Source organism: Carcharodon carcharias, chromosome 33 (genome assembly GCF_017639515.1).
Source record: "Carcharodon carcharias isolate sCarCar2 chromosome 33, sCarCar2.pri, whole genome shotgun sequence".
NCBI classification, from domain to species: domain Eukaryota; kingdom Metazoa; phylum Chordata; class Chondrichthyes; order Lamniformes; family Lamnidae; genus Carcharodon; species Carcharodon carcharias.
This window is the reverse complement of record NC_054499.1, coordinates 14,692,879-14,745,902: the sequence shown is the minus strand read 5'-3', so window position 1 is coordinate 14,745,902 and position 53,024 is coordinate 14,692,879. Positions and strand designations below refer to the sequence as shown.

At 50.4% G+C, this 53,024-nt stretch overlaps 2 protein-coding genes across 4 annotated transcripts; both read right to left on the bottom strand.

The window, feature by feature from the left end:
• Positions 1 to 6,688: 6,688 nt before the first annotated feature.
• Positions 6,689 to 32,704, bottom strand: LOC121272267 (extensin-3-like). Of its 2 annotated transcripts, XM_041178812.1 has the most exons (5): positions 30,801 to 32,704; positions 17,182 to 17,230; positions 14,055 to 14,111; positions 11,644 to 11,729; positions 6,689 to 8,908 (listed from the first exon to the last, which is right to left on the bottom strand). In XM_041178812.1, the coding sequence occupies exon 5, from the start codon at positions 8,791 to 8,793 to the stop codon at positions 7,060 to 7,062; it is 1,734 nt and encodes a 577-aa protein (XP_041034746.1). In that variant the 5' UTR covers positions 8,794 to 8,908; positions 11,644 to 11,729; positions 14,055 to 14,111; positions 17,182 to 17,230; positions 30,801 to 32,704; the 3' UTR covers positions 6,689 to 7,059. The 2 variants fall into 2 exon arrangements, with proteins under 2 accessions (XP_041034746.1, XP_041034747.1); XM_041178813.1 differs by lacking the exon at positions 11,644 to 11,729.
• Positions 32,705 to 35,139: 2,435 nt separating this feature from the next.
• On the bottom strand, positions 35,140 to 47,097 carry tmem256 (transmembrane protein 256). 2 transcript variants are annotated; one of them, XM_041178816.1, is made up of 4 exons: positions 46,968 to 47,097; positions 42,068 to 42,105; positions 36,275 to 36,355; positions 35,140 to 35,363 (listed from the first exon to the last, which is right to left on the bottom strand). In XM_041178816.1, the coding sequence occupies exons 1-4, from the start codon at positions 47,044 to 47,046 to the stop codon at positions 35,220 to 35,222; spliced, it is 342 nt and encodes a 113-aa protein (XP_041034750.1). In that variant the 5' UTR covers positions 47,047 to 47,097; the 3' UTR covers positions 35,140 to 35,219. The 2 variants fall into 2 exon arrangements, with proteins under 2 accessions (XP_041034750.1, XP_041034751.1); XM_041178817.1 differs by lacking the exon at positions 36,275 to 36,355.
• Between the last annotated feature and the right edge of the window lie 5,927 nt (positions 47,098 to 53,024).

Below are 53,024 nucleotides of genomic sequence, written 5' to 3'. Positions count from 1 at the left end.
GGGAGTTGTAGTCATGGCAAAGTGTCCTTCAAGTTAAGAGACTACAACAATAACAACTTGTACTTCTCTATGTGGTTGACTCTTAACTGCCCTCTGAAAGGGCTGAGCAAGCCATTCAGAAAAGCTGCTCTCAAGGGCAATTAGGAGTGGGCAATAAATGCTGGCGCAGGCCGTATGAGAAGCAGGGAGGTAAATTCGAAACTAATCCGTGGAAACATTGGTCCGATCTTGACCGGGGTGAGGTTTGTGAGCGGGAGGGAGGAATTTTGTTCAAGGTACCTGGAAGTCCTTTTTTTTTTATTTGCCGAGTGCCTCAAAGCCAGCTTGGTTGACAGGTTTGGACTCACGTTGGGTGAGGACCCTTCTGGAGGAGGACAGAGACCAGAGCAAGGAAGGATCCTTGGGAGCATCAGAAGGGGAAGGAAGGTGGACATTGATTCCTGCTTAATACTGAGGTAGGAGCTAAAAAAAAAGTATGGAGTAGTACCGTACAAGTATAATTAGTCAAGAAACAATGCCCCGAGCTAGCATATTTTTAAATGGATTTACTAGCTTAATCGAGAGGGACGTCATGGCAGGAGAAATCAGACCCGTGATATGCTCCTCCTGCAGGATGTGGGAAATGAGGGATGCTTCCAGCGTCCCTGGTGACCATGTGTGCGGAAGGTGTGTCCAAACGCAGCTTCTAGCTAACTGGATTTCAGAGCTGGAGCTGCGGGTGGACTCATTGTGGAGCATCGGCGATGCTGAGCAAGTCGTGGATAGCACGTTTAGCGAGGTGGTCACACCGCAGGTGAAGATTACACAGGCAGAAAGGGAATGGGTCACCATCAGGAACAGTAAAAGACTCAGAAAGGTAGTGCAGGAGTCCCCTATGGTCATCCAGCTCTCTAACAGATATACCGCTTTGGATACTGTTGGGGGGGGGATTGGCCTCTCAGGGGAAAGCAGCAACAGCCAAATTCACGGCACCGTGGGTGGCTCTGCTGCTCAGAGGGGCGGGAGGAAAACAAGTGGCAGGGCTATAGTGATAGGGGATTCGATAGTTAGGGGCACAGACAGACGCTGAATCAAGGATGGTATGTTGCCTCCCTGGTGCCAGGGTCCAGGATGTCACGGAGTGGCTGCAGGACATTCTGGGGAGGGAAGGTAAGCAGCCAGTGGTACTGTTAGTGGGGAATAAAGGGATACAGGAAGAATTTATTGTAAGGGAATGGTACTCCAAGCAGCCAGTACATGTAAGTACATAAACAGTGAAAAAGCATCAGATGAACCTGATGCACTCTCGAACTTTGTACACCCTCAGGGTTTGCAATCATAAGCAAGGTCCTGGGAGTCAGATTGGAGACTTAGGTTGTAAAAAACAACTAAGATTGAGCCTGTTTACAGCAGATAGGGAAAGAACAGATGGTCCCAGCTTAGATAGGAGGGAAGGTCTCTGCCTGGGTGAAAAATAGAGACATATGGTGCATGTACCTGTTACCAGAGATGTCTGTTCAATGTAAACCTATATGTTGACAAGATCGGAATCTGAAAACTGTTCTTGTACGTGACTAATAATGTATAAATATGTTGAATACTTGTAATTTGGCAGAGTGCTTTCTCAAGCTGCCTTGAGATGGTTCTCCCCTTGCAACTGCTCAAATAAACAATCGTGACCTGTACCTGAGACTCCTGTGGTCTGTTTGTCAAAGTGACCACAACAGTACCAACGACATAGGTAAACTAAGGGATGAGGATCTGCAAGCTCAGTACAGGGAGTTAGGAGACAAATTAAAATGCAGGACCTCAAATGTAATAATCTCAGGATTACTCCCAGTTCCACGTGCTAGCGAGAGCAGGAATAAGAGGATAGACCAAATGAACACGTGGCTGGAGAGATGGTGTAGCCGGGAGGGATTTGGATTCTTGAGGCACTGGGACCGTTTCTGGGGAAGGTGGGACCTGTACAAACCGGACGGGCTGCACCCAGGCAGAGCTGGGACCAGTGTCCTTGCGGGGGCTTTTGCTAGTTCTGTTGGGGAGTATTTAAACTAGTGTGGCAGGGGGATAGGATCCCAGGAGTAGGATCAGACAGGTCAGAAAAATAAAGGTAGAACATTAGCCAGGGACGTTGTGATAGACATGGAGTTACAGGAGAAGCAAAGTTTGAAAAGTGTCCAGCAAGGGAAATTGACGGGGTTAAACTGTCTATATTTCACTGCAAGGAGTATTACAAACAAGGTAGATGAGTTAAGGGCACAGGTAGACACATGGTAGCAGGATGTCATTGCTATAACGGAGACCTGGCTAAAGGAGGGACAAACTGGCAGCTTAATATCCCTGGTTATAGAGTCTTCAGACACGATAGAGGAGGAGATAAAAAAGGAGGGGGGTAGCACTAATGCTTAAAGAATCAATTCCAGTTGTGAGAAGGGATGATATACTAAATGGGTCAACAAACGAGGCTTTATGAATTGAGCTTAGAAATAAAAAAGGGGCAGTCACACCACTGGCAGTATACTTCAGACCCCCAAATAGTGAAAGGGAGATAGAAGAACAAATATGTAGGCAAATTTCTGCTTGCAAGAACAAGAGGACAATAATAGTAGGAGACTTCAACTATCCTAATATCAACTGGGATTCAAACAATATAAGGTGCACTGAGGGAGAAAACTTCATGCAGTGTGTCCAGGAAAATATTTTCAACCAATTAGTGACACACCCAATGAGAGGAGATGCAATTCTAGACCTATTCTTGGGGAATGAAGAAGGGCAAGTAGGTGAAGTGACAGTTGGTGACCATATCGGGGACAGTGATCACAATTCAGTTAGATTTAGCATTACCATGGAAAAGGACAGAGATAAGGCAGGAGTAAAAGTTTTGAACTGGGGGAAGGCAAATTTTGCAGAAATGAGAAGGGACTTGGCTGAGGTGGACTGGACAGCATTGCTGGAGGATAAACCAGTGGGAAGCACTAAAAAGTGAGATCCTAATTGTACAAAGTAGACATGTCCCCTACAAAAATAAGAGTGGTACTGCCAAGTCTAGATCTCCCTGGTTGTCTAGAGGAATACAGGGGAAGATCAAACAGAAAAGAAAGCATATGATAGGCATAAAGAGCTAAGCACTGCAGACAGCCTAGACGAATATAGGAAGTGCAGGGATGAAGTAAAAAAGGAAATAAGGAAATCAAAGAGAGGGCATGAAAAAAGATTAGCAAGTAAAGTTAAAGATAACCCAAAGATGTTTTACCAATACATTAATGCTAAAAGGTTAGTTAAGGAAAAAGTGGGACCTATCAGAGATGAAGATGGAAACTTGTGTGTAGATGCAGAGGCTGTGGGAAGGGTTTTGAATGAATATTTTGTCTCCGTGTTTACAAAGGGAAAGGGGGATGTAGATGTAGTAGTCCAGGAGGAACACTGCGAGATATTGGGTGGGATGGTCATAAAGAGAGAGGAAGTACTCGAAGGGTTGAAATCCTTGAAAGTTGATAAGTCACCGGGGCCAGATGGATTGTTTCCGAGGCTGCTGAAGGACGTCAGGGAGGAGATAGCAGATGCTCTGAGGATGATTTTCCAATCTTCACTAGATACAGGGGAGGTACCGGAGGACTGGAGAAATGCAAACGCACTTTCATTGTTTAAAAAGGGATCAAAGGGAATGCCAAACAATTTATAGGCCAGTTAGTCTTACATCAGTGGTCAGCAAATGAGTAGAATCAATCCTGAGAGATAGGATTAACTGTCATGTGGAAAGGCATGAACTAGTCAGGGATGGTCAGCATGGATTTGTTAAAGGAAGGTCTTGCCTCACAAATTTGATTGAATTCTTTGAGGAAGTGACAAGAAGGGTTGATGAAGGTAGTGCAGTGGATGTTGCGCATATGGATTTTAGCAAGGCATTTAACAAGGCCCCACATGGCAGATTGGTCAGGAAAGTAAAAGCCCATGGGATTCAGGATAATGTGGCAAACTGGATAAAATGTTGGCTTTGTAACAGGAATCAAAGGGTAATGGTCGATGGATGCCCTTGCGAATGGAAAGTTGTCTCAAGTGGTGTTCCACAGGGCTCGGTGTTGGGACCCTTGCTGTTTGTGTTATATATTAACGATTTGGATGTGAATGTGGGGGGCACGATTGGGAAATTTGCAGATGACACAAAGATTGGCCGAGTAGTGGATAGTGTAGAGAATAGCCATAATCTCCAAAACCACATAGATGAGTTGGTGGAGTGGGCGGTAAAGTGGCAGATGGATTTTAACATGGAGAAGTGTAAGGTCATACATTTAGGGAGGTCAAACAGTTACAGGGATTATAAAATAAATAGGAATATACTAAGAGGGGTAGATGAAGTGAGAGATCTTGGCGTACAAGTACACCGGTCCCTGAAGGCAGCAGTTCAAGTAGACAAGGTTGTAAAGAAGGCATATGGAATGCTCTCCTTCATTGGCAGAGGTATAGAATATAAAAGTAAGGATATAATGTTGGAATTATATAAAACAATGGCGAGGCCACAGCTGGAGTATTGCGTGTAGTTCTGGTCACATTACAGGAAGGACATAATAGCTCTGGAGAGTGTGCATGAGGAGGTTTACAAGAATGTTGCCAGTTATAGAAAAGTTAGCTATGAGGAGAGATTGGATAGGTTGGGGTTATTTTCCTAGAACAAAGAAGGCTGAGAGGTGACTTGATTGAGGTGTACAAAATTATGTGGGGAATAGATAGAGTGGACAGGATCAAATTGTTTCCCTTGATGGAGAATTCTAGAACCAGGGGACATAGATTCAAGATAAGTGGCAGAAGGTGTAAGGGGGACACGAGGAAGAACTTTTTTATGCAGAGGGTAGTGGGTGTCTGGAATTCGCTGCCCAAGTTGGTGGTAGAGGCAGAAACTTTAAACTCTTTTAAAAAGTATCTGGATCTGCACCTAAAGTGCTGTAATCTGCAGGGCTATGGGCCGGGTGCAGACTGGTGGGATTAGAAAGGGCACCTGGGTGTCCTCGGGCTAGCATGGACAAGATGGGCCGAATGGCCTCCTTCTGTGCTGTAACTTTGCTGTGGTTCTATGGGTGATGGTTGGGGGATGGGGTGGGGTTGAGGGGTCGGTGGGGGTGGGTCCAATCTCCTAATCCCAGGAGATCCGATTCTGAGAGGGGTCAGATGTCAAGAATGCTTGGTAGGGCTATTGAAGAACAGCTGATCCTCTTGGCCCACATGCTGTGCTAGGGAGGCCCTTATGTTTCCCCATGAGGTACTCCTTGCTCCCCTTTAGCTGCCGGGTTTCCCAGGGCTCAGGAAACCTGGCCAGCTGGGTTAGACTTGGAAGACAGCTAGGATACGAGGCACATAGTCTCGCTATAATATTCCTGGGAATCATCTGCATTAAACCTGGAAGTGGGGTGGGGTTAGGTTTTTTTCTATATTCTGTCATGGGATGTGGGTGTCACTGGCAAGGCCGGCATTTGTTGTCCATCCCTAATTACCCTTGAGCTGAGTGGCTTGTTGGGCTATTTCAGGGGGCAGTTAAGAGTCAACCACATTGCTGTGGGTCTGGAGTCACATGTAGGCCAGACCGGGTAAGGGCAGCAGATTTACTTCTCTAAAGGGAGCCAGATGGGTTTTTATGACAATTGGTGACAGTTGCAGACTAGCTTTCAATTCCAGATTTAATTGATTGAATTTGAATTCCACCAACTGCCATGATAGGGTCCAAACCCCTGTCCCCCTAAGCATTAGCCAGGGTCCCTAGATGGAATGGCAGATGGAATACAATGTGGGGAAGTGTGAGGTCATGCACTTTGGTAGGAAGAATAGAGGCATAGACTATTTTCTAAATGGGGAGAGAATTCAGAAATCTGGAGTGCAAGGGGACTTGGGAGTCCTAGTCCAGGATTCTCTTAAGGTTAACTTGCAGGTTGAGTCAGTAGTTAGGAAGGTAAATGCAATGTTGGCATTTATTTTGAGAGGACTAGAATATAAAAGCAAGGATGTGCTGCTGAGGCTTTATAAGGCTCTGGTCAGACCACATTTAGAATATTGTGAGCAATTTTGGGCCCCGTATCTCAGGAAGGATGTTCTGGCCCTGGAGAGGGTCCAGAGGAGGTTCACGAGAACGATCCCAGGAATGAAAGGCTTAACATATGAGGAACGTTTGAGGACTCTGGGTCTATACTCGATGGAGTTTAGAAGGATGAGGGAGGATCTGATTGAAACTTACAGAATTCTGAAAGGCCTGGATAGAGACATGGGGAAGGTGTTTCCATTAGTAGGAGAGACTAGCACCCGAGGGCACAGCCTCAGAGTAAAGGGAAGACCTTTTAGAACAGAGATGAGGAGAAAATCCTTTAGCCAGAGAGTGGTGAATCTATGGAATTCATTGCCACAGAAGGCTGTGGAGCCCAGGTCATTGAGTGTGTTTAAGACTGAGATAGATAGGTTCTTGATTGGTAAGGGGATCAAAGGTTACGGGGAGAAGGTGGGAGAATGGGGTTGAGAAACTTATCAGCCATGATTGAATGGCGGAGCAGACTCGATGGGCTGAATGGCCTAATTTCTGCTCCTATGTCTTATGGTCTTATACCAACATCTCCCCACTAAATGGCACAATACAAACTGTTGATATGTTCGATTTGACATAAAGACAAGAAAAGTAATGTTTTCCACTCTGCCTTTATTAGTCTGACTACATATTGTGATACTGTAAAATAACTGGCCAAGTTCCCCATGGGGTATGAACGAGAGGTAGAGCAGCTCCAATTTCTCTTTACAGGCAATAGACAGTGACGTTGGGGGGAAAAAAAGTTCGTGAAAGGTTAAGAGACTCCAGCCAGTGAAGCAATTGAAGATGGACCTGGTCACCTCTCTGCTGTTCTACTCTTACTGACTTCTGATTCCTAGGTTGGCTAAACAGGACTTGGAAATTCATTGATTGGAACTGTCCAAGTCGATCCAGATCGGCATCAATGGCATGAGATGTTGGGAGTTGGCTTTATGTTGAGGGGCAGACCAGTTTGGCAACTCTTAGCGGTTTGAAGTAAAGTTTTCTAGACATGCGGCGTTGGGCAACTGATTCTGTTAATGCACTTGACTGTCCCCTGATTTGGCAGCCCCTATTGGGACCAGGCTAAGAGACGTCTGGGGTTTCTGTGCGTGCTTCAGCCCACCCCGATGTGCTGGGGGCTTCCTCATCAGACTCGGGCTTGAGTGAGAATGAGATGTGTTTGCGCGTCTTGCTGAGGATGGGACAAGATGAGAGTGCTGCATTACAGCATGCCTCACAGGGGCAGGGATAGAGTGAGCTGTTTCAGGGTGCCTTACAGCATGCCTCACAGGGGCAGGGATAGAGTGAGCTGTTTCAGGGTGCCTTGCCGGACCAAGGCTTGAGTGAAAATGCGCCGTGTTGGCGCATCTGACAGAATCACGGGCGAAATGGGACCAAGGTGGTTCGGTGTGCCTCTTCGGACAGGAGCCTGAGGGAATCGGGGGTGTCTCTGTGTGCCTTATGGGCGGGGGGACAGAGTGAGAATGAGATGCGTTGGTGCATTGGACAGGATGAGGGGTAAAACGAGAGCGGCATGACACAGTGTGCCTTAACCCAGCAGAGGTCAAGTGAGAATGAGATGTGTTGGCGCATCGGACAGAATGAGGGGTACAGCGGATCTGAGGTATCTCTGCGTGCCTTACTGGAGTGGGGCTAGAGTGAGAATGAGCTGAGTTGGCACATCGGACAAGATCAGGGGTAGAGTGGGGCTGAGGTATCTCTGCGTGCCTTACTGGAGTGGGGCTAGAGTGAGAATGAGATGCGTTGGTACATCGGACAAGATCAGGGGTAGAGTGGGGCTGAGGTATATCTGCGTGCCTTACTGGAGTGGGGCTAGAGTGAGAATGAGATGCGTTGGTACATCGGACAGGATCGGGGGTATAATGAGAGTCAGGCCGTTCTGTGTGCCTTATTGGAGTGGGGCTAAAGGGAATCGGATGGGTTTCAGCATGCCTCATCGGAGTGGGGCTGGAGTGAGAGTGGGACGTCTCTGAGTGTCTGACTGGACTCGGGAGAGGGTGGGCAGACTGAGGGGCTCCCCTGCACCTTATGGGTCCCGGGCTAGAGCGCGAGTGAGACAGATTCACGCAGCTGACAGGATCGGGGGCAAAGCGAGCCGATGACCTTTCATTTTGCCTGATGGGGCCTGGGGCGGAGCGAGGCTGTGGAGGTTTGGCATACTTCGCTGACCTGGGGGCCGAGTGAGAGTGAGGTGCTTTCGCCCGCCTCACTGAACCACAGGCACGGTGAGGCTGAGAGGCATCAGGGTGCTTTGTTGAACCAGAGTTACAAGAGTGAGGCTGAGTTGGTTTAGGGTGCTTTATCAGGCAAGGGGTAGACCATGCCGGGGGTGCATCATAAAATGATACATTGCGGCCATGGTGGTGATGGGTTCCTGGATCCGTGTGTTGGAGCGGTTCAGAAATGCTAGCGTGCGAAACCACGTCGGGGATGGGGTCATCTTCAGGAGCGCAGACGAGTCCTGATCTGGGGCGGGATTTTGCAATCCGGGGAGTCCTCAGCTTTGCCATTCCCATCCCATCTGTGCTGTCCCGGAACTTGTCGGCAGCCACACACGCGTTTGCTGCCAACCCAGCTCCTTGTTCCAAACGAAGGGCTGGCACCTGTTGGCTGTCTTCGGAGACCGGGAAGGAGGTGAATGCTTTGCTTTGAGCCCTGGAGTCATCAGTATGTGCCTGCTGGCACTTTGGGAAGCAACTGCCCAAATGAGAGTTGGCAGGGCATAACCCATCCACTGCACCTTGCATTGGTTCAACTGGGAGCTTAATACTTATATGGGGTGGGTGTGTTCCTCTTTTTGAGGCTATCTATAATTGGAGCACAATAAATCGGACCATGGGCTTGCTGTTTTATCATTGGCACCTGAAAATAAAACAAAGCCTTTATTAGATGTAGCAAGATGTAGCTAAAGGGTCTACATTTATTTTTACTCACTCATGGCCAGCGTTTACTGCCCATCCCTAATTGCCCCTTGAGAAGGTGGTGGTGAGCTGCCTTCTTGAACCGCTGCAGTCCCTGTGGTGTAGGTACACCCACAGTGCTGTTAGGGAGGGAGTTCCAGGATTTGACCCAGCGACAGTGAAGCGACGGAGATATATTTCCAAGTCAGGATGGTGAGTGGCTTGGAGGGGAACTTCCCCAGGTGGGGCTGTCCCCATCTATCTGCTGCCCTTGTCCTTTTAGATGGTGGAGGTCGTGGGTTTGGAAGGTGCTGTCAAAGGAGCCTTGGTGAGTTGCTGCAGTGCATCTTGTAGATGGTACACACACTGCTGCTACTGTGCATTGGTGGTGGAGGGGAGTGAATGCTTAAGGTGGTGAACGGGGTGCCAATCAAGTGGGCTGTCCTGTCCTGCCTCCAAGCCAAAGAAGGGGTGACCAAACATTCGATCAAAGGAGCACAGCTTTAGGGAGGGGATTCCTGAGCCCAGGGTCTAGAGGTCACCTATGGTTGGGTGAAGCAAGTGAGGAATGTGAGGGCGAGAGGCTACTGTTGGAGGGATGCGGAGTTCTGGGAGGGGTGTGGGGCTGGAGGAGGCTATGGGGCAATTTGAAGACGAGGATGAGGATTTGAAAGTCAAGGATTTGGTGGGCCCAGCGAGTGGTGGGGGGAGGGGGGGGGTTCAGGGTGAATGGATCTTGGCGCGATTTGGGATAGGGAGGGGGCAACAGGGCTTTTGGAGGAGCTGAAGTTAACGGAGGGCAGAAGATGGAGACCAGCCTGGAGTGTGTATGAATGGTTGGGCCTGGAGGTAACAAAAGCACGGACAAGGGTTTAGGCTGGGACCGAGTCGGACGATACTCCAGAGGTGGGACTGACGGTCGTTCTCACGGAGGCGATATGGGGTCGGAAGGTCGCTGCAGGGTCAAATAGGTGAGGTGTAGAGGTGGCAAAGACTCTGGTTCAGCTTTGGGGGGGAGGGGGGGTTGGGTGCCAAGAATGGCAGGGTGGAGGGGGGCGTGGAACTGGGGTGAGGGATCAGAGTTCGTCAGGTGGGGGAAGCCATGGATCAATGGCTTCCATCTTCCCGATATGTCATTGGAGGGAGTTGCAGCTCACTCAGGACCAGGTTTTGGCCAAATAGCATGGAGGCAGTAGAGAGAGAGAGGCAGAGGTGACTTAGAGCTGGGTGTTATCGGCGTACAGGCCCAGCATATTCAGGTGGCCTTGCCAAAGGGGCAATATTTGGATAAGAAATATGAGGGGGCAAGAATGGATCTTTGGGGGGGACTCTGGCGGTGATGGTGTGATAGTGGGAACTGCAGATTTTATGCCTATGGCTTGAGTAGACACCTCTGGGGGGGAGGTGGGGGGCGGAAGTTTGGAGAGGGACCGGCAGTTTGTAAGGGTGGCTTATGTTTTTTGAGGAGGGAGGTGAGGATGGCAGATTTAAAAGGGAGGTGGGGAGCAGTCCCTGAGGAGATGGAACATTTATAATATCAAGCAAGACTAGAGGGGGTGCAGGAAGGGGAGTTAGCATTTGGGTGGGAATAGCGGGGAGGGCGAGGGAGCAGGAGCTGGGTCTCATGGGTAAAGGTGAGGGGAGATAGGAGAGAAAATGGAGGGAGATACAAGATCAGGGCGGAGGCAGGTGTGGGGAGGAGGAGGGGACCCTGGAGTGGGGAAGCTTGGCTTGGCGGGTGAGGGGAAGGGGAGATGGGACAGAGGCAGCTGAAGTACTGGTCTCGCTCTTTAGCGATGGTGTCTCTGAGCTCCTCGGCGTTGTGGTGAAAGGTGATGGTGGACGGGGGAGTGGAGAGGGATCTAAAAATACAATCACGCCGGAGAAATGAAGCCTGGAGGTCAGGTTTCTACTCCAGGGTGTTTCGGTAGAGGAGAGCACAGCCCAACCCAGTCCAGCCAGATCCAGCAACAAAAAGCAAAGACTTGCATTTATATTGCGCCGTCCACGGCCTACCAGACGTCTCAAAGCACTTTACAGCCAATAAAATTGATTTTTTTTTAAAAAAGTGTCGCAATATGGGAAACGCAGTAGTCAATTTTGCGCACAGCAAGATCCCACAAACAGCGATGTGATAATGGACCCAGATCGTCTGGTTTTGCCTGGCTGATGGAGGGGGTCAGTCCACTAGGGAGAACCACCCTCCCTGCTCTTCTTCAAAACAGTGCCCTGGGATCTTTTACAACCACCAGGCCGATGGGGCCTCAGCCTAGCTGAAAGGCACTACCTCCGCTAATGCTGCACTCCCTCGGTGCTGCACGAGAATGCCAGCGTTCGTTTTTTTTTTTGTGCTCAAGCCTTGGGGAGGGATTTGAACCAGGAACCTTGGGATTACAGAGACAAGAGCGCTACCAACTGACACATGCCCTCGACGAGCGGGATCAAGTAGCTACTTGAAGGGCAGGTTACCGTGCACTGGACAAACTGGGGAGCTTGGAGTGAGGAGGGAGGAAGCGGCAGCAGGCCAGGTAGTACAATCCAGGGTCACCGTAGGGCAGGGTTGGGCCAGAAAGGGTGGAGACGTGGGCCTGAGGAACCAGGGCGGTCCGAAGGTCAGTGCAGCTGATGGTTGGGGCCAGTGGTGGGTGGGGTGGCGGGGAGGGGAGAATACTTGGCCTGTAGGCTGGGAAAAGTTACCTTAAAACTTGAGGCAGTTGAGTAGCAGAGCAGAGTCACACCTGTCGAGTCTCTTGGAGTGGAGTTCGACACATGTCACGTAGTTCCTGGCGGGAGAGAAATCCAGGAGGTAGGAGGTCAGAGCTGAGCCGATTTCCGGCAGTTGAAAGGAAAACCAAGAGAGAGCTGGGTCAGGGAGTGTGGGGGCGGGGAGGGGGTGTGGTTGAGGGGCAGTAGGCTCTGCACAGGTATCCCTAAACTTGCAGCTTAAGCTTAATACTTTGGGCCAAACCCATTGCCACTGAAGACTGGGAGAAGTTGAACATTGGAAGAGAGGAGGCTGCTGGACAAAGGTCAAAGACTAAGGACCCATCCTGGAGGTCCTCGTCCAGATCTACACCTTCCCTGAATTCCCTATCCCTCTGGCGCATCCTCTACTTTTCCCCCATCTCCACACTCCACCACTGACAGCCAATGCCTTCAGCAACGTTCCCTCCTCCATAAGACCATAAGACATAGGAGCAGAAATTAGGCCATTCGGCCCATCGAGTCTGCTCCGCCATTCAATCATGGCTGATACGTTTCTCAACCCCATTCTCCCCGTAACCTTTGATCCCCCTTACCAATCAAGAACCTATCTATCTCGGTCTTAAATACACTCCCAATCGGCTTTGCTTTCTGTGGCTTGCTTTGTGGCACCACCTTTACCAACGCTGTGCCGCTGCACGCGCGCCCATCTTAAAGGTGACCTTGGCTGTGCATGGTGCATTCCGGATGAACCCGCGGCCCCTGCAGCTTAAGAGGCAGCGGTGGGCCTTCAGCCACTTGTGGGTCCCACACTCTGGAATTCTCTCCTATAACCTCCTCCTCCAAAGAGCCTGCCTAAAACTCAGCCCCTTTGAGCCAAGGCCATTGCCACCTGTAACCTCTCTTTCTTTGGCAATTCCCCTCAAGCCTCCCTGAAGGCCTCAGTAGGTTTTCTCCATCGAAGGCACGATCGACGCTTTACTAACTCCTGCACTGTGAGGGACGCTGGAGGCCAGTGTGGGACCAGCAAAAGTTTCCATTTAATGGGGCCAAAATCCCGCTGTCTGTGCTGCCACATGCAAACTGGCACTTCTGCCCTTCTCCATTGCAACCGTAGGATGAAACCGCACAGAAGGAGGCCACTCAGCCCATCCTGCCTGTGCTAGCTCTTTGAAAGCTATCCGGCCCCTGCTCTTTCCTCATAGCTCGGGATGTTTCCCCTTTCGAGTATTTATCTGGTTCCCTAAACGCCTTCACTCACTCTGATTAACAAACTGGCTTTGGATAATTTTCCCTTGAACAGCCTAATGATGCTCGGGTCAACCTCGGACTCCTGGAGTGCCAGTCTCCGCTGAGATCATCTAATTCTGCAGAGGCCAAGAATTGGGCCTGGTCTGCACAGCTCACGTACATATTTCCTGTTACTAACTGAACCACCAAAGGAACCTCAGCTGGGAAGCTCTTGACCATCTTTGGTTGCCTGGACAAGATGGCTACCCACCCACCCTCCGTTGTCAGGGTACTGCTTCATAGAACCATAGAAAAGTTACAGCACAGAAGGAGGCCATTCGGCCTATCTTGTCCATGCCAGCCCGAGGACACCCAGGTGTCCTTTCTAATCCCACCTCCCTGCACCCGGCCCATAGCCCTGCAGCTTACAGCACTTTAGGTGCAGATCCAGGTACTATTTAAAAGAGTTTAAAGTTTCTGCCTCTACCACCAACTTGGGCAGCAAATTCCATACACCCACTACCCTCTGCGTAAAAAAAGTTCTTTCCTCATGTCCCCCCTACACCTTCTGCCACTTATCTTGAATCTATGTCCCCTGGTTCTAGAATTCTCCACCAAGGGAAACAGTTTTATCTTGTCCACTCTATCAATCTTCACTAGAGGATTACAGAATTGCTACAGCACAGAAGGAGGCCATTCAGCCCATTCTGTTTGTGCCAGCTCTCCGAGCCAGCAATTCACCTAGTGCCACTCCCCCTGCCTTCTCCCCCGTAACCCTGCACATTCTTCCTTTTCAGATAATAATCCAACTCCCTCTCGAATCCCTCGATTGAACCTGCCTCCCCCACACTCTCAGGCAGCGCATTCCAGATCCTCGCCACACTCGCTGGGGTGAAAAAGTCTCTCCTCGTGTCACCATTGCTGCTTTTGCCAATTGCTTTAAATCTGTGCCCTCTCGTTTCCCTATCCTTCCACCAACGGGAACAGCTTCTCCCTCTCTACTCTGTCCCCTCATCATTTTGAACACCTCGATCAAATCTCCTCTCGGCCTCCTCTTCTCCAAGGAAAACAGCCCCCCACTTCTCCAATCTACCCGCGCAACTGAAGTCCCTCATCCCCGGGGACCAGTCTGGTGAGTCTTTCCTGCACCCTCTCTAGAATAGTTTTCAACTTACATGAAGAACAAAGGCTGGTTCTCGAGACCTGGGTGACTGCATCTCTTTTCTCCTTGCCTAAGAAGTGGAAAAACAAATCAGTTGACCTCCTGGACAAAATCAAAGACGTGAATTCGTATCAGCAACTTCCTCTTCGACTGACGCCTCATACTGGAGCTTATCCCCATCAATGACATGCGCTAAACATTGTTCTTTGTGTGTGAGCCTAGACGTGGGGTCGTTATGGTACAGAAGAGGACCATTGGCCCATCATGCCAGATATTATATTCAAAGGCTATTTGACCCGGGGGGGGGGGGGGGGGTGCAAAACAACAATGCCTTCCATTTAGATAGCACTTTGGACACCCTAAAGAATCCCAAGGTGTCTCACGAGAACCTGATCAACAACATCTGACACCGAGATATCAGGAGAGGTGGCCAAAAACTTGGTTAGAGAAGTCGGTTTTCAGGAGTGTCTCCAAAGCGGAGAGAGAGAGAGAGACGGAGAGGTTTAGGGAGGGAATTCCAAAGATTAGGGCCCCCACCCCCCCCCCCCCCCCCCCCCACCCCCCAACAATGGATTAAAATGGGAGAGTGCGTAGAGGGCTGAGTTGGAGGAGTGCAGAGATGTCAGAAGGTTGAGGGTCTGCAGGAGGTTACAGAGACCGTGGTGGGCTTCTATGAGGCCTACCTGCAATCAGTTCACTTGTAAAAGAAGGGTGTGGGGTGGGGGGGGGGGGGGGGGGGGGACGGTGGGGGTAGAGGGGGGGCAAGGGGTGGTTGGGTGGACACTGAATACTGACCTAAAACTGGGGTCCCCTGTCGAACTTCAACATTCTCTGGATTGTGGTGCTCAACTACAACTTGCTGTGGCTGTAATGGGCCATCAGAGGATGCTCCCGCTTTGTAAGTGGGGCTGACATGGAATCCAGCACATCATGGGCTAGCTCGCGAACCAACAATGCCCAAAGTTGAAAATGTGAGCCTTTGAGGGTGGGAGTGAGGGTGGGAGGGGTAAGTTATACTCATACAGGAGTCCCTCTGTATAGACAACGCACATGCCTTTTTACATGCCCCTCTCCAAGTGTGTTCTTGGGTGGGCGGGGAGAGGTGCGGGGCATGTAAAAGAGGGTGGGTGTCCACCCCACACCTTCCCACCCACTTCTAAGTTCACCCCCCGCACCCCCCTTCCCATAATATGGGGAGTGGGGGGGGGGGGGGGGGGGGGGGGGGGGGGCGTGGTGGTAGGCGGGTGCCAAAATTGGCAGCCCATCGGCCATTTTTAAGTAGCTAATCAAGGGTCAACTAGGCTTGTTGCCAAGCCCAACAGACCCTGACAATGTGTTGCCCACACCGTTAAATAATTGGCACAGGCAGTCAGGCGGGAGTGGGCATGCTGGGTATTTTTTTTACAAAGGGTGGTGAGAAGGAAAGGGGAGGGGTTCTATCTTCGGGGCGTTGCCCTTTGCCGAATTGGGGGGGGAGGAGGCGGTGGAATCTAAGATATAATGCCCCCTCCCTGCCACCCCCACCCCCACCTTCTTCCTACCCAATCACAGCCTTAAACCAACCCCCCCCCCTCACCACACACCCTGCCCCACTCCCCCTCCCCCGCCCTCCCTGTCCAAGTCCCTCCGGACTTACTCAGTCTCCTGGATCCGTGGGCCTTCCTCCTCCTCCTCCTCCGCTTGCAGCCCCGGCAGTGCCTGCTAACGCGCTCTCGGAGCCGCTGGCACTGACCGAGCCGCCGGCTAGCTGGATCCCCAGGGCGGGACTCCCTCCCCCAGCGAGGACCATGGGGAGGGGTAGGCCATTCGGCCCATCAAGCCTGCTCTGCCGCTCAATGGCTGATCTGATCGCGGCCTCAACTTCACTCTCCGGCCTGACCCCCCCCAACAGCCCTTGGCACCCCCGCCGATCAAGAAACCTGCCTAACTCAGCCCTGAATATATTCAATGACCCAGCCTCCACCGCTCGCTGGAGGAGAGAATTCCAAAGGTGAACCACCCTCTGAGAGAAGAAATCCTCATCTCCATCTTAAATGGATGACTCCCCGTTCTGGAACTGTGCCCCCCTCGTTCTCGGTTCCCCCCTCGAGGGGAAACATCCTCTCAGCATCCACCCTGTCAAACAGCAACCCCCACCCCATCCCTCAGGATCTTACACGTTTCAATAAAATCACCTCTCATTCTTCTAAACTCTAAAGCGAGGCTGCCTTTCAGATGAGACATCAAAGGGCTTATCTTCCCTCTCAGGAGGATATTAAGGATCCCAGAGCACTGCTCAAAGAACTTTGTTGAATTTACACATTAATTGCCTGCTAAATTTGGGGATGAAAGTTTTCATATTTAACAGTGATAACTGTTAAGGCAAGACCTGTCCAACTCTCTGACTAGAGAGGGCACAGTTTAAACCGTTGAGTCTCATTCCCGCAAGCAACAAATTCTTTTAAAGGTTTAAAAAAATTCAAATTGCTTTCCTTTCTCACTTTTTTTCCCTCTGTGCCTCTTTTCACTCTCTCGCAAACCAATCCTTCTTTCCCTCTCTTTATTTCCCTTTCTATGCCCGATTTGACTCAGATTTACCTCTTTTGCGGTTTCTTGCTCAACTCTCAAATCAGTTGGAAAGAGGGAAAAGCTGGGCTTGATTTATCTGGCGCCCCAGCATGTCCCAAAGTACCTCACCAGCCAAGGTAATTCAGGAAATGGGGGCAGCCAAGTTGCACACAGCAAGCTCCCACAACCAGCAAATGTAATAATGACCACATAATCTGTTTTGTGATGTTGATTGAGGGAGAAATATTGGCCAGCACACAGGCGATAGCTCCCCTGCTTTCCTTCGAAATCATGCTAAGGGGTCCTTAACGCTAACCGCATGAGCAGATGGGAGCTCCTCGAACAGATGACACCTCCGACAGCACGGCACTCCCTCAGTGGTGCACCGGGAGTGTCAGCCTAGATTTCTGAACTCAAGGCTGGCCCAGTGCTACCCACTGAGCCGTGGACTGTTGGGCTCATGGCTCAACAAGCTTCCCAAATGCCCCGCCACCTTCCCACTTACGCCAATGAGGGGGCAAAAAGAGTCAAACGGGGTATCACCCTTTTCACCACTCAACATATTGGCAAGTCCGCTGTTTTCAGACACTTACCACGGCTGCGGCAAAAGCTGCTCATCAAGCACCTCGCTTTCAGAAAGAACTGTGTGAACAATAAAACGTTAAGTTAGCACGGCGGACGAATTAGGAGCAGGAGTTAGGCCACTCGGCCCCTCGAGCCTGCTCCGCCATTCAATAAGATCGCGGCTGATCTGACTGTGGCCTCAGCTCCACATTCCCGCCTACCCCCTGATAACCTTTCACCCCCTTGTTCGCCAAGAACCTATCAACCTCTGCCTTACAAATATCCATTGACCCCGTCTCCACCACTCTCTGGGGAAGAGAATTGTAAAGCCGCACGGGAAACAGAGAGAAAAAGAAATCCTTCTTAAACGGGAGCTATTTTTTAAACGGTATCCCCGGAGTTCTGGCCTCTCCCACGAGGGGAAACACCCTTTCAGCAATCCACCCTGTCAAGTCCCCTCAGGATTTTACATACAAAGACAGCAAAAACCTGTTGCAGTATGCAAAGGATTGTTATTTGCAGTGTAGTCACAGTGATATAGAAAAACACCCCATTATAATGAAGCTGCTCCTACCATAACCTGGTGTGGCCCAGGCAGGGAGCTGAGACCCATTGTGGGCTCTGGAAGATGAAGATGGGTTGGAGAATTCAACCAGGGTTTGCTGGGCGTATTTCAGAATTTAGTCCTCATGTTGAATTCATATATTTTGTCTTTGAACATATATATATATATTATATGGAAATTGGAAAATTTAAGGCAGTTGGGAAAACAGGTTTGCAGTTGGTTGGAGCATAAGAGTTTTCTCCACAGTTTAGGCCGAGGAGCTGAAAAAGGCAAAATTGAGGCACCACAGTGCTGCTACTGGCTGGAGGGTGCAATTAGTGTGACAAGTTTACATAGGAAATCTCCATTATAAACGCAGGCTGTGGAATTTATCCTAACATAAGAGAACACAGAAGTATGAAAGAAATGACAACAGGAAGTACATTTCTCTTGGACAGGAACCGTATGCAAACGTAACATTTGTAGCATAGACACAGAGGTTCCAAGCAAGAATCCATAAGAAAGATTTCTCCTGCTAATGGTAAATTTAATTTGTAGAGCTCCCTGGGTGACTCACTTGCTAAGGGAAGTTTGTAACTGTGCCATGTAGGCCTGGTCTTAGTTTCAGTTCCTAGCTAGTTCAGTTTAAATTTAGCCAGGGAGCTGGTAAGGAGTGGAACTGCTGGCCTCAGTTCTAATCCGGATAACCAGCTGGTGTAGCAGGATACTGCAGCCAATCTATACTCAGTCGTGTATTTATTTACAGAATGAAACATTACAAGCATCTACCTCCTAACTCAATCACATGCACAGTTTTAGTAGATGTCTCTTTACATGTGCTTAGGTGACACCCCAATAAATGCCCTCCACCTGCATATAATTAAACACGATTGATATACAAATAACTCAGCCCCCTCGGGTCAGAGAGGGAGGAGAGTGAAATCAGTCAGGGTTCTCTCTATTGATTGTTCTCTGCTGAATAGATGGGATGTCATGCAAGGGGGAGGAGGTTGGGGTTTGCGGGTGAGGAGTCTTGGTTGAAACTTGATGGAATACTCCCCACTTGCCTGGATGAGTGCAGCTCCCACAACACTCAAGAAGCTCAACACCAGCCAGGACAAAGCAGCCCCGCTTGATTGGCACCCCATCCACAAACATTCACTCCCTCCACCACCGACACGCAGTAGCAGCAGTGTGTGTACCATCTACAAGATACACTGCAGCAACTCACCAAGGCTCCTTAGGCGGCACCTTCCAAACCCATGACCGCTACCATCTATAAGGATAAGGGGCAGCAGATGCATGGGAATACTTCCACTTGAAAGTCCCCCTCCAAGTCACTCACCATCCTGACTTGGAAATATATCGGCCCTTTACTGTCGCTGGGTCAAAATCCTGGAACTCCCTCCCTAACCGCACGGTGGGTGTACCTACAGAACAGGGACTGCAGCGGCTCAAGAAGGCAGCTGACCACCACCTCCTCAAGGGGGCAATTAGGGATGGGCAATAAATGCTGGGCCCAGCCAGCGACGCTCGCATCCCGTAAATGAATTAAAAAAATACACTGTTGACACTCACTGTCAAAGGCTCAAGTTGTAGCGTGGTTGCCTGGGTGAGGTATCAGAGGTTAGTGAGGACCCGTGGAACCATGGCCCCGCATGTGGGGACGGTGGCAAAACATCTGCAAAATCAAAAACAAAAGAACCAGGACATGAAAAGCTGTCTTCACGGAGCTGCGAGTGCCTTGTTACACAGAGCGGCAACAGGAGTTTGACAAGAGTGGGAACCGGCGGCAGAGGGGAAGGGAGTTGCTAAGTGTTTTCAGCCAAGACAGGGAAGACTTCCCACGTCTCGTGCCGTGCAGCACACGTTCGGCTCCTGCAGCTCGCACTTCCTGGGGTGGGTCGCTAGCCTGAAGCCAGAGGCAATAATTGAGAGGGCCCTACCCCACATCAAACACGGCCGAACTGGTGTCTCTCGCGCTCTTACCGCCTGCCGTAGGCATGTTGGCAGGATTTGGAGATCGGTAACCAACCTTCTTCGGCCGCGTTATTAAACGCACCTTCCGTGGCCTTCAAGTCCCGGAGTGGGACTTGAACCCATAGGTTCTGGCCCAGACGCAGGGATGCAACCCCTCCTGTGGCAGGTGGAGTATAATGTGGGAAAATGGGAACTTGTCCACTTTGGCAGGAAGAATAGAAAAGCAGTGTGCTATTTAAATGGAGAGAGATTGCAGAACCCTGAGCTACAGAGGGATCTGGGTGTCCTGGTACATGAATCACAAAAAGTTAGTATGCAGATGCAGCGAGTGAATAGGACGGCAAATAGAATGTTGGTGTTTATTGCGAGGGGAATGGGATATAAAAGTAGGGAAGTCTTACTGCAGCTGTACAGGGCCTTGGTGAGACCACATCTGGAATACTGGGTACAGTTTCGCTCTCCCTTTTTGAGAAAGATATAATTGCGTGAGAAGCAGTTGAGAGAAGGCTCACTTGACTCATTGCCAAGTTTGCGGGTGACACAAAAATAGGTGGGAAGGCAAGTGGTGCGGGTGACACAAAGAGTCCACTGAGGGATATTAGACAGGTTAAGTGAGTGGGCAAAAACTTGGAAGATGGAATATAATGTGGGAAAATGTGAGGTTGTGCACTTTGGCAGGAAAAGTAAAGGAGCTGAATACTATTTAAATGGAGAAAGACTGCAGAAAGCTGCAGCACAGAGGGATTTGGGGGTCCTCGTGCATGAATCACAAATTCATACAAGTTCAGCAGGTAATAGGGAAGGCAAATGGAATGCTGGCCTTTATTTCAAAGGGAACGGAGTATAAAAATAGGGAAGTCTTGCTAAAACTATACAAGGCACTAGTTAGACCACACCTAGAATACTGTGAACAGTTTTGGTCCCCTTATCTAGGGAAAGGTATACTGGCATTGGTGGCAGTCCAGAGAAGGTTCACTAGGTTGATCCTGGGTATGGAGGGATTTTCTTATGAGGAGAGGTTGAGTCGGTTGTGCCTGTACTCATTGGAGTTTAGAAGAATGAGAGGCAAACTTATTGAAACATATAAGATTCTCAGGGGCCTTGACAGGGTAGATGCTGAGAGGTTGTTTCCCCTTGCGGGAGAGTCTAGGATGAGAGGGCATAATATCAGGGTAAGGGGTCACCCATTTAAAATAGAGATGAGGAGGAATTTCTTCTCGCAGAGGGCAGTGAATCTGTGGAATTCTTTACCGCAGAGAGCTGTAGAGGCTGGGTCATTAAGTTTATTCAAGGCTGAGATAGGCAGATTTATAATCTTTAAGGGAATCAAGGGTTACGGGGAAAAGGCAGGAAAGTGGAGTTGAGGATTATCAGATCAGTCATGATCTCATTGAATGGCGGAGCAGAATCGATGAGACCAATGGGGCTGGGTCACCAAGGCTGAGTTAGATTTTTGATTGACAAAGGGAGTCAAGGGTTATGAGGGACAGGCAAGAAAGTGGAGTTAAGGCCACAATCAGAATAGCCATGATCTTATTGAATGGTGGAGCAGGCTCGAGGGGCTGAATGGCCTACTCCTGCTCCTAATTCGTATGATCTTATTTAACACACTCCATGAATTTGCAAAATGCACTCCAAAAAAGTGAAATGTGAAGTGATATATTTTGATTAGAATAATGAGAAGAGGCAATATTGACTAAATGGTACAATTTGAAAAGAGTGCAAGAACAGAGAGACCTGTGGGGTATATGCACACAAAACTTTGCAGATAACAGGACAAGTCTGAATATTGTTAAAGAAAAACATGCGGGATCCTTAACTTTATAAGTTATGTTTAAAAATAAGGGGTCACCCATTTAGGATGGAGGAGAAACGTTTTCTCTCAGGGGCTCGTGAGTTTTTGGAACTCTCTTCCTCAAAAGGTGATGGAAGCAGAGTCTTCCTGAGGCGGGTTTGATCTGAATCCCATGAAGATCCTGGGATTGGATCTGAATCCCACTGAGATTCTGGGATTGAATCTGAATCCCATGAAGACACTGGGATTGGATGTGAATCCCATGAAGACACTGGGATTGGATCTGAATCCCATGAAGACACTGGGATTGGACCTGAATCCCATGAAGACACTGGGATTGGATGTGAATCCCATGAAGACACTGGGATTGGATCTGAATCCCATGAAGACACTGGGATTGGATCTGAATCCCATGAAGACTCTGGGATTGGATCTGAATCCCATGAAGACACTGGGATTGGATCTGAATCCCATGAAGACACTGGGATTGGATCTGAATCCCATGAAGACACTGGGATTGGATGTGAATCCCATGAAGACACTGGGATTGGATCTGAATCCCGTGAAGACACTGGGATTGGATGTGAATCCTATGAAGACTCTGGGAAAATCGTGACTGTGTACTAGCAACCCCCCCTCGCCCCACCCACCCCCCCTGCCTTGGGACAGTCTGCCCCCCCACCCCCACCCCCCTACTTTAGCCCCTGTTTTCCCGACCCCAGGGTAAGGCTGCTGTGGAAGAGGTACCAGAGTGAAGGTGTTGAAGATCAGTACGAGCAGCACAGCGGAGCCGAAGAAGCAGAAGATGACCAGCTCAGCGGTCAGGCACTGCCTCCCGCCCAGATGGTAGCTACACTTCTCAGGTGGATACCAGGGCTGCTCCTTCATGAACCATTGACACGGAGGTAGCAGGGATGCCATCGAGGGAGGTGGAGGCATTTGACCGGCAGGGACGGGAAGAGGTGGAAAACTGGGACAAGGATTGGGGCGGAGGGGGGGGGGGCAGGGTGGGTGTGGGAAGAGGTTAGCTCTGGGCTCTATCCTCTAGTGGAGGTGGATGGGGGCAGGTGTGGGGGGGATGCTTTGCTGGGGGCGGGGGAGGGAGGAGGGTAGGGTAGGGGGGTGCTGGTTAGAATCGGGTCACAATCCCCATTGTGACCCCTGTCTTGCCCTTTATTACACTGACTCCGTTGAATTGTAGCCGGACCTGTTTGCCGAAGCCTCACTCCTCTGCAGGGTCTGGGTGTTGGTAGACGTGCACATTAAAATAATTTGAAGAACCTGCCTCAGAAACTTCTCAGTTCCCAAAGGAGTACCTTTTAAAATTTATTTATTCATTAATTCGCGGGATGTGGGCCTCGCTGGCCGGGCCCAGCATTTGTTGCCCATCCCTAGTTGCCCCCTTGAGAAGGTGGTGCTGAGCCGCCTTCTCGAACTGCTGCAGGACCTTGGGGGAGAGAATCACGGGTCCTAACGTTACAACAACAACTGCTTTACATTCCTGCGGCGCCTGCAATGCAACAAAACCCTCCCAAAGTGCTTCACGAGGGTCGCCAAGCCTCCCAGACAGCCCTGGAGTCTCCAGGGGGATTGAAGATCAGTCTCTGGGACACTGTTGTGTGCAACCCTGGGGAAAAATCACTGGCGGGGGGGGGGGGGGTTAAAAAATAGATTATGTTTTTGTTAAATCATTTTCTTCGCTCATCTCTCTTTACAAGAGATAAAAATATTGACAATGGGGGATTGAAACAAAGGTTGCTCGGCCGACAGTCAAGCATCATCCAATTGGGTAATGGGTCTTTCCAATTGGCGTAGGGAGGCAGAGCATCACAAAGATGGACATGTTGGCCGACCAATGGTTGGAGCAGGGGGCAGGTCACGGGACAGAACCTCCAGGAAGACATTTAGTCACAGTTGGCAACCCCACCCTTCACAAGAGCCATCATAAAGCAATACTTGACACTGAGCCATATAAGGAGATATTAGGGACCAAAAGCTTGGTCAAAGAGGTCGGTTTTGAGGAGCGTCTTAAAGGAGGAGAGAGAGAGAGGGGGGGAGGTGGAGAGGTTTAGGGAGGGAATTCCAGAGCTTGGGGTCCAGGCAGCTGATGACATGGCTGCCAATGGTGGAGCGATGGGAATCGGGGTGGGGGCGCTCAAGAGGCTGGGATTGGGGGAGTGCAGGGAGCTCGGAGGGTTGTGGGGCTGGAGGAGTATACAGAGATGGTGGGGGGGACAAGGAGTTGGAGGGGGCATGAGGAGGCCACAGAGGGGTTTGAAAACCAGGTTGAAATGAAGGTGTTGCTTGACCAGTAGCCAATGTAGGTCAGCGAGCACGGTCGGGGGTGGGGAGGTGGGGGTGACGGTCATATGGGGGCAAGATTTGCTGCAACTTGGGTCACGGGCACCAGAGTTTTGGATGACCTCAGGTTTATGGGGGTGTGGGTTGGAGTAGTCGAGGAAGCAAAGGAACGAATGAGGGTTTCAGCAGCCGCGGGGCTGAGGCAGAGGGGGGGGAGCCGGGCAACGCTGTGGGGGATTATCGGGGAGAAAGAAAGCCGACATGTGCACAGCAAGATCCCACAAGCAGCGGTGAGATAAGTGAGCCTTTCTGAAGTGGCGTTGGTCGAGGGATCAAAAAGTCGGCGAGGGTTGAGAATTCATCAGCTGTCCTTCGAATCGAGCCACGGGATCTATCTTTCACACCCACTTTACCGCCTGGAGCACAAATGTATGAAACATATAAATTAGGAGCAGGAGTTAGTCCACTCGGCCCCTCGAGCCTGGCTCCGCCATTCCATAAGATCGTGGCCGATCGGATTGTAACCGTCTATCTCGGTGCTGTTACTGACACCGATGAAGCGGAGGAATTAAATCAAATCAAGGTGGCTCCACCCAAGTTAAAAATTCTCTTTTTACAGTTGGGCAGCTCCTGAAGCAAAGGGTTAATTTGTCAACAAGCCTGGCATGTATTAAAACTAAACAGGCCCGTTTGTGTGACATCACTGCTCACAAACTAATGCAGTAGAGTCAATTGACTCACCTGAGACTCAGTAAGTCAGGATAGTACCATTAAGAGCCACTAGATAGTCCAGAACTTGAACATTGCTGAAAAGAGAGACATGTTGTCGAAGTCTTGCACTCATCAGGACAAATGCAAGAATGCCAAATTTCAAACTATCACAGCAATATGTACTACAAGATAAAAGGATGCTGATTGGTCGGCAAGTCGACTCTGATTGGTTGCGGTGTTGCCATGGGGAACTATAAGCTCACGGGTGATTCAAAGAAGGTGCAAAGCTTGAACACATTTGGAACGCTCTTCCTCAAAAGGCGGGGGAAGCAGAGTCTTTGTATATCTTTAAGGCAGAGCTAGATAGATTCTTGATAGGCGAGGGGGTGAAAGGTTATCGGTTGGGGGAGGGTAGGTGGCAATGTGGAGTTGAGGTTACAGTCAGATCAGCCACGATCTTAATAAATGGCGGGATAGGCTCGAGGGGCCGAATGGCCTACTTGGGCTCATAATTCGTATCTTCGTGTATTCCTTTTGTTTGCAGAGCATGGGTCCCTGCATATGAATGTATGCCACTTCTAGTGAGCGTAAATAAGCTACGTTACGAGCCAGACTAAATTGGTTGTTAGTGTAGTTATTGGCGCATTCTGGATTGTTCAACAAGTGCTGTCCAATTGCGTAATTGCAGCTTATAATTAACATTTTGTTTTGGGTTTTGCGAGTGTGGGCTAGCTGAGTAAGGTCTATACTCGGCCTATTATGAACAACCAAAGGAGCGGGCTGTTTGAATCGCTCCGTCAATGGTGTATGAGTTTCGATGCCGGTGCAATGCCAGGGAGGTAGGCCAAAGGTCCCAACAATTGGCTGATCAGATCAAACAACACGTTCCTCTGATTGATTGTTGATATGCCCGCTGGAGGATCTCTGAGTGGTCCGGAGGGCAGCCCTCCCACACCTTGTGAATACGGGGAGGGAAAAAAGTCAAAGGGATCTATGATCCATCAAGCCAGTTAGATCTGGAGACAGAGCCTTTCCTTGTGCGGGAAAGAACGCTCAGTCAAAATCAAAAGGCTGTCGAGGAAATTAAAACCATCATTAACCCTGGAGGTAGTGTAGTCTGGTTTGATTACGTAGAATGTATGACACAGAAACAGGCCATTCAGCCCCAAATGTCTGTGCTGGTGCTTGTGTTCCACCTTCCCTCCTCTCAGCCTATTAACATAACCTCTATTCCTTTCTCTCTCATGTGTTTATCCAGCTTCCCCTAGTCACCTCGATCACCTCCCTGTGGTAGCGAGGTCCACATTCTCACCCCTCCCTGGGTAAAGAAGTTTCTCCTGGATTCCCGTTTGGATTTATTGGCGACTCTCTTATATTGAGGGGGTGCAACGGGTAGCATTGCTGCCTCTGGGCCCACAATCTCCGGGTTCGAGCCCCCCAACCCCCGGGGCTTGCTGTCCAAGGAAGACCTGTACAAAATGTGGCCAAGCGGGCTGAGCTGCAAATCCTTCCAACACACGCCAACAGCGGGCGGTAAGAGCGGGAGAGATTCCTTGATGACCATGGGAGGGAAAGAAAATGGGAACCTCTACTATCACTATCCACAGCTCCAGGCTACAACATGCATGTAAAAGAACACAATGCCCACAGCAACTTGGGCTCCCTGAGTCACCACCACCATCTTATCTTGATGATCCCTAGCGCTGGATTCTCCACACAAAATGTAAATATCTTCTCTACATCTATCCAATTGAACCCCTACATGATTTTAAATATCGCTCTCAGCCTTCCCTTGTTCAAGAGCAAAGAAACGAAATCTCTCCTGATCATTATAAGCTCTTGATTTCTGACATAGATTCTTGGTTACGACTAAAGCCGTGCTCGGCTGAAGGTTTCATCCCAAAGGCGGCACCTATGGCCGTATAGCACTCCCTCGGTGCGGCCCCAGAGTGCCAGCCCAGATTTCTGTGTTCGCACCTTTAAAGCGAGGCTTCAGCCCACAACCTTCTCACTCGTGAGGCGAGGGCGCAACCCACTGAGCCACAGCTGAAGGGGCTCATTTGATGAGACCTAGCCAAAGGAAAAAGGAAGAAGACCATGCAGGATGACAGGATCAGAAGGTTGAGGGGAAAATCAAGAGAGGCAGCTAATTATAAAAGAGGCATGAGGTACCGAGACGCTGAAGATAGGTGACAGACCACGCGTCAGATCAGTTGTTGAGTATCAGTGAAAAAAGAAACACGCCAAATCTTTTTGTCTTGCACTCATCAGGACATTCAAAAGAATACCCAGTGTAAAGGGAGCAACAATTTACACTTCATGAGAAGAGAGTGCTGCTTGGTTGCCAAGTGGACACTGCTTGGTAGAGGCGTTGCCGTGGACAATGCACCAGTTAGCTGATGACTAACAGTTAACTGCCAAGCTTTGTTTAAATTCAAATGAGGCAGGTTGACTCTGGCTGGCCAAGGCACTGCCTTGGGCAGTGAACCAGGGGAACGGCTGCCACCAATTTTGGTTTAGTTGAAACAGGTGCAATGTGTGTACAGGTGTTCTTTCTGTCTGCACAGAACAGGGCCCCTGTGTTGTACCTTTTAGCACGCGTTTAAGTGCAGCGCACTACGAGCCTGACAAAAATTGGTGGTCAGCATAATTCTTAGTTTTTACAATCAGTTTTAGATCAGTTTTTCCGTGGCTTGTCTGGGAGCACGGTAGATGCCAGAAGAGTTTCCTTGGAAATGCGGCAGTATTCTAGTTTCAAGAATACAAGATCACGAGATTTAAGAGCAGGAGTAGGCTACTCAACGCTTCGAGCCTGCTCTGCCATTCGATAAGATCGCGGCTGAACTGATTGTGGCCTTGACTCCATTCCACAGACGAATGACCAATCCGAGAGGGAAACTTTCTTCTCATCTGTGTATCAAATGGGAGACTCCTCATTTATAAATTGTGCCCCACCCCCCCACCCCCCCACCCAGTTCAAACACCCTCTCACATCCCGTCAAGTCCCCTCAGGATCTTACGTGTACAATAGCTTACATTGATATAGCGCCTTAAACACGATGAAACGTCCCGAGGTGCTTTGCAGCAGCATTCTATGACACCGAGCCACACGAGGAGATATCAGATCAGATGGCCAGAAGTTTGGGCTTTAAGGAGTGTCTTAAAGTGAGGTAGAGAGGTGGAGAGAGGTGTGGGGATGCAATTCCAGAGCTTGGGGCCCAGGCAACTGGCCTGCAGTGGTGGAGCGATTATGATTGGGAATGCACAGGAAGCCGGAATTCGAGGTGCGCAGTGATCTCGGAGAGTTGCCAACTGTTTTGTCACATGACTTGCCCCCGCGCTGCAGCCATTAGTCAGGCAACACATCCATCCTTGTGACGCACTGCCTTCCTACGCCAATTGGAAAGCAACAAGACTTATTACCCAATTGGATGATGCTTGACTGTCACCCAAACATCCCTTTTCTCCCCCCCCCCCAACCCCTCCATTTTCAATATTTTTTATAGCTGGTAAAGAGAAATATCAAAAATAAAGGATCTCTTTTTTAACGTCCTGGTGGTTTTTCTCCAGGGTTGCACACAGCAGCCTCCCAGACATTGATCTTCAATCCCCTGGAGATTCCTGGATGGGTTGGTAACCCCATAACCATAAGACATAGGAGCAGAAATAAGGCTATTCAGCCCATCGAGTCTGCTCCGTCATTCAATCGTGGCTGATAAGTTTCTTGACTCCATTCTCCCCGTAACCTTTGATCCCCTTAGCAATCAAGAATCTATCTATCTCGGTCTTAAATACACTCAATGACCTGGCCTCCACAACCTTCTGTGGCAATGAATTCCATAGATTCACCACTCTCTGGCTAAAAAAGTTTCTCCTCGTCTCTGTTCTAAAAGGTTTTCCCTTTACTCTGAGGCTGTGCCCTCGGGTCCTAGTCTCTCCTACTAATGGAAACATCTTCCCCACGTCCACTCTATCCAGGCCTTTCAGTATTCCGTAAGTTTCAATCAGATCCGCCCTCATCCTTCTAAACTCCATCGAGTGTACACCCAGAGTCCTCAAACGTTCCTCATATGTTAATTGCCCAGTTGTGGGGCTGAAGGGGTTTACAGAGGTTGAGAGGGGGAGGTGGGGGGGGTTAGGCCACGGAAGGTTTTGGAAAAAATAAAGGGTAAAAATTTTTAAATCAAGGGGTTGCTTGATCGCCAGCTAACATCGATCAGCGGGCACAGGGTGGGTGATAGGGAAACGGTACTTGGGGCAGGCAAGACACGTGCAGCAGTTCTTTCTGAAAGACGTTGGCTTTTCAGGACGTTTAGTAAACAGTTAAAGATAGAAAACGCTTCGAGTGAAAGAGGAAACAGTTCCTTTACAGTCAACTTTTGTACTGAAGGGTGTACTGTATGTAAGGTGAAAGGAGCTGAGTCAAGGGTTTGAGTCATCAGTTGCAAGGGGTGGAAACTGATGACTTGGCACCAGGTTCGATGACACTGAAAGATTACCCCGAACCGAAGGTCAGGAGAACAAGATCCACCACGTGGACTGCAGCGGTTCAAGGCAGCGGCTCACCACCTCCTCAAGGGACAATTAGGGAAAGGGCAATAGCCAGCAACGCCCAGATCCCATGAGGAAAAAAGATTGAAATTCCAAGGGAATTAGGCATTGCATCGGTCGAGGTTGGTGCGAACTGAAGGAGTTTCCTCCACTGCAGGCTCCATTCCCTATCCCTCTCCCCGGCAACTGTCTGAGAGACGGCACCAGGCTGTTCACAGCCTCGGTGCCCTATTTGACCCCAAGGTGGGCTTCCAATCACACGTGCACACCTGTCACCAAGGCTGCCTTTTCTCGACCTCCGTATTAGCGCCCGGCCCCAGCTCATCCGCCGCTGAAACCCTCGTCCACCCTTTTGCTACCTCTCGACTATTCCGATGCACTCCTGGCCGACCTCCCACGTTCTACCCTCTGTAAACATGAGGTCACTCAAAGCTCTGCTGCCCTCCCCATGTCCCTGCCTGCACTGCGTTCACCCGTCACCCCTGAGCTGGCTCCTGGTCAGGCAACGCCTCCATTCCTAAATTATCACCCTCGTTTTCAAATGGGTCCAGGGGCCTCGCCTCCTACCTCTGTAACCTCGCCCGGTGCCACAGACCTCCTCTGAGATCTCCGTGCCCCTCTTAATTCCGGCCCTTTGAGCAGCTGATGCCAAGAGCCTCCCCCAGAACAGGAGGGTCGACATTGGCAGCCGTGTCTTCACATGCCTGGGCCCTGAGCTCTTAAATTTCCCTCCTGCACCTATCCGCCTCTTCCTCCTCCTTTAAGACGCTCCTTAAAGCCCACTTCTTTGACTAAGCTTCCGGTCACCTGGGCCAATAACTCCTTAGGGGGCTCGGTGTCCTATTTTGCTTTCGGAGGCCCCTGGGAAGCAGCCGGGAATAGGCTCTACGTCAATACAGCTTGTTGCTGTTGTGGATTCCAGAGCAGAATGTACGCACTTAGGACGGCCAGTGTCCCCTCCTGAATGTGCGTGCGAGGGTGTCTGATGATGACGGGACCAAGCTGGGCTGCGCTGGTTCACACGGTCAAATAGCCCACAAGCACCCCGTAGAGGAAGAGCTCGCATTCGACTCTTTTGAGTCAACCAAGTAAACTAAATGAACAAAATTACAAAGTTGAAAAGCAGCCCCTTAAAGGGAAACTGCAAAATCAGACAAAATTTAAAGGAAACTTACAAACATCAAACCAAAATGTGATTGGGGGGGTGGGGGGGGTGGCAATAAAGCAGCCCTGCACCCCCCCCGGGACCCACCGAGCACGGGAGGCCTCAACGGTGCCGGCAGACACCATGCGCTCCCTCTGCAGGGACACCCCGGCCGTGAACCTAGCCGCGGAAGAAGGGGCAGACAGTCGGGTCGGTCGGACAACCCCCCTCACAATTGCCCGCTGCCTGGAACTGTTAATGGCCAACCTGGCCAGGCCCAGGAGCAGGTTCACGGGGTGGGGGGGGGGGGGGGGGGGGTGGGGTGTCCTCCCCCCCCCCCCCCCCTTTCCTGGACGCCCCCCTCCCCCCACCCCTCTGCACCGGGTGCCCGTAGATCAGGAGCGTGGGACTGGAGTGCAAACAAAACAACGGTAAGGAACTTGCATTTATAGAGTGCCTTTCATAAACGTGGGGACATCTTGAGGCACTTTACAGCTAACAAAGTACCTTTGAAGAGCAATCACCACTGTAATGTCAGTGACATATGTAGCAGCCAAGCTGTGCACAGCAAGATCCCTCCCAAAACGAAAGAAACAGCAAGGTGATAACGACCACAACGTACTTTATTATTGGTGCAGGGGGACCAGGACACACATGGGAGTACTTCCACCACCACACCAGCCCAGCGCCCCCTCCCCCAATCTTCTTCCAATGGGGCCGGGACACTTTAGATCCAGTCGGGGTGGGGGGGGAAAACAATCAGGCTGTCAATCTGATGCTGCATCGGGAAAGGCTGCACCCTCCGACAGCGCGGCACTCCCGGCTGGCTGATGTGCTCCAGTCTGCAGGACAGGCAGCAGGATGCCACCACTATAAAAACTAGAATCCGACAAAAATTCAAAGCAATAAAGATTTATTTTATACCCAGAAGCTTCTGTACAAAATTCGACCTCCGTTAGATCAGTGAATTACAAGCACTTGATTATAACCCTGGTACTGGAGCACGCTCTCATAATTAGTGTCACAGAATCTTTCCCAATAGAAATCCAATGCTTCCGAGCCGCAGGAATCATATGTCCTCTCACCAGGGTGATACACTGGGTACAAGTGAACACAATCTATCCGGACTTCCTCGGGCTCTCCAATTTAAAGGCTTTTCTCAGTGGGGGTGGTCAGGGTCAGGAGGAATGGTTTCCAGTGGCTGGCAAGTTTATACCGTGGGGCGGAGTCAGGGTCAAAGGCTGAAAGGGGGCTGGTTGGAGAATGATCCCCCCTTCTTCTCCAATTCCCTTCCCCCCAGCCCCACCAAGAGGTTACAACTGCTTTTCCACAAGTGGCAAGTGAGGCAAAGTCGGTATTACTTCACAAGGAATTTGATAAATATCCGAGGGGGAATACCCTCGCGTGCTGGCTTTCCGGTGATTCTAACCCATTACGTACCTGGCAACGTCCAGCAACCTCTCCCCCATCCCATCAGTGGCCCCCATCGAGGTTAGCATTGGTGGGATGCCCAGAAACACTCTGGCAAGTCAGGGCCAGCAGGGGTTTGGGGATCGTCCGCATCCTAATTTCGGCGGTGAGCGTTCCAAAATATACTTAATTGGGAAAATTACTGACTGGGCAGGCAAGGTCCCAAAAACAATGGAGAGAGAGAGAGAGAGAGAACTGGACCTGTGATATACTCCGCACAGCTAGGGGGCGTCGGTTAGCTCAGTTGGCTAGGTGAGTGTGATATGGAACGATGCCAACAGCGCAGGTTCAATCACCGTGCCGGCTGCGGTTAATCACGGAGGTCTTGCCTTGCTCTGAGCTTGCAGACTTCTACGAGTCAAGCTACGAGTCGCCTCTGATGGAGAGGGATGCCTATGGGCCTTTGGGACAACGGCTAAGATGACGACGATACACCTCATGGATAACTCCTGAAGCGTAGTCACTGCTGCGTCGCCAAACAGGGCGTCTCAGTTCTTCCACACAAGCAAGCCCCCCCACAACCAGCAAATTAGATTTAAAAAACCGGATTTAACAAGCCATTTAAGCGATTGTTGGGTTGAGGGTGCAGGACGCCAGGGGGGAGGTCGCTGCTCCTCATCCATCAGGGCGTCCACCCGAGGGCTCGGTTTGCCGGTGCTTCCGAAAGACGGTACCTCAGGCAGGGCAGCACTCCCGCGGTGCTGCGCTGAAACGTTAGCCAAGATTCCGTGCTCCAAGTCCCACATGCGGGGCCGGAACCCCACACCACTTTGACTCCGGGGTATGAGTTCTCACTGACCGAGGGACTGTGCAACCCCGATTTATCAAAATTCCTCCCGCTAGCGACATTTACATCCAACACCCGGACCCCAATCGTTTCCACATTAAATATAACACAGCGAGAACTGTCAGAAGCTTAGACCACACCAAGAATACTGTGAACAATTTTGGTCTCCTTATCTAAGGAAAGATATCCAGGCATTGGAGGCAGTCCAGAGAAGGTTTACTAGGTTGATTCTAGGTATGGAGGGATTTTCTTATGAGGAGAGGTTGAGTAGGTTGGGCCTGTACTCATTGGAGTTTAGAAGAGAGAGGCAACCTTATTGAAACATAAAAGATTCTTAGAGGGCTCCACAGGGTAGATGCTGAGAGGTTGTTTCCCCTTGTGGGAGAGAGTCTAGGACCAGAGGGCATAATCTCAGAGTGAGAGGTCACCCATTTAAGACAGAGATGAGGAGGAATTTCTTCTCTCAGAGGGTAGTGAATCTGTGGAATTCTTTACTGCAGAGGGCTGCAGAGGCTGGGTATATTCAAGGCTGAGATAGGCAGATTTTTAATCTTTAAGGGAATCAAGGGTTATGGGGAAAAGGCAGGAAAGTGGAGTTGAGGATTATCAGATCAGCCATGATCTCATTGAATGGGGGAGCAGACTCGATGGGCTGAATGGCCTACTTCTGCTCCTACGTCTTACGGTTGCGAAAAAACTAAAACCAGCTGGCTTTTATTCATTTTTGACCACCGCACCCTCCCCATCTCTTGGGCAGCACCCACCCCCGGAGGTAGCTTGTTCGAACAGCTGTGCATGCTCCGGGCCTGTGAAAGCGAGCCCATTCCTGTCCCCACCCAACTTCGCAGCTCTTTTTGGCGCCAGTCACGAGGGAGCAGAGGCCACGAGAGCACAGGATCCATTCTGCTGCCTCGCTGGAGGTGTGTGAGCTGCACGCAGATCGAGGAGGCATCTTGAGGCGTGGCTGCAGTGCAGGGCACACCCATAACCATCAACCGTGCAGCGTCCCAGCTGGAAGAACAGAGTCTGCAAACCGTTTTTAAAAAGAATATAAACCCCGACCTAGGCTGCCATAAAGTCGTCTCCCTCTTTAGTGCGTGGCCTGCTCATCTGCTCTGTACAATTTTGCTCTCTCACTGTGTGGGGAGAGACAGACTGAAATGTCTCCCTGGTGACCCCAGTGGTTGTGGAGGGGTGTTGCTGAGAGAGAAAAGTTAGCCCTGGGTACAAAATGGGATGGAATTTCTCCCTGGATATTTTTCCTGAGATCGGGCAGCCACTTCTCTCTTTACAGGCATTAGCGGTGGTTACAAACAGCTTTGCCACGAATATAAACGCTTCTTAAAGTTCTCGCTGTGTTTCATGTGGGGGCTCTGCAGGTTGGATATCAAAGTCGCCAACAGGCGGAGTTTCGGTTCCGCACAGTCCCTCAGTCGGCGGGACGCTCTTGAATCGCAGTCAAAAGCTTTCGGGTTCCAGTCCCGCGCGTGGGGCTTTGAACACGGAATCTTGGCTGACTTCTTAGTGCAGTGCCGAGGGAGTGCGGTCCTGCCTGAGGTGCCTTGCACTCACTGGCCACCACCGTGAGACCTTGGTCTCAACTCTTGAAATGGCATCAGCCCCTTACCAACCAAGTGAAAAGTGCGCATTCTAGTGGAATGGAAATAAGGGCAGAGCAAGAGGTCGGTGGGTGCAGGTTAAATATGGACCTCCGTTTACACAGGGCCTTACACAACCTCAGGTCATCCCAAAGTGGCTTACAGCTAATTAACTACTTTAGAAGAGCTCTTGTAATGTAGGAAACGTGGCAGCCAGTTTACAGCTACAGCAAGTTCCCACAAACAGCAGTGATAATACAGAACCTGAACACTGCTGTAAAGAGGCATGTTGAAGCTTTCTGTCTTGCACTCATCAGGACAAATGCAAGAGTGCCAAATTTCAAACCATCACAACAATTCATACTATAGGAGCTCGGGGGAGTGGGGTGGGGGGGGGTGGGCTATAGTTCCCTGTTGTTTCTCCATGGCAATGGCTTGGCCAATGAGAGGTGACTTACCACCCAGTCAGCACCCTTTTCTCCAGTAGTATAAATTGTTGTGAGTGTTTGAAATTTGGCATTCTTGCATTTGTCCTGATGAGCACAAGATGAAAAAGCTTCGGTGACGCGTCTCTCCAATCCAGCAACGTTTAACATGACAATGACTAGGTTATTCGTTTTTTTTAATAGGGATTTGGCGGAGGGATAAATATTTGATCTGAGAGGACGATGAGCTATTCTTTGCGCGATAGATAACCCTTTGCAATGTTGCTTTGGGATCAAGGGGAGATTCTGCCAGACACCGTCAAATCAGCCCAGCACACAATTGAAACTTAACTGGGGGAAGAGGGCGGAGGGAAAGAAGAGAGGAGAAAGGCGGAGTGGAGGCGAGGGGTTTGAATTCGAGACCACCGTTTCTGCCCTAGGTTGAAAAGAGCGTGAGATGTTGGAACATTGGCTGCATCAGGCCACACTAGGCCTGTTCCGGTGGTGGGTGGGGGGGGCGTCTTCCACAGAGAAGGGTTTTCCCAGTACGGGAGTTGGTTTGGCCAACATGCAGCAACTTGTGAAGAGCAGACCCCGATTCCACCCCCCCCCCCCCCCCCCACCCCCCCCCCCCCCCCACCCCCCCCCCCCCCCCCCCCCCCCCCCCCCCCCCCCCCCCGCCAAAGTACCCCACGTTACATTCCGCCTGGCTCCTCGGTATGTGTTCTCTTGCCCGGTAAACCTTCGGCGCCCTCCTGGTCTCACAGCGCCATGGCCGCCCATCCCACGATCAGCACGGTTCCACCGAACGGTGCAGCTTTGGTGAGAATCGGATCCCCAGTCACCGCTTGATAGTAAAGGGAGCCGCAGAACATCACCATCCCAGAGGTCAGCAAGGAACCAGCCTATAATCCAACAACAGACCGTCAGCAGAATGCAACAGCGCCACAGGCCCAGTCACTAAAGGCTTCTTTTAAGTAAAACATTTGAAATAAAAAATGCATTTTGTTTTAAGTTTGCTTATGGGATGCCCTTTCTGCCCATCCTTAATTGCCCCTAGAGAAGGTGGGGGTGAGCCGCCTTCTTGAACCACTGCAGTCCATGTGGTGTAGGTACACCCACCGTGCTGTTAGGGAGAGAGTTCCAGGATTTTGACCCAGCGACAGTGAAGGAACGGCCGATATATTTCCAAGTCTGGATAGTGAGTGACTTGGAGATGTCCCCGTGTGTCTGCTGTCCTTGTCCTTCTAGATGGTAGTGGTCGTGGGTTTGGAAGGTGCTGTTTAAGGAGCCTTGGTGAGTTCCTGCAGTGCATCTTGTAGATGGTACACACACTGCTGCTACTGTGCGTCAGTGGTGGAGGGAGTGAATGTTTAAGGCGGTGGATGGGGTGCTGCTTTGCCCTGGATGGTGTCGAGCTTCTTGTGTGTCAGCTGGTGGAGAATGAAGCTACCCACGTTCTGAAGGTGTGCACACCAGGTTTAAACCTTAAGCGGTGCCACTGGGGCAGTGTGATTGATTTCAGTGTCTCGGAGAGGGGGTGGGGAGCTGGCTCCTGTCAGGGAACTCACATACGGAAAGAGCCTGGGTGAGAATCCTCTCCCTGTACAACCTGCCAACACTGAAATGCTCAGTGTGCACAGTGCAACAGAGAAGGTGGCAGAGGATAATCACCACACGCCAAAAGCAAATTTTGGGGGATGCTGGGGAGGCATATATAAATATATATATATATATATATATATATATAAAAAAACTGAAAAACAAAAAAAAGACAAGAAGAAAATAAACGAGGAGGAATGAAGTAATCTCATACCAGCAGAGGTTTTCTGCAGTGAGGAACTCCCAGTAGTGCCAGGCTGTGTAGGAAATGGTATTTGTTCGCAGTTTCAAATAGCTGCAGGACAAGATATGTTAGTGCTGCAACTAGGACACAGGCAGACAGACACACAGACAGACACACAGACAGACACAGACACAGACAGACACAGACACAGACAGACACAGACACAGACAGACACAGACACAGACAGACACAGACACAGACAGACACAGACACAGACAGACACAGACAGACACAGACACAGACAGACACAGACAGACACAGACACAGACAGACACAGACACAGACAGACACAGACACAGACAGACACAGACACAGACAGACACAGACACAGACAGACACAGACACAGACAGACACAGACACAGACACACACAGACACAGACACACACAGACACAGACACACACAGACACAGACACACACAGACACAGACACAGACAGACACAGACACACACACAGACACACACACAGACACACACACAGACACACACACAGACACACACACAGACACACACACAGACACACACACAGACACACACACAGACACACACAGACACACACAGACACACACAGACACACACAGACACACACAGACACACACAGACACACACAGACACACACAGACACACACAGACACACAGACACACAGACACACAGACACACAGACACACACACACACAGACAAGGTGTAAACAGGAAAGACAACAGCCGCTTACAATGATCCAACGCACCCTACTTTCTTCCCAAAGGAAAAGCAATCCCCTCGCCCTCTGATGTCACAGTCAGCGACAGTTTAGCTGAAGAGTACATCAGTGCCTGGAGCTAGCAAACCCGCTGTACACAATTTATAAAAAAATTCACGGAATGTGGGCATCACTGGCTAGGCCAGCATTTATTGCTCATCCCTAATTGCCCCTTGAGAAGGTGGTGGTGAGCTGCCTTCTTGAGCCGCTGCAGTCCATGTGGTGTAGGTACGCCCACAGTGCTGTTAGGGAGTTCCAGGATTTTGACCCAGCGACAGTGAAGGAACGGCCGATATATTTCCAAGTCAGGATTGGTGTGGGGCTTGGGAGGAGTCCCCTGAATTAATCATATTTTCCAAAGTACCAGCTATTACATTTTGGTAAGGAAAATAACGAGGATGCATATTACTTGGAAAATAACACTAAGCGGGGTAGAGGGTAAAGGGCTCTGGGAGAACATATACACAAATAACTAATGCAGGTTAATAAGGCCATTAAAAAGCAAACCAAGCACCTGGGTTTATAATGAGGGGGGCAGAAGCGAGAAGTGGTATGCTAAACTTGCACAGACCTTGGGAAAAACCACACGCTGAGTACTGTGCGCAGTTCTGGTCACCACATTATGAAAAGGATATAGAAGCACTTGGAGAGGGTGTGAACAAGGTTTCCTAGGATATCAGAGCTGCAAGGACGTACCCGTCAGGAAAGGGTCACAGAATGGTTACAGCACAGGAGGAGGCCATTCAGTCCATCACATCCATGCCAGCTCTCTGCCAGAGCCACTCGCCCAGTCCGACTTCCTCTCCTGTCTTTTCCCCCCCCCCCAGAGCCCTGCAGATCTTTCCACTTCAGGTCCGCATGAACAAGGAGCAGGAGGAGGCCATTCAGCCCCTCGAACCTGCTCCACCATTTTATAAGATCATGGCCGACCTGATAGTGACAAGAAATCTGCATCCCAACTACCCCCCGATAACCTTATCACCCCCTTACTTATCAATAATCTACCCACCTCTGCCTTAAAGATATTCAGAGACTCTGCTACCACCACCTTTTCAGGAAGAGAGTTCCAAAGACTCACGACTCTCAGTGAAAAAATTGCGCCTCATCTCTTTTTAAATGGGCAGCCACTTATTTTTAAACTGTGACCCTCTAGTTCTCGATTCTCCCACAAGAGGAAATATCCTCCCCACATCCACCCTGTCAACACCCCTCAGGATCTCATATGCTTCAATCAAGTCGCCTCCTAATCTTCTAAACTCCAGCAGATACAGGCCTAGTCTGTCCAACCTTTCCTCATAAGACAGCCCTACCAATCTAGGTATTAGTTTAAAAACCTTCTCTGAACTGCTTCCAATGCATTTACATCCTTCCTTAAATAAGTAGACCAGCACTGTACACACTACCCCAGATGTGGTCTCACTAGTGCCCTGTACAACTGAAGCATAACCTCCCTACTTTTGTATTCAATTCCCCTCTCAATAAATAATAACGTTCTATTAGCTTTCCTAATTACTTGCTGTACCTGCATACTAACCTTTTGTGATTCAATAACGATCCAATTCTCTGTTGAATGCCTCGACTGAACCTGCCTCCCTCACACTCTCAGGCAGCGCATTCCAGATCCTCGCCACTCGCTGGGGTGAAAAAGTATCTCCTTGTGTCTCCCATTGCTTCTTTGGCCAATTACGTTCAATCTGTGCCCTCTGGTTCTCAAAACTTCCGCCAGTGGGAACAGTTTCTCCCCGTCTACCCTGTCCGGACCCCTCCCGATTTTGAACGCCTTTAATCAAATCTCCTCGGAATCTTCTCGAAGGAAAAGAGCCCCAACTTCTCCAACCTGCGCAACTGACGTCTCTGAATCCTGAGATCATTTCTCGTGAATTATTTCTGCCCCCCCCCCCCTCTCCACGATCGCCCTGAAGTGCGGCGCCCAGAACTGGACGCAGTACTCCAACTGAGGCCGAACCAGTGCTTTATACAGGATAATCATTAACTTCCTTGCTTTTGTACTCTACGCCCCTATCGCTAAAGCCTTGGATCATCCCGTTATGTTTTATTTTTGAGCGTGCTGAGTATCTTTTCTATTGAAACTGGAAGGCGAAAGGGTAATGGAGGCCTGTAAAATTGTGGAAGATTTTTAATCAAATAGACGCAGACAGGTTGCTCCTACTTGGGGGGTGTTGGAAGAGCAAAAGCTAGAAGCTGTCAATGTGAGATGGTCACCGAGAAATCCAACAGGGAATTCAAGAGAAACCTCTTTACCCAGAGGGTGGACAAAACGTGCAAGATGCTACCACAGGGATTGGTTAAAGATAATCCATGCTATTAGCCTTAAAGAGAAGCTAGATAGGCACAGGAGCGGAAAGAGGAATAAGAGTTACGCTGATAGGTTTAAATCAGGAAGGAGGGGAGGATGCTCAAATATTCAGATAGGGCTGAACATGGACTGGTTGGTTCTGTGCCAGTGTCACTTTCTCTCGTAGACCCACCCTGCGTAATAAGAAACTGATTACCCTTCGAAAACTGGTTCATACCGGGCCAACCCTTGCAATGACGCGTTGTCCCCAAGGCACGACTCTTGACCCCTCGATCAGGTGCACCGGCACACTTTTTAAATTTACGGGGCGTGGGCGTCGCTGGCAAGGCCAGCATTTGTTGCCCATCCCTAATTACCCTTGAGCTGAGTGTCTTGCTCGGCCATTTCAGAGGGCAGCTAAGAGCCAGCCACATTGCTGGGTCTGGAGTCACGTGTAGGTCAGACCGGGCAAGGAGGGCAGGCTTCCCTCCTTATGTCATGAAGTTTTAATAATTTTCATAATATTTTTCTGGTTTATTGTAAAGTAGGTTTATGGGGGTAAGTATAGTTGGGTCTGTGAGAGTTTTAATTACATTTGAAGTCAAGTAGACAGCAGGCTTTGACTCATCAAAAGAAACTAGGTGCGTGAGATGCTAACGGGTAAATATGGATGCTGGTTTAGCATGTAAGGCGTGGAGGGAATTTGCATTTTTAGATAGATGAAGAGAGATTTGGATTTCAAACGGATCTCAGTCTGTTTACAAATAGCCAGATAAGCAAGGCTAAGGAATGTGTTTATTTTTCCCAAAGGCTACTGACAATAAACTGTAGCAACACAAAAGTTTTTGTCGTGTGAGGAGGATACAGTTTCAAACACATACAAAACAATAACATTTACATATTAGAAGAGGGAAACAAATATGAAGGAGAATGAGGCTGTGTGTCAGAAGAAGGCATAGTGAGATCTAACAGAAGTGGGAAATAGCCTTAATCAAGCCTCCAGTGCTTGTGCAGAAGTCTGCTGTCTACTGAAACTGAAGCTGGAGGAAAGCCATTTGGAATTCCACTGACCAGGGTAGTGTGTTAATTTGCTGGATCTGTTTAAAATCTAAAAATCTATGTTTGGAACGTTGCCTTAAAGGGGGTGTAACTGGGTGTCATTTTAATTCGGAATTTTAGGCGTTATCATAGTAGTAATTTGTAGTCCTACATATGTGCTTGCAATCTTTTCTGTTGTTAACAAATATTTTAATTTAGTTTTTTAAAAAAGCTCAAAGTCTTGGTGGGCTTATTAGTTCTGAATTCAGTGCACGTATCCCAAAATAAATACAAATTATAAAACCGTTGTGATAGCGCGATCAAGATTCCCTCGTGGATTTGATCTGCCTGGCAGACATCATCTGCCACATCGTAACACCCAAAGGAACCAGGTGAGTTTTTACAACAATCGATGATAGTTTCACACAGTCACCATCACTGAGACTAGCCTTCAATTCCAGGTCGTACTAATTGAATTTAAATTCCACCAGCTGCCGTGGTGGGATTTGAACCTGTGGCCCCAGAGCATTAGCCTGAGCCTCTGGATTACTAGCGAGTCCAGTGACGTTCACGCTACACCACCGTCTCCCCAGAGCTAACGCAGGCATTCATCAGGTTGGCAGGGATTCCCAGAGGGCCCATGTTACCCTCAAAAAGGTGACCAACAGTTCATTCATCGTTTAGAACATGCATTTGTATAGCACCTTTTGCATCCTCAGGACATTCCAAAGCACTTTGCAGCTAATGCAGTACTTTCAGAAGGCAGTCACTAATGTAGGGAGTGGTAGTGGTTAGGTTACTGAAGGCCAGAGAGGCCTAAATGAACAATCCAAAAAGAGATCAAATCTCAGCACAGCATTTTGCAAGGTGAATCACGTTTAAAAACAAAACCCACGGGATAAAAACAAAACCATTAAGTGACCATGGAGCTGTCAGACGTTGTAAAAAAAAAACTCAACTGATTCAGAAATGTCCTTTAGGGAAGGAAATCTGCCTGTCCTTGCCCAGTCTGGCCTACACGTGACTCCAGGCAAACTCCTAACTGCCCTCTGCACTTTGTCTGCACGAAACCTGTTACCAGCAAGTCTCAAAGCCTTAGCGAGGAGGTCCCAGTGAGGGCAGAGGAGGAAAGGAAGCAAATCCTGTACTCCGGATCCCACCACCTCACACCTGCCCAAGGATCTAGGTACGGCTCATAGAATCGGCCTGTACAGCCACGGGGGTCCCACGTGGCCAGAAACCCGTGACCCCTGAGGAGGCGCCATCCTCGAATCGAGGGACAGCAACAAAGACGACGACACCACGATCGTGACGGGAGTGCATGCGGGGGACAAAGCTGCTCCCGTTCACTAACGGTACAAGGACTTGGGACTGGGGGTGGTGGGGTGGCACAGGTTTAAGGCTTTGGGCATGAGATGCAGAGGTGAACGCGACGAAGAGCTTGTATTGAGCTTGCGGTAACGACCTGGAACTTGCTGCCCAATAGGGCGGCGGAAGCAGAGACGGTGAATGATTTCGAAAGGAAATCGGGCAGGGGGTGGGGCGGTGCTTGAGGACACAGCTATGGCGATCAAGCAGGAGGGTAGGACTGACTGGATTGTTCTACACAGCGCTGGCACAGGCCAGATTGGCCGAATGGCCTCCTCCTGTGCTGTAATAACTTCATGACGCGCTAAGCTTTGGGCCTTACCTCTTTCAAATACTCATCTCGATCGCTGCGTCGGAATCCTGCAGAAGCAACAGAAAAGACATTAGTGTTTCTCGGCTACAACTATCCCGATGCTCAGAGGTAGGGAAGGGGAATAAATCTCCAGGATCACTGTGATGAACATCACGATCCGATAGCCTGCCAACGCCCACCTTCTGAGCTGCACCCTCCTGGTCCTTGTGCCGACAGCAACTGAGAACAGCTTCTCCTTGTCTAGCTTATCTAACCTGTCATAATCTAGTTGTCACCATTTGCCGGCAATTAGGTATGGGCAATAAATGCCGGACTAACCAGTAACACTTACATCCCATAAGCGAATATATTAAAAAAATTGCCCATTGGGAAGGTGATGGTGAGCTGCTTTCTTGAGCCGCTGCAGTCCATGTGGTGTAGGTACGCCCACCGTGCTGTTAGGGAGGGAGTTCCAGGATTTTGACCCAGCGACACTGAAGGAACGGCCGATATATTTCCAAGTCAGGATGGTGAGTGGCTTGGAAGGGAACTTCCAGGTGGTGGTGTTCCCATCTGTCTGCTGCCCTTGTCCTTCTAGGTGGTAGTGGTCGTGGGTTTGGAAGGTGCTGTCTAAGGAGCCTTGGTGAGTTGCTGCAGTGCACCTTGTCGATGGTACACACTGTTTGTTGGTGGTGGAGGGAGTGAATGTTTGTGGATGTGTGCCAATTAAGCGGGGCTGCTTTGTCCTGGATGGTGTTAAGCTTCTTGAGTGTTGTGGGAGCTGCACTCATCCAGGCAAATGGAGAGTATTCCCATCACACTCCTGACTTGTGCCTTGTAGATGGTGGACAAGCTTTGGGGAGTCAGGAGGTGAGTTACTCACTGCAGGATTCCCAGCCTCTGACTGCTCTTGTAGCCACAGTATTTATATGGCTGGTCCAGTTCAGTTTCTAGTCAATGGTAACCTCCATGCTGTTGATAGTGGGGGATTCAGTGATGGTAATGCCATTGAACATCAAGGCTCAATGGTTGGATTCTCTCTTGTTGGAGATGGTCATTGCCTGACACTTGTGTGGCAGGAATATTACTTGCCACTTGTCAGCCCAAGCCTGGATATTGTCCAGGTCTTGCTGCATTTGGACATGGACTGCTTCAGTACCTGAGGAGTCGCGAATGGTGCTGAATATTGTGCAATCATCAGCGAACATCCCCACTTCTGACCTTAAGATGGAAGGAAGGTCATTGATGAAGCAGCTGAAGATGGTTGGGCCGAGGACACTACCCTGAGGAACTCCTGCAGTGATGTCCTGGAGCTGAGATGACTGACCTCCAACAACCACAACCATCTTCCTTTGTGCTGGGTATGACTCCAACCAGCGGAGAGTTTTCCCCCTGATTCCCATTGACTCCAGTTTTGCTAGGGCTCCTTGATGTCACACTCGGTCAAATGCTGCCTTGATGTCAAGGGCAGTCACTCTCACCCCGGGAGCTCAGCTCTTTTGTCCATGTTTGAACCAAGGCTGTAATGAGGTCAAGGGCTGAGTGGCCCTGGTGGAACCCAAACTGAACAGGTTATTGCTAAGCAAGTGCCACTTGATAGCACTGTTGATGACCCCTTCCACTTTACTGATGATTGAGAGTAGACTGATGGGGCGGTAATTGGCCACGTTGGATTTGTTCTGCTTTTTGTGTACAGGACACACCTGGGCAATTTTCCACATAGCCGGATAGATGCCAGTGTTGTAGCTGTACTGGAACAGCTTGGCTAGGGGCTTGGCAAGTCCTGGAGCACAAGTCTTCAGTACTATTGCCGGAATATTGTCAGGGCCCACAGCGTTTGCAGTATCCAAAGGCCTTCAGCTGTTTCGTGGTATCACGTGGAGTGAATCGAATTGGCTGAAGAGACAGATGCCAATCATTATTCGCTTAGTTGGAGGAAAAACAGGGGACAGTGCCCCCCCCCTCCCCGATGTCCTGGCTAATATTTATCCCTCATTCAACATCACTAAAAAACCGAAAACCTCTGAACCGAAAGGTTAACTCTTTCTCTCTCTCCACAGACACTGCCAGACCTGCTGAGATTTTGCCCCCCCACCATTTTCTGTTTTTATTTCGGATTTCCAGCGTCCGCAGTATTTTGCTTTTCTCTCCAAGAAACAGATGGCATGGTCATTATCGTATTGCTGTCTGCGGGAGCTTGCTGTGCACCAACTTGGCCCCTCGCGTTTCCTACATTACAGCGGAGACTACAGTTTTTTTTAAAAAAAGGCACTTTCAGACATTCGAGAAAAGTGCAAGGCTTTCTTTTAGGCCCAGCGCTAGTGAAGCCACACCAACACATCCATGACCTTCAGCTGCACTGCAACACTGTCACACGACAAATGAGTAATGTCCTCCCTCCCCGCCAACACCCCCCTTCAACTGTTTTACACGCCCACAGGATTCAGAGCAAGTTGGCAGATCTGCAAGCTAATGATTTGCAAGTTGGGAATCGTGGCTGCGGTCCCACTTTTCAGAGGCCCGAACGACTCCAGGACAAGCGTTGCTTTTGGATCGTTCTGAGCAAAAAGGGAAAAAAAAACAGGCCATCGAACCGAAACGCTAACTCTCCCTCCGTCAACGGGTGCTGGGCGGCCTTGCTCGGCGTCCCAGCACTTTTCTGCTTTTAGTTCGGACTTCCTGCATTTGTCTGACCCCCCCTTTCGGTCCTCAGGGTGTCCCAAAGCAACTCAAATTGTGCTCAATTGGCTGAAGAGTTGAGCCTTCAGAACTCAACATTCAGGATTGTCATACGAGAAGAGATTGAGGAGATTCTGTATGTATTCCATAGAACCACAGAAAAGTTACAGCACAGGAGGAGGCCATTCGGTCCATCTTGTCCATGCCAGCCCGAGGACAGCCAGGTGCCCTTTCTAATCCCATCTTCCTGCCATTCGGTCCATCTTGTCCGTGCCAGCCCGAGGACAGCCAGGTGCCCTTTCTAATCCCATCTTCCTGCCATTCGGTCCATCTTGTCCGTGCCAGCCTGAGGACACCCAGGTGCCCTTTCTAATCCCATCTTCCTGCCATTCGGTCCATCTTGTCCATGCCAGCCCGAGGGCACCCAGGTGCCCTTTCTAATCCCACCTTCCTGCACCCGGCCCACAGCCCTGCAGCTTACAGCACTTCAGGTGCAGATCCAGGTACTTTTTAAGAAAGTTTAGAGTTTCTGCCTCTACCACCAACTTGGGCAGTGAATTCCAGACACCCACTATCCTCTGCATAAAAAAGTTCTTCCTCATGTCCTCCCTACACCCTCTGCGAGTCTATGTCCCCTGGTTCCAGAATTCTCCACCAAGGGAAACAGTTTTATCCTGTCCACTCTATCTATTCCCCTCATAATTTTGTACACCTCAATCAAGTCACCTCTCAGCCTCCTTTGTTCTAAGGAAAATAACCCCAACCTATCCGATCTCTCCTTCGTAGCTACACTTTTCTAACCCTGGCAACATTCCTGTAAACCTAAAACAAAAACAAAAATACCTGGAAAAACTCAGCAGGTCTGGCAGCATCTGCGGAGAGGGACACAGTTAACATTTCGAGTTAACTGTGTTCCCCTCTCCGCAGATGCTGCCAGACCTGCTGAGTTTTTCCAGTTTTTTTTGTTTTTGTTTTAGGTTTCCAGCATCCGCAGTTTTTTGCTTTTGTACTTGTAAACCTCCTCTGCACTCTCTCCAGAGCTATTACGTCCTTCCTGTAATGTGGTCCCTTGAAGTTTGGGGGAAAAAAAGGAAACTTTCTTACAGGTCGTGGATAAGATGCTTCCTCAGACTGATAAGTCTAAAACCAGGGGACATAATCTCAGGATAAAGGGTAGGGCATTTAAGGCCGAGACGAGGAGGAATTTCTTCACTCGGGGGGGGGTGGGGGGGGTGAAGCTTTGGAATTCTCTACCCCAGCAGGTGGTGGAAGCTCAATCATGGAGACAGAAATCGACAGATTTCTGGAAATCAACGGCATCAAGGGAGACGGGGACAGTGGCAAAATGGTGTAAGTGGTAGACGAGCAGCCATGATCTGGTTGAATGGTGGGGGGGAGAAAGCAAGCTCGATGGGCCGAATGGCCTACTCCTGCTTCCCATGTTCTGTCACAAGGGGCCTGGACAGAGTAGCGGGGGGTGGGGGGTGGAGAAACTGCTCCCATTGGCAGAAGGGTCGAGAACCAGACTATACCGATTTACCGGTGATTGAGAAAGCGAGAAGAGGATGGCACAGCTGTGCCACAGCCGAACATCTGGGGTGCATTCACTGTCCCGTTTCAGCTGTAAGAAGGGGGTCCTGGTTTTGCAGTCACCTACAGGAATCTGGCACCCTAATTGTTACCTTGTTTTGGTGGGGGGGGGGGGGGGCAGTGTGGGGGAGAGATTGCAGTGGGGATAGGGGGGTAGCTGTGATGCCCCCAAAGTCAAACATCCAGTGAGCAGTCGCTATCCAATTTCGGATGTAAGGAGGGGGAGTTTTGGTCCTGGAGTCACCCGCAGGGGTCCGACTTCTGCTGGTGGAGCTGCGGGATGGAATGGGGTGTGGTGGGGGGGGGGGGGGGGGTAAATAACGGGAGAGCAGTGATGCCCTCACAGTCAAATAGCCAGTGGGCAGTCACTATCCAATTTCAGGTGTAAGGAGGCGGGGGGGAAATTCTAGTCTGGAGTCACCCACAGGGCTCCAGGGCACCTGCTGGTGAGGCTGCGGGATTGGTTGGGGGGGGGTGGGGGAGTTGGGTAAATGGGGAACTGTGATGCCCCCACAGTCGAGCAGCCAGCTAAAAAGTTGAAGGAGTGGGGCAGGTGCTGGGAGGTTAGGGCCGGGGGGCGTGAATGAATCAAGACATTGGCATCCCAGAGTGGGGGGGGGGTCAGGCGAGTCGGTAGGGCTGAGGTGGAGGGTAGACTTACCGTGCGCTCCGTAAGCTCCGAGCCCGACCGCCAAGGCGCCCGACAGCCCCGCCACCCTTCCAAACGCATTAGCGGCCATCGCTCCACTGGACCGCCGTCAGCCCGGGGCCGCTCCTTTTATACCGACCCCGCCTCCCTCCCCCCCCCCCCCCACGACCAACGGTGATTATTGGTTCAGCCGACATGATTGGCAGCCGAACTGACAAATCCCCTCCCTCCTCCGTGCAATTTGCATATGACGCCCCGGCTGTCCAATCGCTCCCCGAGGCTGGGCTGGCCGACCAATCGACCGTCCAAAGCTACCGCGATTGACGGCGGCTTTGAGCCAATCGGAGATGCGCATAGGCGGGGCTTCTCGGGCTCGCGACAAGCTGTTGCGCAAGGGGAAGAGGGAGGCGGGTCGAGGACTCAGCCTTTGGTGGGTGGGCCTGGGGTTTGCCCCGCCCCCTCGTGGGTGGGTCTAGAGTTGCCCCCCCCCCTCCCTGTGGGTGGGTCTGGAGTTGTCCCCCCCTCCCTGTGGGTGGGCCTGGAGTTGCCCCCCATCCCTCCCCCTGTGGGTGAGTCTAGAGTTCCCCCCCCATCCCTGTGGGTGGGTCTAGAGTTCCCCCCCCCTCCCTGTGGGTGGGTCTGGAGTTGCCCCCCCCCCCCTCCCTGTGGGTGGGTCTAGAGTTCCCCCCCCTCCCTGTGGGTGGGTCTGGAGTTGTCCCCCCCTCCCTATGGGTGGACCTGGAGTTGCCCCCCTCTGTGGGTGAGCAAGTTGTCCCCCCCCACTCCACACCCCCCCCACCGTGGGTGGGCCTAGAGTTGCCCCCCTCTGGGTGGGTGAGTTGTCCCCCCACCACCCCCCCCCCCCCCCCATGGGTGGGCCTGAAGTTGCCCCCCTCTATGGGTGGGCGAATTGTCCCTCCACCACCACCACCACCCGCCCCCCCCCCCGCACCCCGCCGTGGATGGTCCTGGAGTTGCCCCCTATGTGTGTGGACATGAAATTTCCCCCCATGGGTGGGCCTGGAGATGCCCCCGCTGTGTGCGTCTGGTGATGCTCCCTTTGGGTGTGGACTTTGAGAAGTCCTCTGTGTATAGGGGCCTGGAAATGGCCCCCTATGGGCCGACCTGGAGTCCCCTCCCCCACCGTGTGAGTGTGTGGGGGCCTGGAGAAGCCCCCTGTGAGTGTGCCTGGAGATATACCCCCCCTCCTGGTACTCATGAGTCGTCTCCAAGACTTTGTCCGCTCTGGGGAGCAGGCTGGGAGGGAGCATTTTGGCCCCGGTCCCTCCTTATACCTGCAGCCTCCCCAGAATTCTCTTTCCCTAAGAAAACCAGTACGGTAATTTTAATGGATGTGCAGCTTTCTATGTGATGTTATAGCCCAGATACAAAGCACTAATCCCACACTGGTGTTTATCTCCACAAGTCACCGAGTGAGAAAATGCTGGAACTATTCATCAGGGGCAAGCAGCATCCATGGAGCGACAAACAAAGCTAAGTTTCAGGTTGATGACCTATGATTGCAACTGGAAAAGTTAGAGATGTAACAGGTTTTTGTGATTATCTTAAATTTATGTCCTCTCGTATTATCCCGCTAACCAACAGACACACTCAGTTTACCCTGTCCTAACCCTTCATTATTTTGAAGGCCTCTCTCAGATCACAATTGACCTTCTCATTGTTACTTAAAATGGACCAAATTCTCAAAGACTTTCTTCCCAACTGTAACCTCCCCCATTACTAGTCATAACCTCATGGTCTCTTGAATCTAGTGTCACAGAGTTGTCAAGTGTTAAGATCACCAGAACAGCTTGCACTTATATAGCGCCTTCAAGGTCCCCAGCATTGTCAAATAAAATTTGACACCGAGGAGATATTGGGACAGGTGACCAAAAGATTGGCCAAAGAGGTTTTAAGGAGCGTCTTAAAAGAGGAAAGAGAGGTGGGGAGGGTGAGGGAGGGAATTCCAGAACTTAGGGCCCAGGCAGCTGAAGACATGATTAACAATAGCGGAGCAACTGAAGCCCAGGGTGGTGGGGGTGTGGCAGGTGAGGGGGTGTGGCAGGTGTGGGGATGTGGCAGGTGAGGGGGTGTGGCAGGTGTGGGGGTGTGGCAGGTGAGGGGGTGTGGCAGGTGTGGGGGTGTGGCAGGTGAGGGGGTGTGGCAGGTGTGGCAGGTGTGGGGGTGTGGCAGGTGTGGGGGTGTGGCGGGTGAGGGGGTGTGGCAGGTGAGGGGGTGTGGCAGGTGTGGGGGTGTGGCAGGTGAGGGGGTGTGGCAGGTGTGGGGGTGTGGCAGGAGAGGGGGTGTGGCAGGTGTGGGGGTGTGGCAGGCGTGGGGGTGTGGCAGGTGTGAGGGTGAGGGGGTGTGGCAGGTGAGGGGGTGGGGTGTGGCAGGTGTGGGGTGTGGCAGGTGTGGGGGTGTGGCAGGTGTGGGGGTGTGGCAGGTGAGGGGGTGTGGCAGGTGTGGGGGTGTGGCAGGTGAGGGGGTGTGGCAGGTGTGGGGGTGTGGCAGGAGAGGGGGTGTGGCAGGTGTGGGGGTGTGGCAGGCGTGGGGGTGTGGCAGGTGTGAGGGTGAGGGGGTGTGGCAGGTGAGGGGGTGGGGTGTGGCATGTGTGGGGTGTGGCAGGTGTGGGGGTGTGGCAGGTGTGGGGGTGCGGCAGGAGAGGGGGTGTGGCAGGTGTGAGGGTGAGGGGGTGTGGCAAGTGAGGGGGTGGGGTGTGGCAGGTGTGGGGGTGTGGCAGGTGTGGGGGTGTGGCAGGTAAGGGGGTGGGGGTGCGGCAGGTGAGGGGGTGAGGGTGTGATGGAGTTGGGGGCGGTGGCGGTGTAGGGAGGTGAAACGGTGTGCGCAAGAAGCCAGAATTGGAGATCTAAGAGAGCTGGAGGAGGTTACAGAGATAGGGAGGGTGTAGGGGCTGGAGGAGGTTACAGAGATAGGGAGGGATGTAGGGGCTGAGGGAGGTTACAGAGATAGGGAGGGATGTAGGGGCTGAGGGAGGTTACAGAGATAGAGAGGGGTGTAGGGGCTGAGGGAGGTTACAGAGATAGAGAGGGGTGTAGGGGCTGCAGGAGGTTACAGAGATAGAGATGAGGTGAAGGGGCTGGAGGAGGTTACAGAGATAGGGAGGGATGTAGGGGCTGAGGGAGGTTACAGAGATAGAAAGGGGTGTAGGGGCTGAGGGAGGTTACAGAGATACAGAGGGGTGTAGGGGCTGCAGGAGGTTACAGAGATAGAGATGAGGTGTAGGGGCTGGAGGAGGTTACAGAGATAGGGAGGGTTGTAGGGGCTGGGGGAGGTTACAGAGATAGGGAGGGGGTGAAGCCACGGGGGGGGAGATTTGAATACAAGGTTAAGAATTCTAAATGTAACACATGGCCAGACAAGAGCCAAATAGGCCAGCAAGCACAGATGATGGGCAAACAGGACTTGTTTCGAATTAGGGGTACGGTCAATAGAATTTTGGATGAGCATCAAGTCTGTGGTGGGTTAGGTTGGGTGACCAGCCTGAGGCCATTTCAACCTTGGGATTATTTGTAAAACCTGCAGGACTGTCTCTAAGTTTCCCCAATGCCACCAGCAGGAGTAAATTATATAAAGACAGGTACCCCATAGCACCAAAAATATGTTAAACAAACAGCACTGCAATACTGACATAAATAATTAAATCTTAAGTATCCCCTCTGTTCATTGAACTATAGGATTGAGGTATATTTAATGTTGATGAAATGCGCAACGAAGATTTGGGTAAAAGCTTCTTTTCATTTCAGTCGCCCACAGGTGCGATTTAGGATAAGGTGGGTTTCTCTGACCCTGAGTAAGAATCACCACCGTTTTCTCTTCAACTAAAAAGCTTGTGCGCCTGCTAATTTTTTCAGGGCCAAGTTGATGGGGCATTTCAGTGAGATGGACTAGACCTGTCCAATGTTTTTTATTGAAAGAAGAAAGACTTGCATTTATATAGAGCGCTTCACAACCTTTAGACACTTCAACTGCCTTACAGCCAATGAAGTACTTTTGTGGTGTCGTCACTGTTGTACAGTAGGAAACTCGGCAGCCAATTTATGCACAGCAAGATCTCAGAAGCAGCGATGTGATATTTCCCAGGTAATCTGTTTGTTTTTTTTTAATGATATTGGTTCAAGTTTAAAGATTAACCAGGACACCAGGGGGAATTTTCCTGCTCCTCCTCGAAAGGGACCATCTTTTACATCCACCCGAGCAGGGAGATGGAGGTTCGGTTTGACGTCTGGTCTGAAAAAATGGCACCTCTGACACTGCAGCACTCCCTCAGTGCTGATGCTGGAGTGTCAAGCTTCGATTTGAGCGCTGAAGCCCTGAAGTGGGACCCGAACTGCAATCCTGCGATTCAGATACAGGTACCACCCCCTGAGACACAGCTGACATGCATCCCGAGAGCAACATTGCTTTTAAAAAGTTTGAGGACTCTGGGTCTACACTCGATGGAGTTTAGAAGGATGAGGGGGGGGGGATCTGATTGAAACTTATAGAATACTGAAAGGCCTGGATAGAGTGGACGTGGGGAAGATGTTTCCATTCGTAGGAGAGACTAGGACCCGAGGGCACAGCCTCAGAGTAAAGGGAAGACCTTTTAGAACAGAGATGAGGAGAAACTTCTTTAGCCAGAGAGTGGTGAATCTGTGGAATTCATTGCCACAGAAGGCTGTGGAGGCCAGGTCATTGAGTGTATTTAAGACCGAGATAGATAGGTTCTTGATGGGTAAGGGGATCAAAGGTTACGGGGAGAAGGCGGGAGAATGGGGTTGAGAAAGTTATCAGCCATGACTGAATGGCAGAGCAGACTCGATGGGCCAAATGGCCTAATTTCTGTTCCTACGTCTTATGGTCTTATGGAATGGTCACTGCCACAGCCTTTCAGCCAAAACACACCAAGGGGCTGGAAACTGTGGTGGTTGTAAGCCCAACAGGGAATGTATATTGTAAATATCAAGAGTATTGAAATTGTATTGAGGCACCTCAGAGTGGAACACGCTGTACAGAGGAAAGTTGAGTTCTGTTGCACTTTCTGTTACCTTCAAATTGAAATGTTTTGCCCTCGGGTTGTATGCCTGACAAGGAATGTATATTTGGGAACATCAAGAGTGTTACAATTGTAGTGAGGCAGCTCAGAGTGGAACACGCTATATAGAGTTTATTGCACTTTCTGTAAGTTTCAAGTTGAAATGTGTTGTAATACACTTTTTATAAATTTTATGAAGAAGGCATATTTTTGGAAAAAAAAAATCGGAGTTTTCTGGAGGGTGGGTCTTCACGCTATTGAGCCCAGTGCAATTTAGGACATTGTTACTTGTGCTTTTGTCTAGCCATTGAATATCGTGCTGGCTACACAAAAGCTTACACCAATATATTGTTCTAAAATTAGTCAGATTCCATTGGAAGTGCTGCTTTTCAATTGAGATGTTAAATCTTTTGGTTGTGGTTGTTGGAGGTCAATCACCTCAGTCCCGGACAGGAGTTCCTCAGGGTATTGCCCTAGGTCCAGCCATCTTCAGCCATTTCTTCAATGATCTTCCCTCCATCATAAGGTCAGAAGTGGGGATGTTCGCTGATGATTGAACAGTGTTCAGCACCATTCGCGACTCCTCAGATACTGAAGCAGTCTGTGTCCAGATGCAGCAAGACCTGGACAACATTCGGACTTGGGCTCATCAGTGGCATGCATGTGCCAGGCAATGACCACCTCCAACAAGAGAGAATCTAACCATCTTTCCTTGACATTCAACGGCATTACCATCGCTGAATCCCCTGCTATCAACATCCTGGGGATTACCATTGACCAGTAACGGAACTTTAAATCTGTGCCCTCTCGTTCTCGACCCTTCCACCAATGGGAACAGTTTCTCCCTGTCTACTCTGTCCAGACCCCTCATGATTTTGATCATCTCCATCAAATCTCCTCTCAACCTTCTCTTCTCCAAGGAAAACAGTCCCAACTTCTCCAATCTTTCTTATGACTGAAGTAGAAAGGAGATGGAAGTGTAGGAGTGAAAAGCTGTAGCTGAAACTTAATTACTTTCAGTGTGTTGTTCTGCA

Bases quoted from the DNA above. Each gene is read 5' to 3' on its own strand.
- LOC121272267 (XM_041178812.1), bottom strand. From the start codon at position 8,793: ATGCAAGGTGCAGTGGATGGGTTATGCCCTGCCAACTCTCATTTGGGC.
- tmem256 (XM_041178816.1), bottom strand. From the start codon at position 47,046: ATGGCCGCTAATGCGTTTGGAAGGGTGGCGGGGCTGTCGGGCGCCTTG. The intron at 42,106-46,967 runs GTAAGTCTACCC...TTGCTTCTGCAG, and splicing joins CGGAGCTTACGGAGCGCACG to GATTCCGACGCAGCGATCGA. The intron at 36,356-42,067 runs GTAAGGCCCAAA...CTTGTCCTGCAG, and splicing joins GAGATGAGTATTTGAAAGAG to CTATTTGAAACTGCGAACAA.